We start from the raw sequence: 72,089 nt of genomic DNA, 5'->3' as shown, positions 1-72,089 counted from the left end.
ATACTGGATTGCAAGTGTTTAGGTCTTTGTCCGATTCCTGACTGGCTCTGATGAAATGCTGTTTCAGGCTTTTCAGTTCTTCAGGCTCCATATTGTAAAGAATGCATGGAGCTCCGCTATGTGTGGGCATCAATGACAGCTTCGTCAATTAAAGCCAACCGGCATCTTTGTTAGCATGTTAATACAATTCATTATACAGCTTGAAGACAAAATGTTACTCGCACAATGTACATGTATGTGTAAAATCATTGCTAGCATCCATGGAACTTTATAAGTCTTTAGTCCCAGGTGCACTCCGTGATGTTTGGTAGAAAATCTGTTTGTGAAGCGTTATGTTCCACCTTTCATGTTGCTGTCAACACATGTTTCATTTTTCATTGGCACCTATTTTTAAATTCGATAATTTTCTTTGGCTTCTATGCCTTTCATGGTGCTGTCAGCAGACATTTCAATTTTCATTGGCACCTACTTTTAAAGTTGATAATTTTCTTAGGCTTCTCTGGTTGACTGGTATCTTGTCAGCTTGTCCTCCGAAGAAAATCTTATTTTTGGATCTTATTTTTTAGCCGAACCATCAACAACAGGACCCGGTCCAAATACTGGTACGACGGACCTGCATACCACTGTGCCCAGCCCAATCACTGTTGAGCTTTCGTCTCCAGCTGATACAAACCCCACCCCAGAACCTGGACCAAGCACTAGTCCTACTAATTTGTATACTAACGCAATATCTCCAGAAGGATCATCTTCTAACACAGGTAGTTGTTGTAGCAGTTATGGAACCAGGGAATAGCAATTACTATGTCATCGATTGTTAACAACAAATAATACAGGAGCAGGGAGGGTTTTGTCATTTGAAAGGTGAAGAAAAACACTGGCCCTTAAAAAGTGAAAATAGGTCCATACAAAAATTATAGTACATATATGTAACATATATATGCATTTGAATCATCACAAGGAAATATTACTGATATAACAAATTTGAAAAGATAGCTGTGAACAAAATGTCGTTTATAATTGGGTGTATTATTAGTCCTGCAGTGCATCATTACGTTAGCTGGACCTACCTGTAATTATTGGAACCAGAGGAAGCCTGCATGAGCTCTACAAGACAAACCTTAGCACAGGGAATAAGTAGAGTCTTGGTCAAGGCCTCGTCACTTTATGCCTAGGTCACATTTGCCGCCACCGCCGCCGTGCGATCTAAACTATCTACGGCCAATAGCAATTATAGGGCCGCCGCAGCATTCCCACGGTCACATACAGTAGCAGTCACATTATGTTAGGGTAGCCGCACAACGTATTTTGAATTTGTAGCTGAAAACGTGCTACTGCCGTACAGCATTTGAAGTGATGTCGCACGGTTGCCTCAAGGCTGCCCTAGGGCACCCGTGGAATTCCTGCAGCCGCCGCAAATTTTTTGGTTTTGCAAAAGTCAATTGTAACTCATAAGACCCTAGGGCAGCCGCATTGCAAACGCATGGCCACCGTATCTCAACGTTTGGTCGCCGTGGAACTGCTCTACGGCATGGCTACGGTGTGTCAAATTCCTATGGCGAACCTAGAAATGAAAAAAAGTTATAACTCCACATTATAATCCCACAGCGATCCATACGCCCTGCAAAGATAGGCATATATATACGCCCTAGGGTGACCCTGAGGCCACAAGTATCTCATGATATTGGGTGTGTACGGTCACCGTATCCTTGCCGCAGAGCAAATGTGACCTAGGCATTACTAGCCATTTTGGATACATGTGTTTGTGCAATCCACCTTGCTTGATCCGGCCCAAGACTCAGGGAGTCATGATGCCAACGCTGAACAAGAGTTAACATTATGATGAAAGACCTAGAATCGTTCGGTTTAGACTCAGTTTGGAGATGGTTTAAAGTCGTTTTGGTCGTGTGACGGAGGTATTGGACCTGAATACATATTCTGGAACAAGTGTTGTTGTTTTTTCTTCATATTGTTTCGTTATTGTACCTACTCTGTTCATGTAAATGTGCTGTGAGTAGAGGGGAATTCTTTAAAAGTGACAGTAACACTATCCCTGGACCCTGGTACAAAAGCTCGAGAACAAGTGATCTGGCAATATTTTCTGTATATCATGTTTAAAGGGAGATGAAAATTATCAAATGGTCCCTTTTTGGAATGGTGTATTTTTGTGTAAAAGCAACATTGTGTATTCCCAAGGAGGAAGTAGACATACATGTATATAATTCTTTTGGGCAGTGTGGTAGTTTATTTCCAAATTTATATAAAATCAATACTTAATCCATGATTTGAATCTTTAGAAAGGAAGACCAATTACTTGCACAGCAACATTGTACAAGCAGTGAAAGTGCCGCACTATTTAAAAAATACACACCTGTACAATGTTTCTGTGTTGTTGTTTTTAACCCAAAGGGAGCCTCGGTTATTTTTGTGTACAGTCTTTTTTTTTAATGTTGACATTCTTAATGATCATTAATAATAATCTGGATATGTATAGCGCATAATACAAAAAACCGTCTCTATTAAAGTGCTTTACAGATATTATATTGGAGGTTTAATAGAGGATTATTAAAGTTGTAAAACAATTACAATTGGTAAACACAGAAAGTACAACTGAGATTTCTACAACTTCAACGACCCTTACACCAGATGGAGATGGAACCACACCCTTCGAAACTACTACCACTACTGCCACTGTTACTGATCTAAACACAGCAAGTCTAGGTACGGGCACAACAACACCAGGTAATGGCATTACAACAACAAAAACGACGACAACAACACAAGGTACTGCCACAGCAACTTTACCCTTTGACCCTACCACTAGTTATGTGAGTAGTGGTAGTGGCAGTACGGAGAGTGGTAAGACATTAAGTGCTTCCGTGTTTCCCTTCCCTACTCCAACAATGTCGTCAGTGGTCTTTGTCATTAATTTTGCTTTGTCCTGGGGTATGTTTAACATCACTGCAATTCATCTCGAAGACCTACTATTTCATTTGCTTTGCAACTCCTCTCCATGAAATGTTTCATCACTCCTAGGCTTTGCATTCATACGTGAATATCGGTTGTTAAATGCTGTGTAGGACAAACTCTAATTAAGCTCCATAGAATTACACTTTAAGGAAGTCTTCTGCATCCTGTTTTAGCCAATGTATTTTGTATTTTAGCCTGTGAACCAGTCACTTTCTTTCCATTTCATTTCATTTCATTCATTCAATTCCAAGTCCAGATAAAAACAATATCATATACTATTCAAAATAGTGAGATATCATGAAAAGCACATGGCTTGTCCACAAGGTTGACTCATCATTTGATTGAGATTCATTGAATACTTGTCTATCAACATCTTATTCTTTTTTTTGATAATATAGGGAGAATTATATAATGGAAAAAAGTATATATAATTTGTGATCTACCTTTTAACAAAGAAATGAGCAAGTACAAGTATATCCAACTAATCAAAAGTTTGTACTAGACACTTTACTACATCCGCTTCCTTGAACAAATTCCTAGAATTGATGAGTCTCAGCCCTATTTTGTTATTCATTGCAATCATAAATAAACCGTTCTCTCATGCATCATGCCATGTCCATTTATGTTTGTCTTATCATGTCATGTCACACCCCCCCCCCCCCCAATTTCCAATCATAAATATATTGATAATCAGACAGGCGATTGGCTTGTAAAAGTCATGGGGTTCCTAACTGACCTAAAGGTTTATAATTATCATTGCAGCATGACCTAAATCCAGGATTTTGTTTCAGAATCTGAGACAAATTTACCCAATCCCTTTTTAGCTCTAATATATATACCTGCTTGAAATCCATCATATAATCTTGGTTTTATGCTTTTTTGGAAAAATAATTTTCAAAGATGGGATTATGAAGTGGTGAAATTACAGAATAATCTGTACAAGATTATTGTGAAGATTATAAAAACTGTTCAGAATAAAACTTGCACAGAATATTCTGTAGATTCAAGAGTTCCTATATTTCTTTAGCTTTAGTATAGTAATTTCGTCCCTGTTTTCACGAAGTGATGGTAGTGAGGAAATTCGTCACGCAAAGTGAATGCAATTTTTTGTCACTACCGTCACTTCGTGAAAACAGAGACGATATGTTGTAACCCGGGGGAAATGGCAAATCAGTTAACATGGTGCACTTTGTGGAAAGACTTTATTAATGTTTGAACATCAGGAGTGGGATGGGAAGGTGAAAGTGAATACCCCAGTAACACTAAACTAGACTGACATCAGACTGACAAAACGTCAAGCAAAATATTACAATACCCCCAATGGCCATGAATCAGTTGTGTTGTTGGGGTAGAGTAATGGGCACGAGTACTTATCCGTTTCTTTCTTGTACCAGCCTGGGAAGTGATTTAAAGGTAAAGACCAGTTTTGGAAACGCCCCCCCCCCCCTCAAAAATGGAAGCTCTTATTACCAATCATGTGAAAGAATATATTGTTTTGACTAATACATGATGATACAAATTTTGCCAGGAAAACCGCCTACTAGCTAATTTATATATTTGGTAAATTATTATATCTATCTGGACTAGATAGATATAGGGTATATTCCCATATACATCTTTCTGTGTACAGTGCTTGTAACTTTACCAAGACTGGGCCAAATTTCTTATCATTTTGATGATTCCAGAACCTTGCAGTAGGCCTACACACCAATACTTACATGCTAGATGATCAACCTTTTCTGATCAATTCCACACCGTTTCTTTCACAATGCAATCACATGACCAGAACTGGTCTATACCTTTAATGTACAATATGTAGAATGTATAGTGAATGACTGGAATACGTGTAACAGATTTGAAATGAAACTCATTTGAAATATTCTGGTACCACAGAAATAATCACCGATATTGCATCATCTTCTTTTGGTACCACAACTAACGATGATGGCACTGCCCCGATGGTTACTGCCAAAACGAGCCTTATATCAGATGGGACAACTCTGTCCAATCCAACAACACTTGAACCTACCGCAAATACTATAAGTGATGGTATGACTGGTAAAAACAGGAATACTCTGCATTTGATCATATATTTCTGTTTGCATGGATCAATGAATTTCCTCTCTTCATTTTACGATCCATCCATTTATCATCAAAAGTGATAGTGATAAAATACTTCATTTCCAACAGTTTTGTTCTGATCACCTTCCATTTATTTCTTTGATGGAGAAAGCTTACATGAGCACACTTTTATCACAAATGAGATTCAGCCCTTCAATATTATCATTTTTTGCAAATTCATACACAATTGACTAAAAATTATTCTTTTATCTCACTTAGACTTTCATTGTTTTTTTTTGTATTAAGCAGAGCTACCATTTTGTATAAATTTCATTTACATCATTCTGAGTACTTGCTCCTAGGATTGTTTTTAAAACTATGGAAATTTACACACCATTTTATTGATTGCACTTTTAAATAGATAAAATGGATATGGATAATTATAAACTGGCTAATTCCTTGTCAGTTTTTTTCTGCACTTACGACTCTAATCACCAGATCATCTCAATATCAATTGATGTTTCCATCCCTGTTGGCTTGGACAATGGATTCCGTTCATGGCCCCTATCCTATTCTATTCCATCTGGGGGTGTTTCATAAAGCTGTTCGTAAAGTTGTGCATGACTTTACAAATGATTTATATATGAAAAGCCAAAGAGGATGCTCAATCGTGTTTAACTGCATCAACTACAGTTGAACTGTGCAGATGTAGATTAACATTCTTATCATAACAAACATTTTTAATGCAAAGTATATTTTTTGCCATAATTTAATTGAGGTTATTGGAAATATAGTCACACTTTGTTAAAACATCAGGAAAAACTTAGCGCATCCTATCTGGCACTTCATATTCAAGTCATTCGTATAAAGTCATGCGTACGGTAACTTTGCGAACAGCTTTATGAAACACCCCCAGCTCTGGTTTGTGCCATACATGTTGGCTTTGGTCAGGAGCTAGCAACCATTTCTTTTTCGGGGGGGGGGGGGGGGGATGCAAACGAGCATTTGTTGCAACACTGCGCTATTGAACATGTCTACTGAAAGAAATTGAAAAGTGAGGAGGGATACTGCAGGCAGGCTGTAGCATGCCACCCCTGCATTTTGTCTATGTTCACAGACAGGCGATTGTTCCAAACTTGCAATTATCAAATCAGTTCCAGTTTTACTCATAAATTTCACCTGCTGCTCATGCTATATCATAACCACCCCAAGATCTTTCACCACAGATCCAAAGTTGCCTCATTGATCATATTAGGCCTGTCTTCACTATCTCGAGATTGCCAAATATCCAGCTATTTGAACTGTCCCGATCGCAAACTATCCAGCTAATTTGCGTCTTCATCAGACCGAAGTAGCAATATTAGCGGTATACTTCGGGGTTACTTCCCAAACCAGAAATAGCGGGCTTTTTGGCAATCTCGAGTTGATGAAGACGCGCCTTATGTGTATTTGTCTATGTTCACAGACAGGCGATGTACCAAACTTGCAACTATCAAATCAGTTCCTGAATTTCACTAATCAATTTCACCTACCACTCATGCTATATATCACAAACCACGTACCCCAAGATCTTTCACCATAGATCCAAAGTTGATCTTATTGATGGACGTCTTGCATCCATATAGATACATGCCAACTGTTCAGATTAAAGAGGAACATTCCTCTTTTTGGGAGAAGATAATTATCATTTTAATGCAGGTGTTCCTCTTCCTGTACAAATTTGTCTGTAGTATTGAATAGGAGAGTTAGAATTGTTCCTCTTTTTTTTTTAAATAGCATAATTTGTACAGATTTCTGATTTTCAAATGTTGGCATGTATGCATATACATGTACATCTCTGTCAGCTAGTTATATCTGTGTTCAGGGAAGAATCCAAAATCGATCCTCCGTTCCTTTGGGTATTTCTGATACATAATTAGTAAAGACCAAACTAAACTCTTTCAATTAATCTTGATGCAAACACAGTTGTTTCAGCTTGTCATATTAGATTCAAAGTCATTCTTGTGATCTTCCAGAGGTGGCCGGAGCCCACTGGAAGATTCTCAACTCTTAACGTGTCAATTACAAACATAATTATGTCACAAATAAATTTGAACAAGTCAGGGGATTTGGAAAGAAGCACTCAAAGTTGGTAATGTCAATCATACACTAAAAAAGTAGACAGTCCCTTTTATCTTGTCTCATATTTAGAGTATCCTCCTACTCCCTAATTGTAAAGGTCTCAAACAGGAAATAGGTTAAAATTGTGGCATTTTAAATGATCCATCAGGAATAAATCAGAGAAAAATCAGGGAATTTTATTGGGCATTTATTTGATTTGATTGATTTAAATTTATTTCTACATTTCACCAATAAATTTGAACAAGTAATTATACAAACAAACAAATACATTCAAAAAACGAAATACAATTAAATGAATAAATTGAAGACTAAAGTAAATAGACTAATAAGACTAAAGTAAAATATTACATAATCAACAATTTGTTTGTAATTAACATAACATGAAATATGGGGGAACCAAAAAGAAGCAATGCTTGTCAAAAATGTTTGGTTCCCAGGGGTAATTGTGTCTAATCAATGATTAAATGTCTGTTAGTGATTTTTCTTCTGCATCATGGATGACTGGTATTACTGACGCATTAATCCACTTACCATCCACTGTCATCCATGCTACATTACATCATGTACTGGTCTTAATGACATATTAATACACTTACCATCTACTGTCATCCATGTTCCATTACATCATCAGGCCAAATATTTAAAAAAAAACATGTTTAGCGTCCTGCTTTTTTGAAAAATAGGAAGGAGCAGGCCCTTTTTTTTTTCTTCAAAATGGCGCTCAAAATGGCCACTCAGTACATTTTCCCTGACAGTCGGGCTATTTTTCAAGACGGCCGCTGAAAATTTTTTTTATTTTTTTTAAATCAGTTTATTTTAGCAGTGTTTTTCATGTTTGTTATGTTTTTTTTTTTAATTCATATTTTTTTTAATTAAAAAAAAAAAAAAACAGGGGGCGGCCCCCCCATAAAAGGAAGCAGGCGGGGACGCTAAACATGTATTTTTTTTAATGGCCTCATGTACTGGTAGGGTTCCCATGGCCCGCCTCTGCTGAAGATCGGGGAAATCCTGGAAAATGAGTTCCCTCTTGTCCAGTCAGGCTAGAGTTGTTTTTTTAAAGGTCAGGGGATTTGGAAAGAAGCACTAAAATTTGGTAATGTCAATCATACACTAAAAAAGTAGACAGTCCCTGTTATCTTGTCTCATACTGTATTCCTTCTACTCCCTCATTGAAAAGGTCTCAAACAGGAAATAGGCTGAAATTGTGGCATTTTAAATGATTCATCAGGAATAAATCAGAGAAAAATCAGTGAATTTTTTTTCTTCAAAAGTTGCTGGGAAGCCTGATTGCAGATGTCTTTATCCAATAAGGGTCTCTAGGTCAATTCATTCATTCATCACCCCTAAACCTAATCTAAAATCCCTTTGACAAAATATATAATGGATCATTTGTTGCTAGAGTATTTGTCTGCTTTTAAATAATAAATTACTATGTTAAAACAGTATTGCCTTGATATACATTTTACCTACAATTTCTTTTAGATATAATATTCATATGTTTTTGTTTGAATCCTTGTGTCTCACATGTCATGTATTCTACTTTTCAATGTTAATAATATGATATCATTTACTCACTTTTGATTATTTTAATCTCATTTAATGTATAATACACTTCATCCTTCTTTTTGTATTTGTCATGTCAGCTATATGTACCTGTATGCATTTTGTTATGTTGTATATATCATATTGTATATTTATTTTTAAATTGCTTTACTTTTCATTGGAATTTTATGTTTTTAAAGAGATTTGAAATAAACTGAATTGAACTGAATTAAATTTTGAGTAAACACCTTTCTGGCTATCAGCAGACATTATGCTTTATTGTATATATTACTGAAACCATTTTTAGTTGCATCAGAGAACTACGGTACTTGTTGTACTTTGATTAGATTTAAAACAGTAAAAAAAAATGGTACAATATTCAATGTTTGGTAGGTCTTGATTGAAAGAACACCATAAAGGATAGATGAATACATTGTTGACTTTCTGCAAGAAGGCTCTTACTTCCATTGACAATACAGTGAATACACAGATCATTAGGGCCTTCTTGCAGATAGATGATGATATATACCAATTCATGTACATGTAGGTGTCATATTTAGAACAAAATGTTATCTGTTTGGAACCAGAAGGGTATCTGTATCCAATGATTTAGAGTTAACACCTTCTCATGGATATTGATTCGCAATGCATTTTGTTATGCGATATCTGTTATTAATTTGATTTAGTCTTTATATCAAGGAGTAACTCACTCCATGATTGCACATGTTTTCTATTCTTCTTAGCACCTTCATATTCTTCTAATTTAAAGAGTTATAGAAAGGATGAATGAATATACTCATTGAAGTAAAAGCTACTTCAGATAATAAAATGGTGGGCCTAAAATATGCAAGTGTTGGACAAATAATGGGGCTAAAATTTTATTCAATCGGCCCCCTACCCTTCACAAAAGAAAATGGATTATGAGAGCAATTTTTTGTCAAAATCAGGAGCAATACATATTAAATGTTTTTCCCTGAAATTGAATTTACGAGATTGTCCAGTATAGAACCTTTTTATTTGCATTTCTATAGCACTAGGAAAGTAAAAATCTTGCAAGAAGTAGACTCTGACAAATTATGCCTATCATAAGGTCCTGCAGCGGTTGAACAGAATATGAAATGCACATTTCCGGAATTCTCTTGATTTTGTTTTGTTTTGTTCTGTTCTGTCAAACTATGTACTGTTTGTTCTGCTTTTTAAACAGACGCGACTAAAATCACATTCCCTAGTCTCGATGAAACAACTCCTCTTTTAACAACGCAGGGTGAGAGTACTGTGATTCTTTTGGTGTATTTTATTTGCTACACAGTGAACACGGATTTTTACTATCAATTTTTTTCGATTAATTTTACATTGTCCTCTACAAGTTTTTTTTTAAATGATGATGATTATTATGTTTTCTGCAATTGTTTATCTCCTTTTTCTAAAGATTCTCGAATGACCATACTTATACTTCTCCATTTCATATTTCATTTCTACTTATCCTTATAGAAACCTACAACAACAACAACACCATTAATAATAATATTCATAATAACAGTAATAATAGCAATAATAATGGCTTTAAAAAATAATGGTGACGATGATGATGATGATGATGATGATGATAATAATGATAATGATAAAGATAAAAGCACCTAAAAATTTTAATTGCTTGTAAGAGAATTGTGAAGTGAAAATGCATCCCAAAGATGCAAGTCGGGCTCACTTCCAAAATTCTCATACTTGTTCCTTTTACCTTTTTTTTTTTTTTTTTTTTTTTAATTCAAATGATTTTATTTCTCGTGCAAAACAAAATACAAGAATAATTATATCACATCAAATATGCAATGAAACGATAAATATTATTTTATTTTGTTATTATAAAATAATAAACTTGTTTTAATTTGTGTATTTAGTCATCTCATCATGCTGGGCCCTAGATGCAAATACACTGCAGTTTGGATACCGGTAGTTAATTAAGGCAATTTCAATAGCATTGTCCATCACCTACTAGTATTGAAATGTGCAAACATGACAATCAATAAGGTATTGCGTAATCCAAACATGATTTCTATACAATCATGTAGGCAATACATTAGGGTTTTCAAAATATACCCAGAGTTCAATTTTTGAAAGCAGTTGTAATTCTTTTGAAGGCGCTACATGCAATGATAACTTTTAACCATTTCTGGTTTTGTGTGATGCCTTTGGAACCTGAAGGCCTGATTGAGAACCCGACTACTACATGTGAGCCGGACTGTCCCGATCCATCTGGGCCTAATTCTGCTGGTGAGCGTCAATCTTGTAGCCTTGAATCTGTGATCATTACTTTGTAACGTTAGCCTTCATGTTGTGAAAATTCTTCAAAAAAATGTTGTTTCATTCACTGTCATTCATCGTTTATTTGTACATCTGGTGCTGGTTTCATGTACGTGAAATACAAGTTACTCTCACATAAGGGTTAAAGATAAGGACCAGTTATGGTCATGCGATTGCATTGTGAAAGAAACGTTGTGGAATCGATTAGAAAAGGGTGATCATCTAGCATATAAGTATTGGTGTGTACTGCAAGGTTCTGGAATCATCAAAATGATAAGAAATTTGGCCCAGTCTTCGTAAAGTTACAAGCACTGTACACAGAAAGACGTTTATGGGACTACGCACACATGCGTTTATCTCTCACACACCAATAGATAAACTAATTTACCAAATATATCAATTAGTAGGTGGTTTCCCGGCAAAATTGTTGTTATGTATTAGTCAAAACATACTCTTTCACATGATTGGTAATAAGAGCTTCCATTTCATTTTTTGAAATTAGGGCGTTTCCAATACTGGTCTTTACCTTTAAAGCAATCGCATGCATGCTTCATCCACACAATAGCTAGAAGAGCAACTATGAAAAAACAAATCTCCACAGCACGTGACTTTTGCACATTTTGTGAAGAGTACGTGTAGTGCTCTAAAACCAGAATCTCTGGGACATGAAACTTTTGTGAATTATTAACCCTGATGGATAAACTGTAAACATTTACAGTTTGGTCAGTGTGAGTTGTGATATTCCTCATTTCATGTAATGAATGTTTCACTAATTTGAGCCACTCACAAAAGCCCTGCAAGTTTCTGCATGGTTTTACAGTCGTCAGATTTTAAAAATTTGAAATGAAATAAAACTGACATAAAACTGCCTGAGCTACTGGCACTTTCCTTCTTCTTATTAACAAGAATTTCATTTAAATATATACCTGTGATGGGATCTCTTTAGTTTGCTTTTTACATCACTCCTTTTCTTGCGTTATTTCTCTGCTTTGGATTTAAACTCTCATTGGTTCATTGTCGATGTGCCTACTCTATGCATCTCAAATTGCATTCAATCAATTATTAATTTAACAAGAATAATTTCATCGCCTCTACACTCACAATATACAAAGCAAGATATGTTTTACATGATATTTTATGCAATTACTTTATGATGCCTCGTGATCTGTATTTTAGAGTGTTGAAAAGAACATGGACATAGGAACAGACAGATTGATATATTTTTTAACAGTTTAATTAAGTCATCATTGATAGGATGAAAACACAAATACCCACCTCCCCCAAATAAATCATTTCCCTGAAAATGCAGGGAAATGATTTCTAAGACCCCGTTCTCACTCACTTTGAAAGTGGTCTTAGTTAGACCGCTCCAGACCGCTCCAGAGGAACGGGTCTTGAGGAACGGTTTGCGAGCGTTCACACTCCGAGCAGTTTTTATGGCTCAAACCGCTCCACGAGTCAAAGTGGTCTTGTTGCTATGGCAGCTCAGGTAGGCGGGCCAATTTTTCGCGCGTGGAATCCAAACCGTATGTACCGTACTACATGTTTCGCACCGAAGGTCACTAGCTCACTTCCGTTCAAAGTACGCTTTCCGTTCACATTGCACGTTAGAGCGCTCTGGAGCGCTCTTAATAAGACCCGCTCCTCAAGACCACCTCGGAAGGTGGACTTCTGGAGCGGTCCAGAAGTCCGCTTCCTGGACCACTTTGAGCGTTCTCACTCACCTAAGAACCGCTCCTGAGGAGCGGGTCTTAGTTAGAGCGCTCCAGAGCGCTCCAACGAAGTGAGTGAGAACGGGGTCTTATAGGATAATTCCTTACAGGTTTCACAAGTCAACATATCTCATTTTATTAGCTCACTTGGATGGAAGGTGCAAGTGAGCTATGTTGAGCGCTTTTTGCCCGCGTCCATAAACTTTTTACATTTTTTACTTCTTCTCTGGATTTTAACCAAACTTGGTAGGGATCGTCCTGAGGCAAGAGAGATCTAAGGTTGTTCAAATGGGGTATGTACCTCCAAGGGGGGCCTGGGGCAGCACCCACAAAGTTTTTGAGTGGCAGTAATTGGAAATTTTCTTTTTATACTTGAAAGTCCATGGATATATAGATTCTAACCAAAATTTGTAAGAATCACGTGCAGGAAAAGGATATCTTAAGATGTTTAAATGGGTTATACGCCCCATAGGGGGCTTGGGGCATCATCCCCCAAAGTGCCCCTATGTCAATAATTAGACATTTAAAAAACTTTGTCTTTAAAATTCATATATAGATTTTGACTTAACTTGATAGGATGCATTCATCAGACAGGGGGTATGAAATTGTTTTGAAGGGCTTCTGACCTTTCCAGGGTCAGTAGGATTGTAGCCTTTATAAGAATCATTTTTTGAAGAATTTAGACCCAAATTTGTTTGAATGGGATACATGCCTCTACAGGGAACTTTGGAGCAGCACCCCAACATTGCCCTACTGTTCCAATATTCCTATGTTCCTGGTGTAAAGGGGAAGGGGGCTAGGTCCCGAGGCCCCTACTTTCATCGGCTCAGGTGAGCGTTAGGTCCGTAGACCTCTTGTACATATCGTCCCTATTTTCACGAAGTGACGGTAGTGAATGATAATCCCATACGATTTGCGTGCGGATTTTCCTCACTATCGTCACTTCGTGAAAACAGGAACGATATATGCCATTTGAAGAAAAAAAGCAAATGAATTACAGTATACTGGATTAGGTTAAATGATCAGTTTAAGACAACTTTGTATTTTTGACTGTGCAGAATTATGAAATTTTCCACAAAGTATTGATTGATGCTTGTTTATTTCATGTCAATATGAGCAATTCATTCATAATTCATATCATGTAATATGTTATATATTTATGTTATGTTCTGAAATACATTTTGCAAATGAGAAGTATTCCTAAATTTTCTTCTTACTCAAGTCTCTTTAATGATCTGTATTCTCTTCCCTTATCTTAGATTATGTTCAAATACTTTGCAGTCATATTCTTTTTTCGTTAATTCCTTTTCTGATAGCTTCGGTAGTTGTGCCACAGAAGTAGTTTTCACATTCAACATAGTGTCTTAAAAAAAATTAATAGCTGATATCAAAATATGTGTTTGCAAATATTCTGCATTTGATGTGTGTCACTTTCTAGTAATAACTTTCTTCTCTGCTTCTTAAGTAAAAGGTTGAGTGAGTAAAATAATGTGTCCAATGCCTTTACTAAATGTTCTTGATATTAATCACTGCATCTAACACAGCTATCTCATTGCTTATGGGAACTGCATGATCCCTGTGTTATAAAGCTTATAGGGAATAAAAGAAGTAGGTATTCATTAGGTTATTACAGGCTTAGTATCTTGCACTTGCACCACACATGTTATTTAGGTACATGTAGGGACCCTGTATTTCATTTTATCCATATTTTCAGAATCGAAAGGTTTGTATAATTTTATTTCTGTAATATTTGTGTTTTATTCTGAGATTCTGGACAGATAGTGGTACAATATATTTTGGAGTTTGAATTGCTTTTTTGCAAAGTATTACTTTATATTTCATAAATTTGTTTTATTTCTCAGTCATTTGTTAATTTGTTATTTCGCATTTTTTCTTGATTAGTTACTGTATCTGTTGCTAATTTTGTGTACTTTGTCAATCTCAATCTTCTGTATTGTGTGTCTTTGTTGGCTATTTACCGTGAGTCAATACAAATTACACACTTTTATATTTGCCTATAGGTTTCAAGTTGGAGCTGCAACTATGAAATGATTTGACCTATGAATATAGTAAATTCACTCCTTCAGCGTCTTATGGTACCATTCTTGTCAGGCAACTCTTTATGGCTGATTTAATTGTACTCAAGAAGAACCATGATTCATAAATTTGAATACTTTTATGAACTGGTTGATTGGGTGAATCGACATTTCCTCCTGCTACAATTGCTCAGGGCTTTATTTTGTCAAAAATATAGGATTATAGGGTTGGGGGTGCAATTTAGTTTTAGGTAAGGTGTAAGAATATGTTTGAGATTAGGTGTAGGAATACGATTAAGGTTAGGTGTAGGGATATGATTAAGGTTGAGGTTAGGTGCAGGGATGTGATTAAGGTTTTAGGTTAGGTGTAGGAAAATGATTAAGGTTTAAGGGATATGATTAAGGTCTGAGGGTACGTGCAGGTATATGATTATGGTTTTAGGTTAGGTGTAGGGATATGATTAAGGTTTTAGATTAGGTGTAGGGATATGATTAAGGTTTGAGGTTAGATGTAGGAATACGATTAAGGTTTAAGGTTAGGTGTAGGGATATGGTTAAGGTTTTAGGTTTGGTGTAGGGATATGATTAAGGTTTTAGGGTGGATGTAGGGATATGATTAAGGTTTTAGGTTCGGTGTAGGGATATGATTAAGGTTTGAGGTTGGGTGTAGAGATATGATTAAGGTTTTAGGTTAGGTCTAGGGATATGGTTATGGTTATGGTTTTAGGTTAGGTCTAGGGATATGATTAAGGTTTGAGGTTAGATGTAGGAATGTGATTAAGGTTTGAGGTTAGGTGTAGGGATATGATTAAGGTTTTAGGTTCGGTGTAGGGATATGATTAAGGTTTGAGGTTGGGTGTAGGGATATGATTAAGGTTTTAGGTTAGGTCTAGGGATATGGTTATGGTTTTAGGTTAGGTGTAGGGATATGATTGAGGTTAGGTGTAGGGATATGATTAAGGTTTAAGGTTAGGTATAGGGATATGATTGAGGTTAGGTGTAGGGATATGATTAAGGTTTAACGTTAGGTGTAGAGATGTGCTTGAGGTTTGAGGTTAGATGTAGGGATATGATTAAGGTTTAAGGTTAGGTGCAGGGATATGATTGAGGTTAGGTGTAGGGATATGATTAAGGTTTGAGGTTAGGTGCAGGGATATGATTAAGGTTTTAGGTTTGGTGTAGGGATATGTTTAAGGTTTTAGGTTAGGTGTAGGGATATGATTAAGGTTTGAGGTTAGGTGTAGGGATATGATTAAGGTTTAAGGTTAGGTATAGGGATATGATTAAGGTTTGAGGTTAGGTGTAGGGATATGATTAAGGTTTAAGTTTAGGTATAGGGATATGATTGAGGTTAGGTGTAGGGATATGGTTAAGGTTTGAGGTTAGGTGTAAGGATATGATTAAGGTTTAAGTTTAGGTATAGGGATATGATTGAGGTTAGGTGTAGGGATATGGTTAAGGTTTAAGTTTAGGTATAGGGATATGATCGAGGTTAGGTGTAGGGATATGGTTAAGGTTTAAGTTTAGGTATAGGGATATGATTGAGGTTAGGTGTAGGGATATGATTAAGGTTTAAGTTTAGGTATAGGGATATGATTGAGGTTAGGTGTAGGGATATGGTTAAGGTTTAAGTTTAGGTATAGGGATATGATTGAAGTTAGGTGTAGGGATATGGTTAAGGTTTAAGTTTAGGTATAGGGATATGATTGAGGTTAGGTGTAGGGATATGATTAAGGTTTAAGTTTACCTATAGGGATATGATTGAGGTTAGGTGTAGGGATATGGTTAAGGTTTTAGGTTAGGTGTAGGGATATGATTAAGGTTTTAGGTAAGCTGTAGGGTCAAGGGTTGAATTTAGGAATCAGGTTAGTTAATGAATTTACTGCCGAGCAATTGTCACAGGAGCAAGTGGCATACTATCAGTTGATGTAAAGACACAATTTAAACTGATGTAATATTGTAGCCCAACCTTGACTGTTATTAACTCTCTTTTTATCTCCATGATTGAAACAGGTCTGATTGCTGGTTGTGTATGTGGAGCTATCATCCTCCTTGTCCTCCTTGCTATTTTGATCTGGTGGCTGTGGAAGAAAGGCAAATGTTGTTTCGTGCCAGTAGGTGAAGGAAGGTAACTATCACATTCACCTTTATGTAACTATATGTTTGGCAAATATAGATTAATGTCTACATTATACGTGACATGAAACTCTTAATGTTTCAAGAAATTCTTCCTGTATAGGATCCATTTATTTCACCATTGTTGGGTGTGGCAATTCTTGCTATTGCCAAATGCTATGCTAAATTTTCGGCCCGATTTAAAAATGTTAACCCCCCCCCCCCCCCCCCTTGAATCCTGCGTACGCTACTGACAAGAGCAGACTGGTTAATGTCATCCTGTATAACTAGGTAGCCATTGAGAAGAGATAGATTTATCTTCTAATATCAAACACCTTTCTGGCTCCTAAGAGATGATATCGTCGGCCGGGTGGCAGAAGGGCGTTAGCGCGCGAGCGACTCGAAAAACTACTTTTCGAATTATTCACATTTAAAGATTTGTTTTATACTTAAACTGCTTTCCATCCCGAAAATTGGTTTAAAACATTAAAGACTAATAGAAATGTTGTAGTAGAACACGGTCACAGTTTTTTCTCGGAAAATAAGTCAGTTTTATAAAAGTTTGAGGCGATTTAGTGCTAACGCCCTTTTGCCTAAAGTTTCATTATTGACCTGAAATTTGAGCTAACGCCCTTCTGCCAGCCAGGCGACCATATGTCCATGAACATGTATGGTACAGTACCTTTGAAATGCCAAACAGACTGGTAAATGCACTTCATCCTAGTCTTCTAGTTATTTTTCTAATTACAAAGTTTTGATCAGTTCAGTGTTTATCGATCTTTCTCAATCTGTTGTTACATGTTTTCACCTTTCGAACTTCATTCATAATCTTTACCGTACATTGAGCACGTAGTTTTTGTTTTGAAGTTAATATTTCTGATTATTTCACATCTAGTAAACATATAATGTTATCAGTGAATTTTTTTATGAATCTATGTTATCTTTGTTGTATTTGCAGTCATTTTCATTTAACTTTCATGATATTCTTCTTCCTTTTCATATGTTTCATACAAATCTTTTCTATTCTGACATGCTACTGTTAGTTAATCTTTTACTAACCTTATGTCAATTTTTAAAATTGTTGTTATGCCTTTTATTGGCAGAGGTCAACTTATGAAATTCCAGTTATTGGCCTTGTTATCGGGATATCTCATGAACCACTAGAGATATGAGGCTTAAACTTTGTGATAGTATATCACCGTAGAAAGATGATCTGTTCAGAATTGGGGTTCAAAGTTCAAAGGTCAATTTCTGAAATTACAGGTATTAGCCTTGCTTTTGCGATATCTCGAGAACCACAAGAGATGGGCTTTTTGTTTTCATCGTGATGTCACAAATAGGACGGAGGAGTATTGGAGATGCAGTCGAATTTGTTTTGTTATGTTTTGTTTTTATATATATATATATACACTTCTTAAGATAAATGGGGAGTATTTTGGGAGATGTATCATGGATAACTGACAATCTGTAAATAAACAGAAATTTAATAGAACGTGTCTCCAGAAGATATCACTCATTAAATCTTTAAATATTTCAAAATTAATTCCTTTACAAGCATAATGTTTGAAATAGCAAATATAATTATAATAATTCAGATATAATGCCACATCACTATCACAGGCAAGTTCTGCACCAGGAAGAGAGATTATCAATTTCTGTTTGCTCCCTTTTTTGTATTAATAGTGAAGCTGCTTTGCGTGATAATGAAGAGAAACAGGTGGAACTTCTGAAAATTGAGAAAAAAGGAACGGTCATACTCGCCCCCATAGAGGCACCACCTGCCTGGCCTGAGCAAGATGGCATCCTGTCAACTTCACCTAATCCAAATACTGACAAAACCCCTGGTAAAAGCCCAATCTTTTGGCTTATTTAATTTTCTTTCTTTACACTTCATTTATTAGAAGTAATTATACACATTTTCTATCAGTAATGATTAAACTTTCAGTGTTTTCATTGTTTTGATTTGTTTTTGCTACTGCTGTATTTTATTAACAAGTTTGTGCACAAGGTTATGTCTCTATTTCAATTCTTTAACTTGTTTCTGATGTGTTTTAACTTGACTGAATAGCAAGTATTCTACTAAAATTTGAATATAATGCTGTATATACAAAGGAAATTAGACCAATTAAGTTCCCCTTTGTTCAACATAAATTTAATCCCAGTGTTGAACTTATGTAGAAAATTCCAGCCATTGAATGTATCTCTAACCATTTTTTCCATCAAATTACTCATGGATGTTTTTGTCCTTAAACTCATAGCCTGCCATGAGGGTGCATGCACACTATTGTTATAGTGCTTTGTACATGCGAGCAAGCTATTGCTACGCTGCCATGTGCATGCATGCGTGCACACTTTCGTAGTAGCAGTTAATGTTCATGCTCATTGGACTGTGCTATGTGTTTTGCAGTCGCTATTCATAGAACTACACTGTATCGCGTTAATCAGATTATCTCAATATAAACTTGGCACTCCGTGATTTGGGGCTTGGCACAATGGGGATTAGCCCTGTGGCATGATAAGAGTTAAACACTATTTCAAATGATTACTAAGATAGAAGAAGAAATTTATTATTTTATGTTTTCTTAGAAGATCTTGTGAGAATATCAGGATTATTGTAGAATATGACATCACCAACAGTATGTGTAGTAAATCCCTCCCCATGCTTTTTTTTCTCATCACATTCCCTCTTCTTTTGCTCCATTTTCTTTCCCCCATTTTCTTTCCTCTCTTGTCAATCTCCCCCCCCCCCCCTCCTCCCATCACAGGGGAGCTGTCCAAGGAAGAGGAGGCATTGCCCTCACCGACCACAGGGGGCAAACCGGACGGCGCTACATCCAAGAAAAAGAAGAAGAAGAAGAAAGGGAGCAGATCGAACAGGGTCAGTCCTGAACCCGACCAGATTCCTTCACCGTCGACAGGAGGAAATGATGGATAAGCATTTGCAAATGCTCTCGTGCTTTCGTGACACATTCTGGCTGTGTATTTTGTTTCCTCCAGAACAGTCCATCGTCAGCAGTACTTTGTGATGCTGCTAGCTAGCACGGACTCTATTTTTGACACTCTCACGAAAGTTCTTGTGACTTTGGGCAAGTGAGGATAAGCAGTGTCAGGTACACTGTATCGCCTCAGACTCAATCAAAGCCATATTACATGTAGACCGAAAGCTTCAGTCTCTGATATCGACGGTAATGTTCCGCTGAGATTGCATCTGGCTCCTCTGACCGCCTCTGTGTATGGGGAATGTCAACAAATGTCAGTTTTAATAAAGAAATGACCCATATGAGACGTTATTTCTGTCTATATTACATGTAGTTTGCAGCACAGAAAACTTCTTTTGTGCACTTGAACTGCAGCAGATGTAGAGAAAAGGACAAGATGTGCAACGGTTGCATCGGATATCTCCCTCTTTCCCTCCCCCATTGATGGTCTAGGAGGTGGGAAATAGAGATTTACGTGTACTGCAGAGAAGAGTGTCCAGGGGGGAAAAACAACTTACAAAATTTCGGGGGCTACTTTTCAAGCTTGCTTGCATGAAAATAACACTCTTTAATTTGTTTTGCATTGAACTCTATGCAAATTTTTTTTGGGCTCTTTTATGACTTTCGGGGCTCTTTTGGGCATTTTGGGGGCTAATTTGCCCCGAGCCCCCATGTTTTTTTCTTCCCTGAGAGTGTCTCAGGACAGTATTGTTCTATAGTTTACCGTCCAATGATCAAAGAAATGTCATGCTATCCCCATAAAGCCTGAACAATGTCTGCCATGTACTGCCGCGATGTGGCCCTTGATCATCACAGCCGATTTATGATAATTGTGCAAAGATGCTTCCAGCAAGTTTCAAGAGGAGATACTGTCCTTTGGACCCTACAACGTACCTTCAATGGGCAATGGAATGTTCCTACATAGTAATGACACATGTCTGCCTCAGCATATTGAAAATCTTGTTCAAGGATACTGCCACACATCATGAATGATTATTCTGTTTTATTTACTAATGTAAAGCGCTTTGAGCATGTTTATGTAAAGGCGTTATATAAATATCAATTGCATCGGCAATACTCTCCTTTGAACCTGTAACAACCTCAAGTGGAACATCCGTCAGCAGTGGTCAATGGAATTTCACCACTATCCCTTTATATCTTTAAAGGACAAGTGCACTCCATAAAAAACTTACTTTCAATAGAAGCAGAAAAATCAGACAAACCAATCAAAAAAAAATTGAGCGAAATCGGATATCCAATAAGAAAGTTATGATTTTTAGAAAAAGTATGTAAAACTATGGAACAATGAAAAGCACAAGACAAATTGGGAACTCGCTCATCAGTCTGTGACGTCATGTCCTCACTATCCACTAATTATTTTCTTTATATTGGTAACATAAATTTTGCTATTTCCCCCCTAGGAATCTTATTTCTTCACACCAGCATCCAAGTTAGAATGATAGTAATATGTCATTGTGTAGATGCACTAATATGAAATAATTTTTGTTGAGTTAAATCATGAAAAATGTGAATTTTGATAAACTATTTATGAATAGTATGTTGAATATTAATTTAAATTATTTGTATGCGCCTTGAGCATCTCTAGAGATGGATATGTTGCGCTTTATAAATATTGTTATTATTATTATATAAAAGTCAATAATTATGAATTTACAATATTAAGAAAATGGTATCAATTCTTCAAATTTCATAAAAGATTTTGTGAAATGTCATGCACGCAATATCATACAAATCATATAAATTGAGCAAAGGTATGGGGGAATCAAGTTTTGGGGGATAAAAAGGGAAATTAATGGGATTAAACTATTTAAAGCAATCAATAAATAGTGAGGACATGGCGTCACAAACTGATAATCAAATTGGCAATTTGTGTAGTGATTTTCATTGTTCCATAGTTGTACATACATTTTCAAAATATCATAACTTTCTTATTAGGTATCTGATTTTGCTCAAACTTTTTTTATTGGTTTGTCTGATTTTTCTTCTTCTTTTGAGAGTAATTTATATTTGGAGTGGACTTGTACTTTAATGAAAATAAGGTTTAGTGTAGAATGTCTTCACTTCTATAACAAAATTGTTGTAAAAGACTCAAGAAATTTGTCTTTTTCTTTCTGTCTTTAAGACAAAATATAGTAAAGCAGCTGCAATTGTATTCATGTTGTGCATTATGGTGTATATATATCTTTTGAGAGCTTGAGTGCAACCTCTGTATGATTCAGTCATATCTGTAATCTGTTGATGTTTTATGTATCATTATTAATGTTCTGTGTCTTCAGTCCTGTTTTTGAATTGGCACTAAGTGAAGTGTATTGGGTGTGAAAGGGACAGAGTTTCATGTTTCATGTGGATATAATTTTCCTTCTGTTTTTCTATAAACACTGCATTGTAAATTGATTTATACAGTATATATGTTTACAAACAGAATGTTGATTTGTTACATAACATTGTAAATTGATTTATACAGTATATATGTTTACAAACAGAATGTTGATTTGTTACATAACATTGTAAATTGATTTATACAGTATATATGTTTACAAACAGAATGTTGATTTGTTACATAACATTGTAAATTGATTTATATGATATATATATATATATATATGTTTCCAAACAGAATATTGATTTGTTACATTACATTGTAAATTGATTCATATGTTTTATAAACAGCATATTGATGTACATCAATGAACTTTAATAAATACAATACAATACATGATTGTGTAGAACATGATGAAGTTACACTACAGTAACTTTAATTGGGTTTGTTTGAAAAGTGTTTCAGTTTGATTTGCACATTTTTATTGTACATGTAAATACAGTCCATGAGTGTTTCAATTAAGCTGTAGCCTGTGTTTATATGGGTCAGTATAAGATTGTTTGTGGTTATTGGACATCTTGTATATAGGAACAGATTTCTTTTTCAGTCAATTTTTAACATTTTTGGGTTGGAGGAATTCTCCGACTCCTTCTCGGGAATACACATTTACACTGTGAACATTGTGAACTGTGAAAGCAAAGAGCCAAAGAGACAAAGCACAACTTCTCGTTGACAATCGTAGAATATTCAATATTTTTTTTATTTTTTTTTTTTAATTTAATAATGTGGTAAACTAAACTCTTTTCTTCCCCCGATGAACCTCATGTTCCCTCTAATTACAAAATAGAGGAAGTGTATAACCTTTAGTATCTTATTTAAATATATTTGTGGCTTACGCCTAGTAAATAAGATCGATTGATCGATCTGTATTGAAAAAGCTTGGGTACCGTATTTGTTTCTAGTTCATCGTGACTGTGCTATGGACCAGTGATGGCCTGGTGGTAGAGTCGCTGCCCGGCAAGCAGTAGATGCAAATTCTAGTCCCGCTGGTTCCAAGATTTTTTCTGACTTGTTTTTCAATACAGATCGATCAATCGATCTTATTTACTGGGTGTTAGCCACAAATATGTTTCAAAAATTGAAATTTCTCCCAGGAAGCATTACATTTATAAAAAAAACTTTAGTATCTTGCAACTCAAACCAATGTGATGTGTGTTTATTGATACAGGTAGTCATATTATATGAATATTAAGATTTGTCTAACTAATTTGCTAAATCGATTGTTCCTTTTTTAAATGTGCCACTTTTTTTTCTTTACGAAGGATATCTTGCCATGTATTCAGAAAAGAAATTTTGCCAGTTAATTATCTCTGAAAATCACCTTGAAATTTACCTTGAGAAAATTGAAATGTGCTTGACATTTTTAACTCGCTATTCATTAACTGTTAATATGAATGAGTGATAAAACGATTGGTTTTAAAAATCTTTTTTTGTTTTAAATTCATTTTGAAATGTATTTGATGCTAAGGTATTGTTATCTGAGTTCATGTCAGAGTAATGTATATTATACAACAATTGTTGCAAATTTATTAATTATATTACTGGAATTATGTTCATGGTTTACGCTATATGAAAAAGGTGCCGACTTGCAGTATTCATTTATGTATAATTTTACAGTTTGATAGAAAGCAGTTAGACTGATCCTAAATGTTTATCCATCCAGTAGATAGATAGTTTAATTCCACCATCAAATAGTATACTGTAACAGCTACCTTCATTTATAATAAAACCTTCAGATAGCCTTTATTAAAAATATATGATTGTAGCTTATAGCTGTTATTCCAGTTCGAATGTTCCATCTTCAAATGCACATATTGTACATGACTATTAGTTACTCAGATACATTTTTATTTAGCTAACGCTACCTAAACAAGACAGATACATGTCTATCATACAAATATACACTGACCTGGGTGGTTCTGGTTAAAACTAAGGGCAAGAGGAGTCACCATGGCACATAGTTTTAACCAGTACCTCGAAAAGAGAGCAGGGTATATTTGTTTTATATCCTACATCAAAAGTTTAATCAAATATTGCAGTAGTGCAGTGCAGTTAATTAGACTGCGGCTCAGCATAAATCACACGGCGTGAGCGCGGTGACACTGCGGGAGTTGCCCGCCGGAGGCATTTGAAATCCTGTACGCTCGCTGAATTTTTAACTTCCAAATACATGTAGTACTTTTTCTCAGCAATCTTAAAATGTATCGAAAAATAATATCGCTAGAGATATTCGTTTGTCTCGCAATGTATGGTCAACATGGGATCAAAAGATCACCTTAAAATGTTTGAAATATTTCTTGTCATCTGAAGAGCTCTCAACCAGTCAAATACCAATGAATTTTTGATGCAGGATATATTTATATACGGTAATATTGACTGGCCTTGAGGGAGATACAACATATATTTCCCAAACTAGACTCATATTGCCCTGAGTCAAAGACGAGGGCAATATATGTGGTATCTCCAGTAAGTTAAGCCAGTCAATATTGTTATTGTTATCCAAATCAGACATCTAGAGCAAATACATAAATCAACCATGACAATCTCAAAGAACTGAAGAAACTTTGTCAAACCAGCACTGTACTGTGCATCCAGTGCTGGAAAAAAATTCGCTACACTGCAAACAGTGTGCCTAATTTGGTGTGATTATTACGTCACAATAGAGTGTGTGCAAAGTGCGCAGGTTCTCGTACGCATAATAGATGCGCAATGAAATGACAAAATATGGGGCGGTGAATATGAGACTTTATTTCCTGCTTTTTTTTACACCGTACGCTTAAGTCCATAGGCTTTTTTATACGAGGGTAATATGGTCTCGTATTTACTGATCAGCTCTTTTAAGGATTACAACAAGTGTAATATGATTTTGTAAAACCACTGCTCAGATGTCTGATACGGGTAATAATCTGTATTATTGCATGTGCTCGTAGCCTATGCCACTCATCTCTAATCTCTTTGATGAGCCTCATTAATATCACAACCATAGATTTGAAAATTATACAATCAATATGTGGTATTTTGTGTATGTATAGATTATGGAATATATATAATGTAAACACTAAAATCAGGTTTATAAATGTTGATTAATCAAGTCATGTTTCAAGTTTGACTTTCACTGTTCGAATGATTATGGCTACTAAACTGGGCAGTTCCACTGTACCAATCCTTTACACATCAAAGTCCATTTTGTTAGAGCAATCTTGTTTTTCTTTCTTCTTAGAACTAGTAGGATATAAAGTTTAATGATTTATTCAGAGTATAATTTTTGGAGAAAGTGCCTAATTCTTAAGACTGAGACTATATCACCATGATTAAATAATGATTTGAAAACATTGCTCTCAAAGAATCCTTTTTTTTGTGTACATAAATTAGAATTGATTACTTTTTAAGAGTTTAATATCAAATCACATTTAATAATGAGGTGGTACACTATTGTACATATCATCTCTTTTATTCGTCAGAATTTTCCAATGAGGATAGGCCATATGAAATCTTTTCAAGGTCATTTGCATAATGTGATGTCATCTAGGCGCCATTTTGTGAATTTCGCACATCTCTATAAAGCAAATGGCATAACAATTTTGCATTTCTTATCATTGCACAGCACATCAACATATCAAACACAAGTATGTATTGGGTTTTTACAGATGTGTATCGATCAGATATGATTATTTACGTCTTGGAACTGACCTTTAAAGGTAATACAAAGTTTTGGTATGGGGTCATGAATTTGGTTCAAATGAACATATTGGAAGCATATTATGAGACCCTAAAATATTCAGTGATCATTGTCGCGGTTGAAATCGAGTCTAAAGTTATGAAATTGTAAATAATGAACTCTTTATGTTGTATAGCTCCCTCTCAAGGTCAAGATATTAATTAAGCTAAAAAACAATGTTTCTCGACTAAAATTGACCAATCGGCTATTCCCGTTAGAAAATTATACATCCCAACCACATATTCTGACATTTTCATGGTCGCAGCTACCATTGTATGGCTGTAGGCGCTATTTGAAAATTATCGAAATTTACCGGGAGCACCGGTAAATTTTAATATTCAATTTTTCTCAGAAGCAGAAATGTTTTAGGGCCTAATGATTTGTAAAGAATCTTTACCCAGCCAATTTTCAAAATTTCCCCAAACTTTGTATTACCGGTGTATTTATTCGCAGAAGGAAACTTAACCATCTAAGAGCATCGAGGCCTAGAATCTTTATATATTGTATATAATTATATATATTACACTTTATGGTTGTGATATTCAGACCATGTAGCAGTCAAGGGGCCCGTTTTATAAAACTTTTTATCTATAACAACTGCTAAATTTCTATGACAAATTTCTCAGCCAATCAGATGCCAGGACTTCAGTAGCTTATAACCGTAGCTTGTAACTTGTTATTGATATCAAGTTCTATGAAACAGGGCCCAAAGGTCTTGAGGGTTAACCTGGCATGTATGTGCCCCTTCTTATTTATGCCCGTGTTTCTTTCCTGAAGAATGTTGAATAGGACGAGATAGATAGAAATCGACTGAACAAAAACATTTTCAAAACATTGGTATTTCTTCCGTTCAGAAGAGGTAAAATTTATTTACAACCAAATTCTCAAGGCACATTGTTCCTAACATTTAAATATCTGAAGTTATAAAAATTGTTTCAAAATATTAAAGTATAGCCATGAAATTTGAGGACCGTCTGTAAATACACACATCGTAATACCAGAATGCTTTTACTCCAAATACTTCACTTCGCCTTGCCTCGTGTCAAGCAAAGCAAATATTCTTACTTTTAAAATTCAAAATGGAATATTGATTTTCAAAAGTGCAATTGTTATCTATGAACATAACTTTCTATTTCTTTAATTACTACGAGTGATATAAAGTTGCACACATATTATCATCACTAAAATTCAGCATTGGCTACGTGTGGAGGTGTATTTGAAAACTCCTCATCTCCTCAACCTGTTTTTGGCAATGATAAATTCTGAGATTTTTTTGCGAATCTACCTGTACTTTGCTTGAACTATGGCATTTTATCATTTAAAAAAGTACAATTTCCTTTAAAATTTAATTGACATTTCGATCATATTTTCATTATTAAAAATGACACATAATGGCTTTTCTGCTGTTTTTGTAAGCTAAATTATCAACAACATCATATTCAATTTTCATTTTTTACCAAATTGTTAATTTTTTAAAGTACTTAAAACTTCATTGAAGATAATATTTCAGGGTAAAAATGCACATATATAAGAGTTCATAGCTTTCCCTATCTCCCCCCCCCCCCCCACACACACACACCCAGTTAATAGCACCTTTAAAAATATTTACTTTCACATACGGATTCAAATGCTGCAGCCATGTACTACCTGCAAAAAATTGTAATTTGAATACTATTTTGCAGCGGCATTTTGGAAACACAATAATAGGGCCATGTTTCATAAATCTTGTTATCAATAACAAGTTACAATAACTAGTAAAGGGGGTGTAAACTGACTGGGGCGTGGTCCGACTCGGGGGCCAATCGGGTATAATACTACTACGGACGGCACCGCAGCTGCAATTACGTGCATGCAACATCCGCGAAAACTTAGCGTGATGAGAACTTCGAGCTGTTTTCGTGAATGCTGACCATGTAGAGATTAAAAGTTGCTGACTACCGTTAATCAAGTCCATTTGTTTAGGTGCAGCTGTCCAAAAGGAGATGAAGATGGTGTTCCCCTGTATTTGTCAGTTTACATCACCTTTCAAAACTAATGAAATTATTTGCATTTGTGTCTGGTATTCCTTAATTACAAGTTTCATGAAACTGGACCCTGGTCCTGTTTCTATCAAAGAATAAAATCCAGGAAACCAATGAATGTACTGCTCAAAAGATACTGGCTCTTTACTTTTACTACTACATAGCGCTGATGTGTAGATGGGATTTTAATGTAATGTAATGTAATTGAATGTAATGGAACACAAAGAGTAATCCAACAATCGTGATGAAAGCCCATCTTTAGTGTTGCAACAATTAGGCATGCAAAGCACCGCTATGACTTTATTTCATGTGAAGCTTCATGTATACACATTATGGTCATTTAGTACCAGTATAGAGTACCAAAGCTGTGACGTCATAAAAATCTATTTTTATAATTTCTCAATTTTTTCTTCATTTTCCGAAAGAGCATCAAAATTAATGTCCAAATGTCGAAAAGCAATTGAATATGTTAAGTATTGGCCGAGATATGACAATCTGAATAAATATACTCCCCATAGGAACTCAGTGTTATATGCTCTGGCTCCTAATGGTTAGGAGCCAGAGCATATAACACTGACTTCCCATAGGACATATATTCATTCAGATGGTCATATCTCAGCCAATACTTAACATATTCAATTGGTTTTCGACATTTGGACATTATTTTTGATGTTTTTTCGGAATATGAAGAAAAAATTGAGAAATTATAAAAATAGATTTTTGATGACGTCACACTTCACCACTCTATACAATACATCCATACCATTCTAGTTGAAAATAAAATCTGCAGTCTACAAACAATTTAATTTATTTCCACAGGTGCCTTTGACTTGCATTATCAAAACTGGACAAAGTTAAGTCAAAACTGATTTTAGGATATTCAAATATATTTTGGAAATACATGTAACACACTAAAATTCAGCCCAGCTGAAAATATTTGAAGCCACTATGGGCTTGACATTAGAGAGGTTTTGTTTTAAGAATAGCTAGAGAATACAAAGAATTCAAAGAAAACCAAGTCGTGGTCTGAATCATTTTTGATGTTGATGATAGTTAAAGGGATAGTTGAGTTCTGTTTTCAGACCACAAATCCCTTCAAAGTGAATGGTTATTGCTCTTATTCTTATCTTTGACATTTCTAGTGCCCTTTTAGAACCAAATTTGCTATGAAGGTAATTTTAGACCCCCAAAAAGTGTGACATTTAGCCAATACGATCATCCCAATTCAGCTCCACTTTAAAAAATTGGTGACGGTTAATTAATTATTTAATGGTTGTGCGTAATATAACCAACACAAAAAAATGCAAACATCAGCATTGGCTGAAATACGATGTAAAAGGCACTTTCTTTTTTTCAAATTATCTAATATTTGTGGTGGTACACAAGTATTAGAAATCCTTATATTTATGGATATTTCAGCTGTCTGAACCGATTTTGATCAAACAAAGATGATTTTGTCATGTCATCAAAATTGTATGTTCTTTCAATTTGACACTCAGTTTTTCATTATCTCACAAAAAATTATTTTATGTAGCGCCCTCTGCAACAGAACTCAACTATCCCTTTAATACTAGTACAAGTGGACTTCAGATCCAGACAGTATTATTTCATGTCTAACAATGACTGTCTGAGAAAGTTCTGGAGAATCACAACACGTTTGTACCGTTCCTGAAGTGTAATCACTGGGTGTGGTATGGAAAGTCTTGGATTTATAAATAGCTAGAGAATACACAAAAACCAAGTCACAGATTTTAATCATTGCTGGGGGGTGTTTTACAAAGATCCTAAATCGAACTTAACTCTAAGTTGGACTTAAATATTATGGAGAGCCATCTGAGCCTTAAATAAAAATGTGTTCAAAAGCTAAAATTCAAGTATTCTGGACTTTTTATAAATTCCACATCAAGAACATGAAATCTCCTTGATAATAGAAAATTATGAATGATTTGAATCAACATTTTATGCCTCTTTAAATAACTTTTACAAAATATTTTAATAGATGCTAACAGCTTTCCATAATATTTAAGTCCAACTTAGAGATAAGTTCAACTTAGGATCTTTGTAAAACACCCACCAGATGTTGATGACCATTATCCACAAGGGACTCAATATCCAGACAGTCTAATTCCATGTCCAACAATGCGTTTACACATAATGGAGCGTCATTACTGATAACCGAGGTCAATGGCATATTGTACATCGTCTCGCTTCTAATTCAAATATCTTGAAAATGTCACATTTCTCGACAAGAGCTTCAAATCTGGACAGTTTTGTTTCACGTCCCACAACGGCCAGCTTTGAAAGTACGGATTCTTAACGTCGCATTAGCACAGATCCTGAATCATCATTTGGTCTAATTCAAATATCTTGAAAGTGTCACATTTCTCGACAAGAGCTTCAAATCTGGACAGTTTTGTTTCAAGTCCCACAACGGCTTTGAAAGTACAGAATCTTAACCTCACATTAACACAGGGGGGCATTTCACAAAACTTGACATCAGTGACAAATGACAGTTTGTGTTATAAGCTACTGAAATCCTTGCTTCTGATTGGTTATCAGCAGATTTGTCACTGATTTTTGCCATTTGTCATTGTGAGAAGGCTTTGTGAAACGGGGTCCTGATCCTGAATCCTCACTTGGTACGGGAGTCCAAGGCATAGCGTACGTCGTCCTGACTGACGTTGAGACGCACTCTCTGTCCTAGTTCATTGGTGCTTGCCTCTAGGAGCAGCAGTCGGGTTGATGCCAGTCTCTTGCACACCCCCCAGACATCTGATACCGTAGGGGGCAACTGACCTGAAGTAAAGAATACAAATACAAGGAAAACAGAATGAAGGAAGTATCATATGATCATTTTTCTTAAAAAAACATACAATTCTCTGTATCTTGTACAGAGCTCTGTAAAGACTTGGAGATATAATCTTCTATGATATATGTCTGAGATTGGGGTGTGCAGGTGGACCATTACACCGGGGTTTCCCCTACTCTTATACAAATAGTGCAATAGGTTCTTAACGTGCAAGCCAAGGGTGGTGACTCTCCTGTACAAGGGGCCTCCATTTAACGTCCTATCTGAGGGACGGAGTCTTTTCCACCTGACATAACCTGCGTCTATGAACAAGAGAAGGGGCACGTTAACACACAACGCAGGCTTCAGTCATCCGCCTGGGTGGGAGTCGAACCCGGGATCTTTGGTTCGACAGGCAGACGCTTTACCGACTGAGCCAATCTACTGCAGGAAAAGCAATCCAGAAAGAATTATAAGCCATGTTCTCTCGACAGACGATTCCCATACCAGAGCTCAAGATTAATTTTGATTAATTCTCAAATAATTATATTCACTCACCTTCTATCCTGCACAGTGATATGTGTTGTTGTAGAACCTAAAAATGAAAGATAAAGAAAATAAATTTTTTATAAATGTAATGCTTCCTGGGAGAAATTTAAGGGGAAAATAGGGGTAGAATCGGGAAGAAAAAAAATAGGGGAAAACAAAAATCTGGAAACCGATTTAAATTGGGTAATTATCAGGCCTTGTGTATTCAAGTCATTATTATTCACCATGAACGACCCTGATAAAGCACACAATGAGATATGAGTCAACATGCATGATTTACAGATATTTGGTTTCAAAATATTAAAAAAAACATCATATTTACAATTCATTAATTAACAATAATTCAACGAAAAAACTCAGAAAAAATCAGAAAGGGAAAAAAGAAATAAAGGAAAAAATATGGAGCAAGAAAATAGGGAAGGAAGGGAGAGGGAGTGGAGAAAGAGAAAGGGAGAAGAGAAGGGAGAAAGAGAGATATTGGATGCTCTTACCTCAGCGAATGTAGCTTCCTCTAAACCAGACTGTCTGAACTCTGAGATGACAGCTCTCAAAAAGATTTGCTCCTGCTCTGAAGCTTGCCTAGAAATAAAAAGAAAATACAATGAAAGCTCAATTCATGGTGATAGACCCCAGGGCAGACCAGCCAAGAAATGGTTAGATTGTGTAAAGGCCGATTGTGCTACTAGATGTCTGGGATCCCTCACAGAAGCGACCAGAATGTCACAAGATAGGAAGATCTGGCTTGAGGTCATGAAGCAGAAGCCATCACACATCTCCCGGATGGTGTGGAAGACTTCGGTCAAGGTCAATGTAATCAAAATAACATGGCTGATTGAACTTTGTTTATGAGTTTTATACATTGAATATTTATATAATCAAATATTTGACCCTGTTATATCAATTTTATTTTGCATTTAATCTGCTTAAGCACAATATGCAGGCTCTAAGCTCTTAAAGATGGCTTTCATTTGCTTTCATAACAATAATGCTATGGACATTCGTTATGTAATAAACATTGCACATAAGATCTGTATAGGAGGCGTTAATTGTACTATGAGAGCTACAACAACGAGTAATAACAGATTTATATCAGAAACATAAAATAGACACACATGTTTCACAACAATGACTAGCAAAATCATAGGAAGAGAAGATGTACATAATAATAATAATATGTCTTGTTTACCCAGGGTGGCCTAATCAGTATTCATACTGTTCTCCCTGAGGGCCCTGCAATCATATTATTACCCCGGTCATCAGATTCAGGCTCACATTCTCCACTCCCTGGGGAGCATTCCAGCCAGGCGTCATTTTTACATGCGCACACTTGCTAATCTAAGCACATTAGCTTTCGCATCCTACCGGGTACCCATTTAACACCTGGTGGAGAGTGGCAAATGTAGATCAATGTCTTGCCAAAGGACATTAGTGCCGCGGTGGGACTTGAACCGCGGACCTTTTAATCCACAGTCCAGTGACATATCCACTCGACCACGACACCTCTAACACCCACGGTCAACCTACCTCATAGCCACAATCTTGGGTGAACAGAACATCTCGGTGACGGCTGCATCAACCTGAGCCATGCCGACTACTGCCTTCTTCTTGCTCTTACGGGCATGAACCTCGGCGATCTCGGTAGCACGACGACAGATGTCCAGGGCCCGTCTTGCGTCTCCTGAGATAGCAGCCACCTAAGGGACGATCAGATTTCAGAAATATTATTAGATACCTGATATATTTTGTATTAAAGATAAAGTTGAGTTCTGGTTATCTGATTGCATTGTGAAAGAAAAGGTGTGGAATGGATCAGACATCAATGTTGTATAAACTTTATAACTTTACCTCAAAAGAACAAATTTTGGGACATTACCGACTATTTAATCCTAGACAACGTCAGTCCCTGTTGCATCCTTCATTACAAAAATAGATTTGTTGAAACTTCATCTTTTCTAGACTCTCTTACCTTCCTCGCTGCAAGCTGAACAGCATCTGAATTGAATGCATCAATGCCCTTGAGACGACTTTCAACTATCTCTTGAAGTTGTTTGTAAGTGTAAGGCTGGAAGGTCATTCGAGTCAGTCCCTACAAAAAATAGAAAATCGATTTGTAAATTCACAAATGTTGCACTGATAATCAGAGTTTAAGTCATCTGTTTCTATTGCCAGAAACACAGCAAAAATCTTTGATTTCACCATAATCTTGAATACGTCGACAGAATTCTGATAGATTATAAGTACATCTCTTAATATTATAAAATGAAATGGGCAGTTACAAGATAAAGCATCATTTTGTGCATATGTGAAAATAACAGTCCATTAAAACTAATATGGTAAAATGGTGCAGTGACCTTCTGGTCAATAGATTTTTATACAAAACGATAAGGTTTAAAGAAAACTGAAAAAATCAAACTTCACATACTTTTACGGGATACAAAATTGAAAGCAGTATGAAGTGTATTTTGCACATTTCAAAAGAGGATAAAAGAGAATAAAATTCAAATCTTAAAGACCGTCAATACTACTGGGCCAGAAGGGATTAGACCACCCAGCCAGGTCACTGACAGGTGGCTATCTCATCAACTCAGCTCTCAACTAACATAAGAAAAAGAGGGTCATGGGAGACCAAGAGGCACCAATTGAGGAAGTTTTCTATATAGAGGGAGCAAGTAGCTACAAGTAGGACAGTGGGGCTTTAATACCATTCTGCTGACCACCCTGTTCATCATGATGCGCTCTGGGAGATCCATGGTGTTTGCTATGGCAACAACAATCAGCTGAGCATTAGGTCTGGTTGGCCAATCAAAGATACTGTACAAAACACCCTGCTTGCGAGTCCATAGCAGATCAAGCTGCAACGAGATGGAAGAAAGGTACAGTTGTTAGCATAGTTCTTAAAGGGATCGTTTAACAATGTTAAATCTTAGATGCATGGCCCTATGTGTTATCAGTGTCTGTGATATGGTGTTGTATTAAAGCCCTAAAAATTGCGCTTCAAAATGATCAAGAAGTGCCTCAAAAAAGTAAAAACCTTTGAGTGACCGGTTTTACCATACTCGTTTTCCCATACTCGTTTTCCCCAATAGACTGTAGTGTTATGAAACCCGTTTGGCAAACGCAAAATTTGATTTCGAATTTCAATCATAAATATCTTGATAATCAGACAGGGGAACTGCTTATAAAATTCATGGGCTTCCTGACTGACCTTAAGGTTTATAATCATCATTGCAGCATGAGCTAAATCAAGGATTTTTCAAAGGATCTAAGACAAAGTTACCGGATCCCTTTAATACAGTGGAACCTGGTTATAATGAGGTCCTTGGGAGAATGGAAATTACCTTGTTATATCAGGATAAAGAAAACAAAAGAGAAAGAGGCCAAGTATGCCCATGATTCCTACCCAAAACTTCACTGACTTTGAAAGGTATTTTCAATTGTGCCCATATAGACCTGTTTACTAATTTCATGCATACTCTTTGAATAAAGTTTCTCTTGACTTTTGCCACAGGATTCCTTCTCTCATATTAAATGTACACAATTTCATTGAAAAATACATTTGAGAACAATATTGATCTCAAAGAAAAAGAAATGAAGAATCATGTGTTGTTTACCTCATCTACAATGAGTACTGTTGGCATCTTGGTAGCTTTATTTGCACTGAAAAGTTTATCTAGTAGAGTAGCTGCATGCTCTGGGGTTGCTTTCTTCCCAGTTAGACTCTAGGAAGGTGAATAAACAGTAATAATGAATGTTTAACTGCATTTATATTGAAGAAATCAGATTTACTCCAAGTACTATATAACATGAAATAAGGATATGAGACAAACGCATATAAGTACAACTTCTTCATGTAGTATTAACAAATAATGACAAAACACTGATTTATATGTGAAAAGGAAACATATTTTTCCAAAACAGTTTCAAATAAAATTTCTAAATTATATTTCTTTGATTTAACAATATATATGTGATCTAATGATAATGATTTATATATTGCAAAACAACATTTTTGAGGTCTTACTACGACAACTAACTCATAAATTTATGGTGCTTTTTTTTTTTTTTTTTTTCATTCCCAGGTAATTAAATGTACCAATTACAATTACAATAATGTTGCAAGTTCAATAGTAAAAAAAAAAAAATATATATATATATATATATATTCATATTCCAAGATACCTTAATAATGTGAACATATGCCTGATGAGGATTTGTTAGTCTCATTCCATTGACCTCCACACATTTGAACTTGGGTATATCTTTAGATTCGGCATCTTGCTTCAGCCAATGAAGCACCTCCATGACTGTAGCCGTCTTGCCTGTGCCCGGCACGCCAGAGATATACATGCAGCTGGAGAACAAATATGAAGATTGGTTAACAAACTTTGATTCATTATCTGAGTTTAATCTTAATATTCTTACTTGTCCCTCTATTATACCTTTGTTTCTTACCCCTCAAAGATTCTTTCATCATTTCCTGTTTTCTCTGCTTTCCTACCTATTTTGATTGCTGATCAGTCTCTTTTTTTCAATTCAATTTCAATTTCAATTTATTTTCCATCTTTAAAAAAAGAACAAATATAACATAGTATTGACACATTGTATTTTCTAAACATTTGAGAAAATTATAAAACAGCAAAATTAAATATAAATCAGGAAATTATGATCATCTTAACAGCTACTATAAATAGACAGATACAGTTTTAAAAACAACATTGTTACTATTCTTTTTTACTTTGACTTTTTGACTGTAAAGTCGTAATAAATAAAAAGTCCTTCCCAATTCCCTGCATCATGGCTTTGGTTTCCGAACGGGACCGCATGCTGAAAAGAGCCGATTTAGTTGGTGTCGGCAAAAAAAGCAAACCCAAAAGGAAAAAAAAAAGTTTTTTTTTTTTTTTTTTTTTTTTTGAAACCTCAAAAATAGGGGTGCGCTTTATACACAGGTGCGCCTTATACACAGGTGCGCCTTATACACAGGTGCGCCTTATACACAGGTGCGCCTTATACACAGGTGCGCCTTATACACAGGTGCGCCTTATATACAGGTGCGCCTTATACACAGGTGCGCCTTATACACAGAGATTTACAGTACAGAAATGTGAAGAGTATTACACTTCACATCATCATTTTAAAAACACTACAGTTTGCCACATCATATCTGAGAAGGCCTTTACTATTCAGGGCTGATAGTGAGCACTAAAAAAAAATCGTTTTCCCCTCAACCATGCCCCCCTTGAGTAAAAAAAAAAAGGAGAGGATTCGCATGGAAAAAAGGGCATCTAACGACATTCCCCCCTTTCGAGTAAGAAAATTGGGGAAAAATTGGGAAAATTGTGTAAAAAATATGGCAAAATAGGGAAGAATAGGGAAGAATAGAGAAAATAAGGGGAAATCAGGAAATGAGGATAAAATTGGGAAGAAAAAAAAATCTGGTAAAAAAAAAAAAAAAATTGGGAAAAAATCAGGAATTTTTTTTAAAAAATTAGGAAACCGATTTAAAATCGGGTTTTTATCAGGCCAGACTATAATGGACTTACCCTCCTGTACCATCTAATAGTTTTTGACTTGACGAAGGAGAAGATGTCAGCAAACTCTTGATCTCTACATGGGAGACTGTCTGGTACTGCTGAGACATGCAACCTTCACAGCAAACAGAAGTAACAAGAAATCAAATCAATCTGGATTTATATAGCGCTTGATACAAAATACTGTCTCTATTAAAGCTCTTGACAGATATCATTATCACCCCTCTAATCGTGTTCATTCATACAGTGTCCACTATCCCCATTTCCTGGGGATAATTCTGAACAACCATAGGGTCACCATGAAGGCATTCTATCACAAAAGGCCTGTCCTCATCAGCTAGAGATTGCCAAATATCCCGCTATTTAAACTATCCCGATCGCAAATCATCTAGCTACTTTGCGTCTTCATCAGCCCGAAGTAGCAAGATAGCGGGATATTTGGTCCGGATAATATCCCAAGAAATCTTGGTCTAGTTTGCAAAATATTCCGCTATTTCTCAAATAGCGGGATAGTTTGCGGCCATCTTCATCAGACCGAAGTACGGAGTCAAATAACCCGATCCCATCATACACAATGATTTTCGGTTTTCCGTGTTTGTAAATAAACTACCAGTAGCTTGTAGCACTGCACTGCATGCATGCACAGCCGGTACTTGTTTACATTTTTACAGTGCAGGTAACGTCTTAAATCCGCACGCTGGTCGTACAGTCAGTCTCTGAATTTCGAGCATCGGGATAATATCCAGAGTCTGAAAATAGCGGGATATTTGGCAATCTCGAGCTGATGAGGAGAGGCCTAAAAACTTTCGTCATCCTACCTGCTCCCTATTTCTCTCCAGGGTAAGGAGTGGCAAATGTAGATTAATTCCTTGCCAAAAGACATTAGTGCCATGTCGGGGATCAAACCCATGACCTTTGCATTTACAGTCAAGTGCTCAAACCACTCGACTACGACACCTCCACATATAATGCCTGAGAGATTCTGTATCTAGCATGTTGAGCTAATCTACCGCATAGTTATAACCAGAGATTCTGGTGCATCGTTATTCATAGTATTGCATATTAATTAAACCAGTTTGGTTTTATAAACATCAACATGAAAAAGAAGATAAAAGTGAAAAGAGTGGGCTGCTATGAAATGAAACGTGAGCCGTTCCTTTTAAGATGATATTAGTAATCATTTCAAGAATAACTACGGAAAGTTGTTAATGCTCTTATGAATTTCTATTTGTGCATCTATAAAAAGGATGCCAATAGGTTTTTTAAATTGCATTCATCTTCAATATCCATATTACAAATAACTCTAGCAACCAAAAGAAAATGAAAGTTTCTCCTACCTGACTCGTGCATGCTCCAGAGGCTGTGAGGGGGTCTTACAGGGGGTTGATCTGCTATGGATACCAGGGGTTGCATCTTTCTTTGAAAAGTTTCTCTTCTTGCCGATAATCTGTAAAAAAAATTAAAAGAATTTTGATACAAGTCTAATACGACAGTGATAGGAATATTCAGTAAAGTTGGCAGATTTGACTTCAAGGGCACCATTCACACAGCGCAAATTTGGAAAGGAAATGTTCTCACAGGGAAAACTCTGATTTGGTTGACAACAGGTGCTGATAAACATGTACTCCAAGCAAAGTGTTTGTGATTTTTTTCTTCTATTGTTTCAAAACTAAGATTATCTCTCATACGTCACAAAGGGGGCCCAGGAGAGAGGAGGTGGAGGGAGAGAGGGAGAGGAGAGGGGGAGAGGAGAGGGGGAGAGGATAAGGGGAGAGGAGAGGGGAAGAGGAGAGGGGGAGAGGAGAGGGGGAGAGGAGAGGTGGAGAGGGGAGAGGAGAGGTGGAGAGGGGAGAGGGGAGAGGAGAGGGGGAGAGGAAAGGGGGAGAGGAGAGGGGAGAGGGGGGAGGAGAGGGGGAGAGGAAAGGGGGAGAGGAGAGGGGGAGAGGAGAGGTGGAGAGGAGAGGTGGAGAGGAGAGGGGAGAGGAGAGGGGGAGGAGAGAGGGAGAGGGAGGGGAGAGGAGAGGGGAGAGGAGAGGGGGAGAGGAGAGGTGGAGAGGGGAGAGGAGAGGAGGGGAGGAGAGGAGGGGAGGAGAGGAGGGGAGGAGAGGAGGAGGGGAGAGGAGAGGAGGGGGGAGAGGGAGAGGGGGAGAGGAGAGGAGAGAGGGAGAGGAGAGGGGGAGAGGAGAGGGGGAGAGGAGAGGGGGAGAGGAGAGGGGGAGAGGAGAGGGGGAGAGGAGAGGGGGAGAGGAGAGGAGAGAGGGGAGGGGAGAGGAGAGGGGGAGAGGGAGAGGGGGAGAGGAGAGGAGAGGGGGAGAGGAGAGGGGGAGAGGAGAGGGGAGAGGAGAGGGAGAGGAGAGGGGGAGAGGAGAGGGGGAGAGGAGAGGGGGAGAGGAGAGGGGGAGAGGAGAGGGGGATTGGAGAGGGGGAGAGGAGAGAGGAGAGGTGGAGAGGGGAGAGGAGAGGGGAGAGGAAAGGGGGAGAGGAGAGGAGGAGGGGAGAGGAGAGGAGGGGAGAAGAGGAGGGGAGAGGAGAGGTGGAGAGGGGGAGAGGAGAGGAGAGGAGGAGAGGGGAGGGGGAGAGGGAACGGGTAAGCAATAAAACCATTATTTACTCACCTGTGGTGTAGATTTTAATGAAGCTGACATTTTCCTCTTCTTTAGTATTTTGAAGTTCTCCTCCTCCTCCTCCTCCTCATCTTCCTCCTCATCTTCCTCCTCATAATATGTCAATTTCCTCCTCCTGAGTGTGGATGCGTTATTTTTCTGCTTCACGCTCTCCTTCATACAGCTCTGGGTCTTCCTCAATGATTCAACCTTGGATGTCGACCAACTCGACCTCCAACGGTCTTTGGTGTCTTTACCACCTTGGACTTCTGAATGGGAGTGGTAGGCAGTTGCTTCTTTGATGTTGACTTGCTTTGTGCTTTTGTTTCCTTGGCAACGCTCATCTTGGGAGTTGGTTTTATTAGTCGTCCTCCACGAGTCATCTTCTCTTCCATCTCCAAGCCCTCAAGAACTTTAGGTTTGATTCCAATGAGATTTATTCTACCACCCGAACGACTGACACTGCCAACTTTCCAGGATTCCTTCTTTGTTGATACTGCAGGCTTCTTGGAATGGCTCTTCTTTGTTTGTTTCCATGGCGACATGTCGTCATCAGATGAAAACATATCCCATACTTCGTCCGCAGTGAAGGTTTGATTCCTCCTAGGTGTAAGACCTGATTCAAGGAAAGAAAAAGAAATTAAGAGGTATTTTCATTGGAAGTGAGTATGGCACTTTAAAAATGACAGCTTATAAAGACAGGTATTTGAAGAAACACAAATCAAGAAAGTGTTTAGTTATCTTCAAGCTCATCAAACCTTCACATTCTTAACCGACAGAATCATTTTGGAATCAAAATTTTAAGATTCCATTAAATGTTTCAACTGGAAGAATGTACTCTGTAAACTTCTTTTATTACGAACATACTTGTCAGTATTTTGTTACTTTTATAATTCATTTTTTCTATTATATATTGTAATACTGTACGGTTTATACATGTCATTTAACTTTTGAATATTTGAGTGGAAAATAAATAAAAATCAAATCAAATCAAATCAAATCAAATAGTCTTACCTTTATTGACTGGCTTCAAATTCACTTTTTGAGAGCTCTTCTTGACCACTTTCTTCACTTCCTCCTCTTCTTCTTCTGAGTCCTCTTCCTCTTCTTCTTCGTCCTCCTCTTCTTCTTCTTCGTCCTCCTCTTCTTCCTCTTCCTCTTCTTCTTCTTCTTCACTCTCAGGTTCAATAAGAGGTGTCACAGTGGTTACATTGATGCCATAGCGAGCATAAAGGACTGGTATCCCTTGGTTTTCCTTCTCATCTGGTAGATCGCTGTCAATTTCTACTGTTTCAACCTGTAAGTATACCAACAATGCGATAAATTCACTTACTGTTATATTCATGTACATCAGGGGTGATTGTGAGCACTAAAACAAAATAGGTTTTGTTTTTTTTCCCCAGACCACGCCCCCCCCCCCCCCCCCCCCCCCCCTTGAGTAAAAAGAAAAGAAGAGGATTCAGGAAAATGGCATCTAACAACATTCTCCCCTTTTGAGTGAGACAATTTGGGAAATAATAGGGAAAAATAGGGAAGAATAGAGAAAATAAGGGAAAAATCAGAAAAATCAGGATAAAATCAGGAAGAAAAAAATAATATAGGGGAAAAAATTGGGACTTTTTTTTTTTCTTCTCAAAATTGGGGGAAAATAAAAAAGTTGGGAAACCGATTTAAATTTGGTTTTTATCAGGCCTGATACATGCAAGAAAGAGTATTTACACAAATTAATTCTTGCCTTGTACTTGCAAGTTGTTTTCATATTAGGGTGGTGTAGTACAATATTCATGTTGACCAAGCACTATTCAAAATAGTAAAGTTTCTAATGAGATGATTTAGCGTTTAAGATTGACATTTATTTAAAAATAAATTCTACTACATGTATGCTGTGGCAATGGGGTGTTTAATATCAATAAGAAACTAATACAATTTCTACATCATCATTATCATTTACTAAAGTCAGCATTTTGCCTTTTACGAGGGGTTACTGACTTCGGGCCATGATGAAACTCCCTCCATTTTTTTCTTGTCTTAAGCATTCTCTCACTTGGACCAACCTAACTGCTTTCTTTCTTTACCGTATCTTTTTATGTAATCTTAGGTCTTCCATTCCCTCTTATACCATCCACATCCAGATCCCATGCTCTTTTCATAGGTTCATCATCTTCCCTTCTCAACACATGACCCATCCACCTCAATTTACTTCTCTTTTACCACTTCCACCAAAGTTTCTTCCAGGGGGGGCGTTTCACAAAGCCTTTTTTCAACGACAAATGACAAAAATCAGGGACAAATCTGCTGATAACCAATCAGAAGCAAGGGTTTCAGTAGCTTATAACAAAAATTGGCATTTGTCACTGATGACAAGTTTTTTGAAACGCCCCTCAGACTTAACCCTTTCCATGAGCTCACTTGTGTTCTATCTATTCGAAAGTTTTTAAAAAAAGAGAACACAAATCAGCTCATTGGAAGGTCTGGGAGAACATGTGATGGAAGTAATAAAGAAAAGTGGATTGAGATGGATGGGTCATGTGTTGAGAACGGAAGATGATGAACCTTTGAAAAGAGGATGGGGGTAATTGACTCAGATTTCTCCAGCACAACTGCTTATTCCACATCAGTCTTTGTTATTTTGGTTACAGTTTTCATAAGGGTTGCCTATAACAATGATTTCTCACTATGACTTATTGGTATAAGATCAGGGAGGTGTTTCACAAAGATCCTTAGTTGAACTTATCTCTAAGTTAGACTTAACAATTATGGAAAGCCATTAGCATCATTGAAAATATTTTGTTAAAGTTATTTTAAAAGGCATAAAATGTTGATTCAAATCATTCAAATTTTCTATTGTCAAGGAGATTTCATGTTCTTGATGTGGAATTTATGAAAAGTCTAAAATACTTGAATTTTTGCTTTGAAAGTATTTTATTTTAAGGCTACAAATGGCTCTCCATAATATTTAAGTCCAACTTAGAGATAAGTTCGACTCTGGTTCTTTGTGCAACACCCCCCAGTAGCCTTGCTAAGGACTACCAAGCTCTAGGAGGTAGAAGACAATGTCAACCTACCACACATTTTCCAATAATGGTCTCTGCATCGATCTCCACATCTGTAGACGCTCCTTTAGACTGGTTGTATTTGTAGATCTCCCTGGAGAGGGGCGCTGAGGGCAGCTTCCGGGCAATTGTCTTGGGCAATTCTGAGGGGCGCATATACCACTGGACCTTGGCCCTACGAGGGTCATCGGTATCCTCTTGTCCTATGGCAAGGGAGAGAGAGGGGGAAATGGATTACTGAATAAACCTTGTTATCTCATTCCCCAGATGTCATTGACTTTGACAATGATCATAGAATTAAGTTTACCTTGATAAAATAATAGTCTCATATAAAATGAAAACAAACTATAATATAATCCATGTTGATAACTTGGTAATTTGTAAGAACAAAGAGCTGGTTTACAAAAATCTGTGGTCTATCCATCGTTACAAGATTTTATTCTAATCTGAACATCTAATCCATTAAGATTCATACATACAGTAGTCGTACTATCAAGCTTGCTTACTTTGTCAACCCTCCTGTTTGATGTTTTCGATTAATTACAGCCAGCCTTACTTTATTCTACATATATTCTTTTGTCATGTGTAAATTTGCAATATTTGTTTGTTATATATTTGTAAAAATGCAAAAGAAAAAGAAAATCAAACAGAAATAAATAAATCAAATCAAATCAGTTGTATAACCCTTAATTTACCAAGGGCAGATAGCCTTAGATCTTTTTTGAATATTTATAGGGCTTGATGGCAAGACTCTAAACAGAGTTCTCATACCAGTCATCAATTGTATGACTTCCTATAGTCCATTACCATGACTTGGATTTACTTTTAATTCATCCTAAACTTTCAACTTCAATGCTGCACATACATGTATTCTACTCTATCCAAAATGCATCTTAATTTGCAGTGAACCCCTTGATTGGCCTTCCAGAGCTCTCAGTGAGAGTCTGATGTTTCAGCACATTTCAGAAAATGATTGGTGATGCTAATGTTCACATTTGGCAACTTATATAAAATTAAAATAAATAATAAAGGTAGATTTAGCTCTACATGCACATGTAGCTAGGAAGCAGGAGAAAAAATACACAGGGGCTCAGGCAAAATTAGCCCCCAAAATGCCAAAAAGAGCCCCTGAAAGTCATAAAAGAGCCCCCAAATTTGCATAGAGTTCAATGCAAAACAAATTAAAGAGTGCTGTTTTCATGCGAGCAAGCTTGAAAAATAGCCCCGAAATTGTTTAAATAATTTTTTCCCTGCTAGGAAGTAGGAGTTGAAAGAGCTGATACCTACCATTATCAAAGAGGTCTTCAATAAGAGCCACAAAACTCTCATCTGACTCCCCTTCTATAAGGACATGGTCCCCCACCTTGATTACACCAATTCCTGGAAGATGGAATCCTCTGCAAAATAGTGAAAGGAAATTAATTGAGATCTTTAGTGAAAGTGCATTTGTCACTGTAGCTAGTATCAGTATCATAATAAGTCAGTTACATAAAACACACAGTCTGTGAAGTTAAAAACACAGATCATCCAAAGTTTTAATGAAGGAAAAATCAAGTCATGATATTCATTTGTTGTACTACAAGTATTCTAGGCCTAGAATCTAGATCTACATGTAGCAAAAACTGCAGAAAATCACTCAGTAAAAATAAAATTAATTCAGCAAGAGAATAATCAATCGAGTATGGTCTGGTCTGGAATGGTACGTCTTCCCACAATTTTGTGAGATGACATCATTGTTCAATGGATTACTTAAAACAAAGATAAAGGGACTTGGTAAATATTTTCAGATGAGAGAAAATGGTGCGTAGGTAGTGACTTCAATGTCTAACTTACATAGTCTACATGTACAATTTATGATACAATTTTTTTATTCATTTTGAGTGGCTGTCGCAAATTATGGAAGTCTTCCCATGCACTGTTCTAAGCTACGCAAGTATAAAAAAAAGCTAAAGTGAACCTGTCAAGTAAAAATCCAACGCCAACCCACCCAGTCGTAATCCGGCCATCTAAAAAAATTAAAAAGACATGAACTGAAGATTGAGACTGATCGAGAGTGAGACTCTGACTCTAAGATTATTGAGAGTTTGGAACTTAATTATGGTCTATATGTAGGTCTACAACTTAGTTACAGCATAGATGTAGACTCTACATGTACATGTAGACTAAGCCTATCCATAATGAAAGTGCATGAATGCCACAAAGTCAACAAAGAGGAAGGAAAAGAAAAAGACTCACACTCACACGTCACACTCATTCTCTCTCAAACTCCTTTTTTTTCAGTCAAATTAATATTGTAAACACTGACTCAGTACTCACTCATAATGTTTATTACAGCGTCGTTTTGCTTTCCCGTTACTTTTGGCTGATCCGATCCATGCAAATCCTTTCTCTCTTCTCATTCTTTGTATTCTGTCTGCAGACATCTTGAAACCTCGAAATAATGGCATGAAATGTGACACACAAAGTTCAGCTGATCTCTGAGCTGATAATAAACAAAGTCGGGTTTACGTTTCGCGCGACACGTATCACGTGTGTACATAATAAAGCGTAGTCTTTCATTAGACGGTCTTATTAAAAAAATGTAATATTGTTAATTTTAAGCTACAAACAATTCGCTTTTAGTACAATTCTATTTTCTTTATTTCATTAATTTATATCTTTAAATCAATAAAAGATATTAATCAAAAGATTTTTGGAGAACTACATACTGAGTAATCTTTAACGACTGTTCTTCACTCTACACTCATTAAATGCCTTTCCAAGATGGCGAATCGCACGGTCCGAGACGCTCGCAGCATCAAGGGAAGAATCCGCAGTATTTGGTGGAAAAAATCACAAGATCAAGAATTTATGAATCAAGATACTGGAAGGAAGAATGTTTCGCTCTAAGTGGTATGAATTTTAAGCATATGTGATATCTGATTATTTAATTAGGTGATCTGCATGCTGCAGCAGATCACTTGTTTTCGTCCACTCCTCCTACACACTGCACAGTACAGGCACCAGGCCAGGCCCAGCCAATACAGGCCATAGCCAGGGTTCTCCGCCGCCGAAGGCGTCGGGGCTCCAGAGCGGTAGCCTCTAATCGGGCACAGCTACAAGGAGGTCAATGAATATGCATATCAGTGACGTCGTGTCAATTCATGAATATTGATGTTCTTGACTGCGCGCGTACGGTACGATCGTACGTACGTGCGTGCAGAATTGGGGTCATGACTGTACAATGAAGGTAAAACGTGCAACACGGTGGTTCAGCCAAATCAGGGCAAAATCTTACCATTATACAGTTGTATTGTCCGTGATTATGAGGTAGAAGTGTTTGAGTGTTAAGTAAATTTATTTAGTGTGGATTTTGATACATTTTTGATACAGTTTATACAAAAATGGCGATTCTTTTGGTCGTTTTTTAACTCCATAAAACACGTGACCAACTCGGTCGTCGCGGCTTAACCACCTCCCTGTAGATGTGCCCGCCTACCTCTACATGTGCCCGATCCAGATAGGGATCGAGTTGTGTAATAAAATAGTATTCTATATTCAATATCCGAGAGTTAACGGATGTAACATTAAAGCTCCCTTAGGCCATGTAAAATTGATTTCATGTTGATCGTCCCCGCCCGCTTCCTTTTTGGGGGCCGCCTCCTATTTTTTGTTATTTGTTTTATTTTTTTTGATTTTTTTTTTTTTTTTTTTTTTTGATTTTTTTTTTTTTTTTTTTTTTTTTTGAAAGAAAAAAAAACATGAAAAACACTGCTAAAATGGCTCTATTTCTGATTTAAAAAAAAAAAAATTGTCGGCGGCCATCTTGAAAAAAAATAGCCTCGACTGTCGGGGAAAATGTACCGAGCGGCCATTTTGAGCGGCCATTTTGAAATATCAAATATCAAATAACATGGTACACCCTCCTCCTCTTTTTCAAAAAATCCGGACGATCAACATGTAATCAATTTTACATGGCCTTATATATGAGTTTACAACTATCAATTCAACATCTTTGCATTGATTTTCTTTGAGGTATACGTGTTTAACGTTGTCAATACATCACCTCCCTGTAGATGTGCCCGCCTCCCGCTACATGTGCCCGAGATAGGGGATATGTAGTAAGGCATACAACTTAGTGTTGTAGCCTATATTGAATTTCCGACATGTCATGAATATAATAAAGCTTCCTAAGATACAAATGAGTTTCATAAATATCAAATTTATCTTTTTTTCATGGATTTTCTTTGGATTCTACGTGTTTTACGTTGTCAAATAACCACCTCCCTGTAGATGTGCCCGCCTCCCGCTACATGTGCCCGCCTCCCGCTACATGTGCCCGAGATAGGGTATATGTAGTAAGGCATACGTATATTGAATTTCCGTCGTGTCATGGATATAATAAAGCTTCCTAAGATACAATTGAGTTTCACAAATTATCAATTTATCTTCTTTTCATGGATTTTCTTTGGATTCTACTTTTTTTACGTTGTCAAATAACCACCTCCCTGTAGATGTGCCCGCCTCCCGCTACATGTGCCCGATATAGGGGGAGTGTAGAAAATAGGCATACAACTACTGTTGTAAATTGAATTTCCGACATGAATGTAAAGGATGTCATTTCACCATTATCTGTAAACAACCGTTATTGAATTAGAAATAAACCACGTTTGAATTTTATTTCCCCAAAGCCCCCCCCCCCCCCCCCCCCCCCCCCCCGATCTACACCTTGTTGGAATTGCAACTGATATCAGTTACCTTTCTTCATTCTCTTTTTTTCTTCTTTTTCTTTCTCTCCTCTTTCCCTTTCCCTTCCCTTCCTTCCCTCTCTCTCTTTTAGATTTGCTGGGGGTGGGGGCAAGGTCATTTTGACCCCCACCCGCTCCACACATTGTTGGCGGGATTAACCGCAACTGATCTCCCCTTCTTTTCTCCCTTTTCTTTTCTTCTTCCTCTTTTTTGTTCCCTTTTAGCTCTCCTCTTTTCCTTTTCATTCCTTTTCTCTTTTTTTTAGCAGGGACGGGGGGGGGGGGGTGGGGGGCAAGGGCCTGACCCCCCCCTATCCACAACTTGTTGGCGGGAAAATTGCAACTGATATCCCCCTTCTTTTCTTTTCTTCTTCCTCTTTTTTCCTTCCCTTTATCTCCTCTTTTCCTTTTTTCTTTCCCTTTCCTTCCTTCTCTTTTATTTTTTGATTGGGGGGGGGGAACAGCCTGGAAGGCAAGTCCCCACCCCCCGATCTCCTTCTTCCCTCTTTTCTTTTCTTCTTCCTCTTGTTTTTTCCCTTTCTCTCTTTCCCTTTCCCTTCTTTTCCTTCTTGCTCTCTCCTTTTTTCTCTTTTTTTTTGGCTGGGGGGCTCGGCCCTCCCTTGATCCGCGCTTGGTAACACCTACCTTTTAACTTTGATTAACAGTGTAGAGGCCTGTATTTAAAATCAGTATCCTTTAATATGATTGTTGATTATTACTCAGTATACTTTTGAGTAATTTATTTGTTTGATAATGATTCATTTGACGGACTACTTTCTTTGGGTATGTTAATGTTTTCTGTAAGGTAATTTGTTTGTGTAAATATAATATAACAGTGTTTCAAGAACGAAACAGTGCATACGAGCAGGGGCGTCTCCAAAGAGGGGAGTGTGGGGGTGCGACAACCCCCCCCCCCCCCCCCCCCCACCTGTCAGGATATTGTCGGTAAAATTGCGCTGCCGTCGGGAAAAAAGAGATAAGGGGGAGGGGAAGAAAGAGAGGGAAAGAAAAGAAAAGAAAATAGGAAAAGGAAAAGAAAGGAAAGAAAGGAAAGAAAGGAAAAGAAAGGAAAAAAAGGGAAAAGAAAGGAGAGAGAAAAAGAGGGAGGAGAGGAAAGAAAGGAAAAGAAAGAAAAGAAAAAAAGGAAAAAGGAAGAAGAAAACAAAAAGAGAAAAAGGAAACAAGTGGAGGTAAGAGCCTGATAAAGGAGGGGTGGGAGTAAACGAGAGAAGGGGTTGTTGGGTGGAGTTGTCTCGTCGAGGGAGCAAGAAAGACACGCGGGGTTGGGCCGGAACACGAGCCTACTTACTGTCCGGAGAGGGGTGAGAGGTAGGGGGGGGGCACTTCGGAATTGTGATTTGTTTGAGACTTTGGGGGATAGGGGGCTTGAACACTTTCGGACCTTGACGGTTTTCGCGTCATGTATCGTACAAAGAGATAATGCAATCCAAATATGAATCAAACATTTATTGTCTTTTTTGTTGGGGTGAGGGTGATGGTGATGGGTAAGGAGGTCTGATAAGGTCTTTTTAGTGCAACACAATTAAAGTAAAAAATGCCGTGAGAAATTTGTCTTCGTTTTTATTTTGGGGTGGGATATCTAGCCCTCGTAGCAACAAGGGGGCCTGATATAATGATAAACACAGAACAAACACATGAAAAATACGGAATGTAAACATAAATTTGAATGCAGGTTCAATAAAAAATAATCATTGATTAATTCATTCGAGACATGGTAAATTCAAAGCAAACACAGAAAATAAATGTAATAGTTATTCGAGTCGATATATACATGCTTAAAGGTTCACACACGAAATATAGATAATCAATTAATTTCAATAACCAAACCATAATTAAAAGAAAGAAAATACAACAAAGGGAACACATAGAACGAAAATTAAGGCTGATGTAAGTTGTCATGAAACAAGATAGATAATATTATAGAACAAACACATCATAATATACATATCACCTGTCAATTCATCATACACATTGAGAACAGGAATATATTGTTGTGTTTTTTGTTTTGTTTTTGTGAAAAAGCATTATATATTGTCATCCTATGCTCACTGTCTCCCACGAGTTTGAAATAGTGTCTTATTGTCGGGGTCATCTCGTAGGAGAGGTTGGTAATCATAAAGCATATTGTCTTACTGTCACGTTCTAAATCTGTCTTTTTTTTCGGTCGAGGTGGTTTCCTTGTAAAATATATCGTCTTGTCACCAAAGATTAGCCAATCAGTTGAGGGGGGGGGGGGATATTTCACACAAGGGGGACAAATTACGATAGGATTACGTGTGTGTTATGTTTCCCTTTTTTGTCACCACTGGAGCGGGGGAAATATATTAGCTAGATTATGGTGATGTTTTTATATAATTATCAAAGCTTAAAGAAAATAAAGGCCTACTTTTAAAAAGACATAAAATAGGGGACACTACCGTTTGCTTAATGCCTTACGATCGCAAAATCATATCTTATTTGACTTAAAATCTTGAAAGGCCTTACATTATTATGAGGAGGAAAAAAAATCGTGCAATATTGTATATTTACGAAAAGTTTGAATATCATCTAACTCCGTACAACCAGGGGCGTCCCCAAATGGGGTGTGGGGGTGCGACACCCCCGCCTGTCAGGATATTGTCCGGAAAAGGAGGAAGAAAGAGAAAAAGAGGAAGGATAGGAAAGAAAGGAAAAGAAAGAAAAAGAAGAAGAGAAAAAGAGGAAGGATAGAAAGAAAGGAAAAGAAAGAAAAGGAAGAAAAGCATGATGATAGCAGATTTAGACAAACTAGTGAAGAATATTAAAATTATCAGGTAAACTTCAAAACTTTTGACTAAAAACTGAAGGGACTGGTTGTTGGGAGAAGGAGCGAGGCTGAGGGACGTCCTACCAGTTGCGGGGTTAAGCGAGGAAGGATAGGAAAGAAAGGAAAAGAAAGAAAAGGAAGAAAAGGAGCAAAAGAAGAAGAAAAAAGAGAAAAAGAAAACAAAAGAAACAGGGGATGAAAGAGAGAGAGAGAGAGAGAGGGGGGGGTGAGTAAGAAAGAGGGGGTATGTTTGGTGGAGTCGCCACGTCGAGGGAGCAAGAAAGATACGCATAGATATAATATATATAATATAATATAATGTCTGGCTACACCATTATCTCGGGCACATGTAGCGGGAGGCGGGCACATCTACAGGGAGGTGATTGTTAGACAACGTAAAACACGTAGAATCCAAAGAAAATCCATGAAAAGAAGATAAATTGATATTTGTGAAACTCATATATAAGGGAGCTTTAATGTTACATCCGTGAACTCTCGGATATTGAATATAGAATACTATTTTATTAAACTAACTCGATCCCTATCTTGATCGGGCACATGTAGAGGTAGGCGGGCACATCTACAGGGAGGTGGTTTAGCCGACGACCGAGTTGGTCACTTGTTTTTTGGAGTTAAAAAACGACCAAAAGAATCGCCAATTTTGTATAAACTGTATCAAAAATGTATCAAAATCCACACTAAATAAATTTACTTAACACTCAAACACTTCTACCTCATAATCACGGACAATACAACTGTATAATGGTAAGATTTTGCCCTGATTTGGCTGAACCACTGTGTTGCACGTATTACCTTCATTGTACAGTCATGACCCCAATTCTGCACGTAGTACGTACGATCGTACGCGCGCAGTCAAGAACATCAATATTCATGAATTGACACGACGTCACTGATATGCATATTCATTGACCTCCTTGTAGATGTGCCCGATTAGAGGCTACCCTCCAGAGCCTGACTGTACGCTACATGTACAGTAGGGGCGCTGGTCCGAGAATAAGGATCGTCTTTATAAACGAAGATCGTCTTTGTAAACGCGGATCAATGCGTCCTCAAAAACAAGTATCGTCTGCAAAAAACCAGATGTTCAATATTTTTGATTGGCACATTGGCGATGCAAAAAACGGATTCCGGATCCGGGATGATTTTCTTGATGCTTGATAATTAAACCGACAAACAATCCTCGGTAGATCTCTACTCTAGACCCTAATAACTATACAAAAGCTTGTTTATTTCTCCATTTGACATTTTGTTTTCTCGATCCTTCGAGCCATTTGTTCATGCGCGAGACATTAGAGTAAAGGAGCCCGTAATCGGCCAGCTCCCGTTTTCGGCCGATTGGTTGGATACAAGGTAAAATCACTCTAAAATACATCGCATAATAGCGTAACACATATCCCACACATAACATACCATGCCAGTGTCACTGAAGAACCACATTTGCAATGAAAAATATATCCTAAAATATCACATTTTAGCGAAGTAATCGCCGGTCCTGCTACCCGAATCTGAAAAATCAAGTATCTTACGCATGTCTGTAAGAAATATGGGTACCATAAAATGAGCTTTATTTCAAGTATTTTTCAGATTTAGAGCCCGATTTTGTGTTAGTCGCAAGCTCAAAAGTATCTCATCGCATGTATTAAATCAATGCAGCCGCACACCGCGACGCACACATGATATCTCTGTCTAATTCAGATTCCAACTTCCGATCACCGCTGTGCCTGTCTTCGGCCAGGCGAGCACCAGGGAGCTCAGGCGTGGGATACCTGCTCCGCCCGCTTGTGCTGTACATCAGCGCGGAAACGCACGGCGCGCGCGAGCGCTTCCTATTGACTTTGTACATGCGGCCGTAAACTGAAACGCTCGGCCGATAACCGGCTCCAAAACAGTGAAAATTGAAATGAATATTGTCATGGCAATTCGTGATTTTTTTCTGGGATTCTTTTTTTGTTTAAATAATAATAATATTTGCTTCATGATTTGAACAAGAAATGATAATAAATAGGAAGTAAAGAGTCCTAAAAATAGGATTTTGTCTTAAGTGGCCGAAAACGGGCTCCTTTACTCTACCTAACTTTCAACACGCAAGGATCGGAGGAACATTTGCGGACGTCGTATCAAATTTGTTGCAAATGCGCAGGATTATACTTAAAAGAAACATTAAAAATCACACATGAATTTTCAGAAAATCGTATTTGTATTAGATCTACTGTCATTTATTTATATCCCAGACTCTTGGCAAGTTGGCAGATTTGTCAGGAAAAAATGTCAGATTTTACGCGTTGTCACCATGGTTTGGACTGCCTTCCTAATTAGCTGATCCCAAAAATGGGGGGAAGGGTATTTTCAAACTGTTATTGCTTGTGATCCCTTGGGGCTAGCAAAAAAATAAGTGCATAGATATTTTCCTTACGTCTAGCCCTACATAAGCCTGGGGCTCACTTCAGGAAAGTGGCAAAGATCAGAGCTACGATGGAAACTATTTTAAATCGCTGTTTTGATCAAGATATTTTTAGAATTCCGGGGGTGAGTCCCTTTGGGTAATATGGAAAAAAAACCTGCTCTTTCATATGACACCTCATTTATTGAGTTTCACCTTCAGGATCACGAGCGATAAAGGTTTGAATTTCAATTGACCAATTTTGCATGATCGCGTAATGTACGTAGACTGCATAGGGATGCATGCAATCCAATCACACACTCGTTAAGAATTGCAGCTTCTGAGGTATCGGTTGCATGCATATTAAGACCTATTTTAAATGCCCGAAACCCAGGAGCCTGGCTATCAAAAATAAATATTCTGGTATGAATTTAATTGATACAAATGACATCTCCTTACCTTGAAAGTTATAGATATACATTTCTTTATAATAGGTTGCCTTGGGAGTTTGTTTATAAGTTTAGAATGTGTTTTTGTGTACACAGTAGAAATTTTATTACCGTACCTGTTTAATGAACTTCTGGGACGTTTACTCAAAACAGGCCTAGGTAGGTCCCACGCCCGACACATTTTTGCAGAGGTAACTGACAAACAATATTCTCTTTCATTTCCAGCTGAACTACTAGTGGACAAAGCAATGGAGTTGCGTTTTATAGGAGGTACCTATGGAGGTAATATCAAGCCGTCTCCATTCCTGTGTCTGCTTCTGAAAATGCTACAGATTCAGCCAGAGAAGGACATTGTTATCGAGTTCATCAAAAATGAGGACTTCAAGTAAGTACAGAGGGAAGAGTCGCAGACCTATTCCACTTCTAATGAGAATAATTGTCTCGGGCTTTCAAGCATTCCTACTGTTCAGTGCCCATGTGCCACGTTTACAGCAAATTATAAAGGAGATAACAGTGAAAAAATAGTTCATCAATAAAACCCTGTAACTGATCATCGAATTGGGGGACGATCGTTGATGATTTAGACCCCAACATTTTTTTGAAATTTTGCCTATACGACCATTCCAATTCAGCTTCACTTTAAAAAAATATAGTGACCATTTAATTAATTAATTTATAATAACAATAAACGAGCCGACCGGTCGTGCGTATTATAATCAACTTGAAAAAGCAAACAAACAGCAAACATCGGCTTTGGCTGGAATAAAACATATAAGGTGCTTTTTTTTTTTTTTTCAACGGCTGGTTCAAATATTTGAAATTGTTATATTTATGGATATTTCAGCCGTCTCTGAACCAATTTTGATCAAATAATTATGTCATTTAAATTATATGTCCTTTCAAATTTGACACTCACTTTTTCATTATTTCACCCAAAAATATATTCTGTGTAGCGTTCTCTGCAACAAAACTCAACTATCCCTTTAATAGATTATGATTTAGAACATCTGATCGTGCCATTGCGTCCTGAAAAAGAGTACCAAATGGGCCAATCAAATTAGTAATGTTACGGTCACAAAGGTTCGTACGAACGATAATTTCGTACAAATATCCCTGTTTTTCCATTGTCTTCCCGAATTTTCCATCGTCTAAAAATCGTTCGTACGGCGTTCGTAGCAGTTCGTAATGGCATTTGTGACCAAGGCTTAAGCTGCTGCTGAGATGAAGTAGAACATCCCTTTTCTATCTAAATAATAGACACAATACAATTTATACAAGTTTGCCTACCCATGCAATTCTCATACACTAGTACACTGGGTTGTTACATTTCACCCCCTGAATATCTCTCTATTATTTTGTATATGTATCCTACCTAGGTATGTGCGTTGCCTTGGGGCACTGTATATCAGACTGGTGGGAGAAGGTCTTGATGTTTATAAGTACCTAGAACCTCTGTACAATGACTACAGAAAGATCAGGAGACAGGATAAGATTGGTGGTAAGTGGAAAAATTAAAACTGATCTTGATTTTCGTTGATTTCACTATATTTTAATAGTTACTACCAGTAGCTCAAATGCGCCTGTGTAGGTTAACAAACTAGAGAATACTTGATGAAAATATCATTTACTAAAAAGTATACGACACATAAACGCCCGCGAGAAACCACTCGTTATAGTGCTCATCATGATCATGGACATTAAGTTGACCTGTTCCTTACCCGGGCTACCTGGTCGGGTGCGCAAGTGTCAAATGTATTCATTATGTCCTATTTAGATTGTATATTTTTTCCTGATTTTGTTTCTTTTGAAAGTGCCAAATAAATAATATTAATAATAATAATAACTCGCTCCTTTTCTTGTTTTTCTTTCCACATTTCTCACCTGTGTTATGTTTTCTACCTAATTTTTGTCATCTGATACAATCAACCTCACGTAAGTCGACCTTGACGGACCGAGTGACGTGCCTTGGCTTAGGCAATCTTTGACTTGTGCGTAATTACCGTAAATCTCGGTGTATAAGACGCACCCTATTTTAGGACCAAGATTTTTAATTTTTAATTTTTAAAAACTTGATTTGAATTTTTTTTTTTTTTTTTTCTTGTTTGAAATCTACTCTTATATAATATACACTTGTATAAAGAAAAAAATTAAAAAGAATATAAACTATTTTTTATGTAAAATGTGGAATAAATAAGCTTCAAACTTCAAACTTCAAACATTATTCTACTCCATAGGATATTTCTTATCCCATGTTGATGAGTTTATCGACGAGCTTCTGAATGAAGAGAGAGTCTGTGACATCATTCTCCCTCGTGTGCAGAAGAGACATATTCTGGAGGAGACTGAGCAGCTTGAACTACGCGTAAGTATTGACTAGGGTTTCAGTGTTCTGACATCATGATGCTTATAAACAGGCCTGCTGGAGGCTGTTATATGTACGAGGTATAACACCATGAGAACTTCATTTACAATGGGTGGTATTCCGATTGCTCGTACTAAGTTAGCCTGGCTTAACTTAGTCCACACTTTTATGGAGTGCCTGTTACCAACTCATTTACCCTGTACAGATTATTTTAATCTTGCAATGAAAAGTGTCCACAAAAATTAATTTTGCAATGAAATGGGAAGAAAAAGATAATATGAGTATGTACTGAATTTCAACAAAGTCTTTGGTAGATTATCTTTGTCATGAATATTGAAGGAGATGATGAAACCTACATGTAGCATTCCATAGAAGTGTGAACTAAAATTCCTGTTTAGTCTGGACTTAGTCCCTGCTTAACTTATGCGAATACCACCCATAATATCTTTAATATATTCTGTGTAGGAAGCGTAACCATGTTTTTTGATTGACATTCATTGACCCTTGACCCTCTTTGTGATACTAGGTTAGCCCTCTGGAGGAGGATCTGGACGACATGGAAGACTCCAGTGACGATGACATCGATATACCAGTAAGTTATCTTACATTCCTCATCTTACTTCTATTTGATTTCACCTAAAGCCTCGGTCACGAATGCCATAACGAACTGCTACGAATGCCGTACGAACGATTTTCAGACAATGGAAATTCCGAAAGACAATGGAAAAACAGGGAGATTCGTATGAAATTATCGTTTGTATGAGCCTTTGTGACCGTAGCATAAGATCCATTAGCAATTATTAATGCGAAAGCAAGTCATACTTTTTCATGATGTAAATTATGAACGGCAAAGCCCTGTTTTGCTGCAAAAAATGAGAGATCATTGAGGTTTGAACAGGTGATATCAAAAGTAGGCAGCTGCTGGCTTTTGATTAAGGGGTATGCCGAAGGGTGAGAAGGTCCACATGTATTGCCAAACCATTGGCTGTCCTCTTTCAGATTTATTTGCCACGTTACTCTAAGAGTAGCAGAAAGATACAAAATTTTGCAGCTCTATTTATGGTAAAAATTATTATGTCAATTTTAGTGCTTGAATTCATAAATTTATCCTACTGATTTAGTTCCCATAAATTATATGTACCGGTACATCTTTTTCAAAAGAAAAAGAATGATTTTAATCAAATTTGTACATTCTATGAATCCAGAAACTTAAAGTAGATATTCATTGTTTTTAAAAACTAACTTTATTTCATTATTGCAAAGTTGAAACTTTGATTCGACAAGGTTATCAAAATTCAATGCTTGGAAACATTCGAAGTAATGAATATTATAAATTGTAAAACGCTTAAATACAGCCCCGGCATAGCACCTGAAGAGCTCTCCGAACGCTGCTGAGATGTGTGACATCACAGTATGGACACGATTTGCACAAGCAGACGATGTCCCATGACATCTCACACATTTTCAGTGCCTGTGTTTTCATCCTCTCTTGAGTTCTTTCTCTTACTTCACTACCGTCAGGCTAAATGTATAATCTATTGCCTCACTCTAAACCCCGCGCATGGTTTTATTTTGATAACAAATGCAGCGATACAAAAATAAAGGAATCTGTCGCTTGTAAACAAAATAAGACGCCATTGAATATTCAGCTGCACACACCGCGGTATGTTCGGCGTTTCAAGAGGGAACAAATGCCGTCCTTAATATAATTCCGGGGGTTTTTTCAATTTAAAAGTCTGGTTTCTTTGATTGTTAATTAACCCCTATTCTGTGTATTTACAAGCAAAATATTTTAGTTATCGGAATCGGGTCATATCTCCTTTTGAATGGTTTGACATGCCATTACATTTATATACACTGAACTCATTATAATTTGACAAATAATAGCTTCGCAATTATGTTCATTCTTTATGGGATGTCGTCTGCTTGGGCAGTAGTGGTCCATATAGTGACGTCATTAAAAAATCCTTATTTTTCCGGCGAATCTCTCGTATATCCCAGCTGCTATGGAGGTGGTTGTATTTGTATTTTTATAATTCACCCGATATGTAGTTGACCTAAAACTTGTACGATTGCCATCTGTAAGCTTACCAGTTTATAGTGATACATTAGTTGACATATTTGTGATTTTCTTTGAATTTCACCTTTAACAACATTAGACTTTCATGAATTATAAACAAAAGTGATTTTCATGGTGAAGCAAAGATTTGTCTTGTCAGTTGTGATACAGTCGTTTTGTAGCATTAACCTTGTTTTATTAATCTGAACCACTCACAAATTTGAGAAAACATTCCAATAAAAAATTGCAATTTCTTTTTAGTTTTACAATGGAAATTCACTTTGCTCAAATTTAACATAAAACTTAACATAACATAATATACTTATATTCCATATACATATCATGCACAAGGAAATTTCAGGATTTACATTCATATCATGATAGATGTTAATCACGTAAATAATAATTTTTACTAATCCAAACATCTTACTTGTTTTAAATTTGACTTGAAACTTGTTGCAATGTCTGTATTGTTTGCACTGTGATTCTTATAAACAGGAGATCAAAAAGTCACCTGAACGTCACCGGGGTAGCTATCACGATCACGACAGACCAAGGAGAAGTCCTTCACCAAGGCATCGTCGAAGTCGTAGTCGATCACCTAAAAGGTAAGATAGAAAATATTCTTTGATTTAAAGCCACACTGTCCTACTTGAAGCTACTTGCTCCCTCTATATAGAAAACAATGCCTAATCGGTGACCATTGGTCCCCAATGATCCTCTTTTTCTTATGTTAATTGAGAGCTGAGTTGATGAGATAACCACCCGTCCAGTAACCTTGCAGTGTGGTCTAATCCCTCCTATAAACTAGTAAAGATAAGCTTTAAAGCTTGCTTTTGTAAGCTTTCCGTGTGTGTGTGGTTGTTTAATTCAATTAAATGAAATATGACAAGGAATGGGTGAGAATGAAGATTGCAAGAAAAATATAGATAAAACATTCCCAAAATTCATGAATGTGAAACACGACTCAAGAAAAGATCACACTGCTTTGCCTTTGCATCGGTATGTCGCACATACATCAGAGCCAAGTGCTTGGAAGTTTGGAAATTTCCTACAGCCATTGCTTCTTTGACAACGACCATACCATGAATGAGGAGACAACTCCGTCTGGCTTGTTGGTTCTTGTCCTGAGATGGGCTGCCGTCTGTAACAATACCAGACTCATCACATAACATGTGAACTACTTGACTTTAGTTGGATGTAGTGATCCATCAGGTCACATCAGTCACTTTCTTGTGGTTGTAAATTCCTGGTTACCTCCCTACTTCCTGAAGGTCTATGTCTTCTCTCCCTGATCTAGCAATCAAAAGAAGCTCATGCAAGAGCTGTCCCTTCCCCAGTCCTGATGGAACATAGACCCCATTCTCCTTCACATTTTCCATAGCAATATTCATGATTTTTTAATTTTTTTAAAAATCTTGTTTTTGGCTCAAAGTTGTTATACAAATTATTCTCAAACCTATTTAATGTGATACAGAACTGCCAACCAGTACGATGTAATCATATTTAGTACGATTTTTAGAAGTATATACGAAAGTACGATTTTCCTGTGTGTGTTTGTGTGTGCCATTTTCAATGACAAAATGCCCATTCTGTCCTGTAAAGTATCGTACGAGCATCTCACATTGGCAATTTGGGGATGTTCATAGGTTCATTGAACACACCAGTCATGACGAAATCATGCATTTTCAATAGATGATCCATAACAAAAATTCTTTTTGTTTGTAGGGACTGTAAGAGGCATTGATCCGTGTTTTACAAACAAAATACAACTTTTGTCAGTAAATACAACTTTTGGGACTAAAGAATACAGTTTTTGAACTTCTGAGGTTGGCAGGTCTAGTGATATCATCTTGTAGGAAATTTAATTACCTTTTGTATGACACCTCACACACACATGGCAAAATAAGGTTCTGTTAAAAAGTAATCTCTGAAATCATTCAATAGTTATAAATGGTGGCCATTTTGAAAATTATGCAGGGAGTTGCCCTGAACATGTTGATACCACACTACCTTTTTTGACACCTCATTTCTCAAAATCTCAAAATAGAGGTTTGCACGCTGTGGGATTTGGAAATGCATCCATATTATCATTTTATGGACAGGCCAAATTTCCACAATTACGTATCCTTCAAGAAGTAACGTCACAGATTTTTTGGACAATGTATCGCACTGCACTCCTGACTTTCCCAATGTCTTCTTATTTCTTTGTTTATAATATGGGTATAATGCATTATTATCAAATTCTTTCAACAGGCATGGATGTACATTTTTCAATGTTCAGTGTTGATTTTGTTGGGTTCTTTGTTTGTCATCACCAGAACTAAAATACTTCTGATGGGAAAGGGTTGGCTATTGCATTCCCCAATCAAATATAATTTGTAGTATGACTTTATGCAAATTTGATGTTTGTGTAACTTTGATTGTTTCTTTTTATAAACATGTATGTATTTATCAATGTTTTGCATTTGAAAATGATTTTTGTATTACTGAATCAATTATTGTTTTGTTTTTTTCTCATAAAATAATACTTCATAATAATTACTTTTAAAGGGGGGCCTACACCTTACAAGCTCTGCTTTTTAGTCGGCCCTACTTCCCTTTCAATGTCATGTTTATTTTTTTTAATGTATTGTATTGTGCAAATTGATGTATATGTTTACGAATATGTGAATATGTTAAAATGTACCATCATTGTAAATATGAACAATTGAAAGAGGAAAAATAAATGAATTGAATTGAATTGAATTGACAATTGAAAGAAACCAAACATGATGTCATTGATTTTCATTATGATATCATCGATTTTCATTATGATGTCATTGATTTTCATTATGATGTCATTGATTTTCATTCAGGAGAAGTCGTTCTCCCAAGAGGAGAAGCCCATCCCCCAGGAGAGACAGAGAGAGAAGGAGAAGCAGGAGCCCAAGGAGAGAGAGGGAGAGGAGGAGCAGATCAAGGGAAAGAAGACACAGATCACCAGGTAATGAGCTCTCTCTAGAATGTAATAAATAGTTTTCCTCTTGGTCTTGGAGGCCTTCAGGGGGTGTTTCATAAAGCTGTTTGTAAAGTAATGCATGACTTTACAAATGACTTGAATATGAAGTGCCAGATAGGATGCCCAAAGTTTTTCCTGATGTTTTAACAAAGTGTGACTATATTTCCAATAACCTCAATTAAATTATGGCAAAAAATATACTTTGCATTAAAAAATTGTTTGTTATGATGAGAATGTTAATCTAAATCTGCACAGTTCAACTTTAGTTGATGCAGTTAATAATGATTGAGCATCCCATTTGGCTTCTCATATTTAAGTCATTCGTAAAGTCATCCGTAACTTTACGAACAGCTTTATGAAACACCCCCCAGAGCAGCATCATAAAAAAAAAATAGATGCATGTTGGTTTAATTTAGTGTACATCCTGTCGAGCGGTCCTAGAAACTTATTTACATGTTTCACTGTGAGACAGAATGTCAGATAAATATCCATCGATGCATTACAATAAAATTCAGTAGAAAGATGATCATGCATTATTTCATTTATGGTTTTTTTCTCATTGTTTCTGTACATAAGATGTAATGTAACTTTCAATAGGTATCTTCTAACATTTGTATATTTGTTAAACTATCCTTACGTTATTTGTTTTGACCATGTTAGCTATCTCTTTATTATGTTATTTACTATGTTAAGTTAGTCATTTTAGTAGTTATAAGATTTGTATATTTCTCTGTGTTGATTCCTTTTATGTGAATAAATTTCTCGTCATTATGCTTGTACAGGGCATAGAGAAACTAATGTTTATTATTCGCTTTATAAATATTGTATGATTATTATTATTATTATATTTCCTTATTTTGCGTTAGTTCGTAACTATCATCGTGATGAGAGACGTGATGAGAGACGTGACGATAGGCGTGATGAGAGGAGCGATGATAGGTACCATCATAGACATCGGTCAACATCACCAGATGATAGGTAGGTCTTCTCCCTACTCACCCACACGCTGGCCGGTCACTGCTGGTGTGCTGTTCTCTCTCTAGGCGCGTATTCATCATCTCGAGATTGCCAAATAGCCTGCTATTTCTGATTTGGGAAATAATCCTGAAGTTACAAATCTCGTCTTCATCAGCTCAAGATTTGACCTCGAAAATTGAAGCTCGACCTTGAGAAATTAGCTCGAGATATTTTGCTCAGCCTTCGCGCATAGTGCAAGGCTTCGGTCTGGTGAAGACGCACCGGACAAATAGCGGGATATTTTGCAAACTATCCCAAGATATCTTGGGATGACAATCCCGGACAAATATCTCGCTAATTGCAACTTCGGGCTGATGAAGACGAATATTAGCTGGATAGTTTGCGATCGGGATAGTTTAATTAGCGGGATATTTGGCAATCTTGAGCTAGTGAAGACAGGCCTTCTGTAGCCCAACTTGTTACATCTGGGGGGGTGTTTCACAAAGATTTTAAAGAGAAGGTTGAGTTCTGGGAAGAGGTGAAAAATAATTTGTGAGCGTTATCATTCTTATTATGCAAGTGTGGAAGAACATCAGATAAGACATGTTCCCTGAAAAGCATGGCTCTTCAAATGCCTTTATATTCTAAATATGTCATGTAACTCGTAAAACTTTGGGGGTAGGTTTTTTACGCCACGTGTTCGTGTAGTCCCATATACATCTTTCTGTGTACAGTGTTTGTAACTTTACCAAGACTTGGCCAAATTTCTTATCATTTTGATGATTCCAGAACCTTGCAATACATACAAATTCTTATATGCTAGATGATCAACCTTTTCTGGTCGATTTCACACCGTTTCTTTCACAATGCAATCGCATGACCAGAACTCAACTTCATCTTTAAGTTGAACTTATTTTAAAGTTGGATTTAAGAATTATGGAAAGCCGCAAGCATCTATGAAAATATTTTGTAAAAGTTCTTTTAAAAGGCATAAACTGTTGATTCAAATCTTTCATATTTTCTATTATATCCCTCATGTATAGTTGTTTACATTGCGATTGTACAGAGCACGAAAAAGGTATAGATAAATACTATCTACCTGAGATAGGTCTTTTTCTCGGCTCGGGAAGATAGTAGCCCTGAGATCACCTCGGCGATGATAGTTTGCACCATTACCCTCGTAGTTGATTAATATTTGCTTATTATCAAGGAAATTTCATGTTCTTGATGTGGAATTAATAAAAAGTCTAAAATACTTCAATTTTTGCTTTTCGATTATATTTTATTTTAAGGCTACAAATGGCAGTCCATAATGTTAAAGTCCAACTAAGAGTTAAGTTTGACTTAGGATCTTTGTCCCCAGGTGTCACATCTTCTGTGTTCACCTATACTGACTGGGCTTTCTAAGAGCAAGGTTTGACTAAAGGGGGGGGGGGGTAAATTTGAGTGATATTACTCAGCCATGAAATGCACAACTGATTCAAAATTTTGCAGAGATATTGACTCGCATATAGATAGTACCCCTGGAAATGTTTTTTTCAAGAAAAATCACTTTTATATTTAGGAAAAGCATTATTTTATACACAAATTTTGGCCTGACATTTGACTACTAAATGACTTGTAGAGGATTATCTGATTGCTGCAAACTTAGTTTAGTGGTTGCGCAGCAGTCGTGGATTTTGAATGGGAAGGGGGGGGGGGGTCAAAAAGTCAGAATAGGGTTAAATCTGGTGGTATATTTTTCCCTTCTGACCCAATGTGAAACCTGTTGTCCTGTCTTCTGTGTAGGATAACGGCAAGGCTAATGTCATACTTCCTTTAGTTCTACATGTTGCATGTGCTCATGTTTCCATTTTAGGCCCAGATGTTACTTCTGTTGTCATGTCTTCCTTGTAAATTGACATGTTATGCCTGGTGTTATGTTTTGCTTCTTAATTTATTACTTCTGAGCCTAGTCTTATAAAGTTAGCAGTCCCCTATCTATCATGTACATAGATTGATACCTAAGAAAGGTGGCAGAAGAAATAATTATTTTTTCCCCTTACAATCTCCTCTCTATATCTGTAAGGTAATTTTCATGTGGTTTGTAGGGTGTCTTCTCCCCACCCCCCCCCCCCCCCTCCCCGATAATTTGTGGTCTATGCTTTGTCCTGCTTCTCAGATGATTCATTACCTCCTTCTTTCTCATTTTGTTTTCTTTTCCAGGCATAGGAGATCCTACAGGAAATGATTATATCCCACCCAAAACAGATCTTCACTACACCAGCAATGTGTTTGTATATATGACCTGCTACACCATTGAAAGGACTCAACTCACCAGCTGTGTGCTTTGTAAAGTGTGGTTCCAGTGAATATCTTGAATTGAATCGTGAAGCGCTCATGTTACAGGAAGAACATCAGACTGAAAATGATCTGGTCTTCTGATCATTCATACTACATGTACATGTATATGATCATCCACTTCTATAATGTCTGTTGATCTGCATTTCACTTTGTATAATTAATTTTATTGTTAAAGACAAAGTTGAGTTCTGGTCATGCGATTGCGATGTGAAAGAAAGGTGTGCAGTGGATCAGAAAAAGTTGATCATGTGGCATGTAAGTATTGGTGTGTATTTCAAAGTTCTGGAGTCATCAAAATCATAATATATTTGGCCCAGTCTTGGTAAAGTAACAAGCACTGTACACAGAAAGATGTATATGGGACTACACAAACAGTGTCGGGGGCTACTAACTTTGATTTCCTCATCTTTCTAAGCTCATTACTCAGCCAGTATACATTTTCTACCAAAAGTGTTTGGCAAATGACATTTATTTGTAATCTTGAACATTGAGTGTAAGTTTCATTTGATTCTGTGAGAATTCATTATCTTTTTTTACCAGGACTCAAGTTTATCTTTAATGGGTTAAACAGCAGCTGTAAGATTGTATCTTCTGTTTGGAGCCAAAAGATCGCTAAGTTCATCCAAGTTAGTGTCCTTCCAGCTCCAAACAGACACACATGACAATCGAAACACAGTAGACTTTCACTTTTTGTATCTCAAGAAAAATTGTCTTAATTTAGAAGCTTGTGTCCCAAGTACATTGCATGCTATGTTAAGTCGTTGTGAGATTATACCCAAAACTTAAAGTGCTACCTTTAAAAGCTATCTAATCGATTTCAACATATGTTTGACAAAATTGTCTGAATAGAATAAATGAGAATAGCATCTGTTTAAAGCCCAAGTTAAAAAACCCTTTTAGCTGTCATAAGATGACAAGTAAGTTTTTTAAGTATTTGTTACATACTCCCTTTTTACCATGGATCGTGATTCAATGTGTGTTTACATAACAAGCCTTGCTGAAGCGAGAGGAAGGAGACATTTTGGTGGAATAATAAATGTCAGATATCCAAACATCGTTTGGGCTGATTTTATGATGCGAGAACGATTTGATCTTCATTCATGTAAACAATGTCCTTTCAAAATGAGGTATGTGGTGTGAAAACCTTTACAGTGGATTATGGAAGCGCATGCAAACATTGGTTTAAAGATAAAGTTGAGTTCTGGTCATGCGATTGTATTGTGAAAGAAACGTTGTAGAATCGATCAGAAAAGGTTGATCATCTAGCATATAAGTATCGGTGTGTATTGCAAGGTTCTGGAATCATCAAAATGATTAAAAAATTGGCCAAGTCTAGGCAAAGTTACAAACACTGTACACAGAAAAATGTATATGGGACTACGCGCCATGCGTGACACATGCGTTTTATCTCTCGGGTCTAAATAGAATAATTTACCAAATATATCAATTAGTAGGCGGTTTCCCGGCAAAATTGTTTCCATCATGTATTAGTCAAAACATATTCTTTCACATGATTGGTAATAAGAGCTTCCATTTCATTTTTTTGAAATTGGGGCGTTTCCAAAACTGGTCTTTACCTTTAAAGATAATGTTTATTTTGATTGAATTGAGTCATTTGAAACACTTATTTTTTCAAGCTGTTATGACTTGACTTCAATCCCCAATGAGTTTTTTTCCTTTTTAATGAAAATATATGAACCAAGTCATGGAGTGTGAAGACTGGATCTTTTCTTCATTTTTCATGTGAGAAGATGGCTTGTTTTAGAGGGAGGGGGTATGTGTGGTCTACATTATCTAGATTCTAGTGTACCTTGTTTGAGTGAGAAGATAATTCAAGTATAATTCAGCCTGGAAAAAAAAGAAAAAATTGAACCTGAGATTGAGGATGAAACCATCTTATAGAAAGTAAATCTGTTGCATGTCCAAGTATTAAAAATATAATCATATTATTGCTGAAACGTGGCAAGATCAAATAAACAATAACAAAAAAGTAAAGCATGGTAGTTGGTGCTCAGTGTAGGCTTGATGCCAGCCAGATTTATTGAGTCCTGGCCAAGAATAACTATTGTGATCATACGCACCTGCTCCTAAATTATTGATTTAGGGATTTATACTGCATTTGAAAATATTACGTTACAATGTGTCCTTCATCAGTATGTGTTTAGACTGTCTGAAAAGTTATGGATGTGGTATAATTGAAAATAGAACAAACGTCATACATTACTGAAGGTGTGGCTCAGTTTGTTAGCACAGTGATAGAATGCTCATGTTCAGTTAAATCCTTTTTCAACCTTCATTGATATCATTTTTTTTGTCTCATGAATGACAATTGAAGGGGGCTATTGTGAACAAAAAACATGTAGTATGTCTCATGAACATTCATCAGATTTATGTCAACAATAGTCATGCGTCTATATTTTATCAATGTGGTAAGTTTCTTTTGAAGCTATAAGTTGAGCTTAGGGTAGCAATTCTATCCCTTCCCTACCTCGCCCACACGGTTTGTTCTTTAAAATAAAGAGTACCGTAAATGATAACACTTTAACTTAATGAATGATATGTTGTAGCTGTCTCAAAAGTTAAAACGATTATCAGTTTCTATTATTCCACATCCTGTTTGCATCCTCGTACATGAAAGCATGCCAAACTTTCATTTAATTCATTACAGCACATGCTTCACTTTCATGACAGACATCATCTACTTTTTCAATGAAATAAAGTAGCACTTAAAGGTAAAGACCAGTTCTGGTCATGTGATTGCATTGTGAAAGAAACGTTGTGGAATGGATCAGAGAAGGTTGATCATCTAGCATATATAAGTATTGGTGTGTATAGCAAGGTTCTGGAATCATCAAAATGATAAGAAATTTGGCCCAGTCTTGGTAAAGTTACAAGCACTGTACACCGTAAGAAGTATATGGGACTACGCGACACGTGCGCTATATCTATCCGGTCCAGATAGATATATCAATTTACCAAATATATCAATTAGTAGGTGGTTTCCCGGCAAAATTTGTATCATCACGTATTGGTCAAAACATATTCTTTCACATGATTGGTAATAAGAGCTTCCAATTTTTTGAAAGGGGGGTGTTTCCAAAACTGGTCTATACCTTTAACAGAATACCTTTTTCTGGCTCTTGGCAAACAGAATCTCATGTCAGCAAATCTCGAATTCCCTTATCCAGCATATGACAGGCCAACAAACAATTATTTTCATTTGGTTAAACATTGAATTTTTATTATATGTTTCTGAGAAATGTTTTGACAAGTGAAATTGGCAAGTTTTTGTTTTAAATACCAAATAATAATATTAATAACATGTCTTGTTTACCCAGGGTGACCTCATCAGTATAAAAGGGATTGGGTAACTTTGTCTCAGATCCTTTAAAAAAATCCTTGATTTCGCTCATGCTGCAATCATAATTATAAACCTTTAGGGCATACATGAATCCCATGACATTTACAAGCCGATCGCCTGTCTGATTATCAAGATATTTTTGATTGGAAATCGAAATCAAATTTTGCGTTTTCCCAACGGTTTTCATAACACTACAGTCTATTGGGGAAATTGAGTATGGTAAAACCGGTCACTCAAAGATTTTTACTTTTTTGAGGAACTTCATGATCATTTTGAAGCGCAATTTTTTTAGGCTTCAATATTACACCGTTTCACAAACACTGATAACACGTCGGGCCGTGCATCTCAGATTTAACATTGTTAAACAATGCCTTTAATACTGTTCTCCCTGAGGGCCCTGCAATCATATTAAAAATAAAAGGTGCTCAAGCATTCAAGGAATTTCTTCCTACCTGGTACTGGGTACAGGAAGGATAACCAATACAACATTTATGAAGCAACTTATAATTATACGGGAAGCGACCGACTAAAGATAGCTGCTGGTCTCCAGACACTAATGTTTGAGAGAAGTACTTTATAAATGTTATGTGAATAAATTGTACAGTTTTCATGACATCTTTAGCTTGTGTTTGGTGTTATTCATGTTACTTGTCTGCTTATGTTTGTAATACTTATGTTTGCCACCAGTTCCCTGAGTCAGTGCCGTTAATAACTTGCAAGAGCTACCGGTACTTACCTACCTTTGCAAGCAGCATTCATAAAAGTGGAGGCGGTCATTGTCGCTTCCCGACAGACAGCTTCTACTGCTACTTCTACTGAGAGAGATGATGTACAGTATTTGGAAAGTGGTATTAGTTGCATTGGTAGTGAGGTTTTTCTGCTAATGCCAATTATGATGATGATACTGAGGATGATGATTACGATGATGCTAATGATAATGACGATGATGCTATTGATGAGGATGACGATGTTGCTAATGATGATGCTGGTAATGATGGTGATGATGATGATGATGATGATGATGGTGATGATGATGGTGATGATGAAGATGATGGTGATAATGATGATGATGAAGATGATGGTGATGATGATGATGATGATGATGCTTGTGATAATTGTGATCGTGATGTTGAGGAAGAGGATTGTGATAATGGCGATAGAAAAGCTGATGCTGAAATGATAGTGCTTAGATGTTTATGTTGATGTCTATGATGATGTTAATGCTGATGGTAGTGTTGATGATAAGGGTCTTTTTCCCTATCTCTCTCTTTCCCCCTTTCCATCTTTCTGACTCTCCCTCACTCCCCTATTCCTCCCCCCTCCCCCCCCCCCCTCTCTCTCTCTCTCTCTCTCTCTCTCTCTCCCTCCCTCTCTCTCTCTCTCTCTCTCTCCCTCTCCCTCTCCCTCACTCCCTTCCGAAATGCCAATTACGTGTTTTTCTTCAAAACGTAGCTTCCATTTTAATTTAAATACAAATATGAATACTTGTATATATAAATTTATTTATCTTTGAACATTGCTAACTTTTCTTTCTGCCAATGCAATCGAATTCAGTAATTTCTGTTTATCATTTACATGTACATGTATCTAATTTATTTAGAAAAGTATGATCTGTATCTGATTGATTGGCTAATTCATTTTTTTGAGAATCAAGGATTACAACAATAAATAAGTTACTGCTAGAATCAATTTTCTAAGTATTATTTTAAATTAGTTTAGAGGACACAACCAGCCCACACCCCGTTTAATAAAAGCCCATTCAAGCATACCTAAAGTTTACAAATATTGCACCCCTTCATTGTTTTCTTGTGTTCCAGTTAAAATTCTAGACCCAAAGATGCGTGGAATGTGTAAAAACATGTTGTTTTTGGCGGTGGTGGACTGGTGGTGGTGGTAGTGTTGTTGTTGTTGCGGCTGTCGTCGTTGTTGCTGTTGGCATTGTTAACATCGTTGTTGTCGATATTGTGCTCCATACCCTATTTCAGAATCGGTATGTTCGCTCTTGAATTTATCTGGTTACTGGTCCATTTAAAAGTCACTCGATGTGGGAAGCGATTTCCTTGTCCTCTGTATAAACGTTGAGTTTATTCCCGATCGAAAGGATTGTATAAAAAAAATCCAGAAGCAAATAAATCTGCATCTTCCGGATTTCATGGTGTAATGGATATATCCACTGGTTTGACTTCGTTTCCGTCATCTGTGATCCCTGTTGTCTGTTATGGTGTTGTCTTCCAACATGAGGAAGCTAGGTATTCGTGGGGGCGTTCGGGTGTGGGGTTGGGGAAGTTACTTAAGTTTATATCCGGAGTCTTGATCCGGGGAGGAAAGCGAAGGGGTGGGTGGGCCAGTGCCCCTTTTAATAGATTGAGGAAAACAAAACTTGTGTCGCATTTATTTCGTCATGTATAGAATTTGTAATTATTTTCTTGTTAATAATGATAATAGCTGATATAGCGCTTTTCAGGACCGAAGACACTCTCAAAAGGCTTTACAGATATATATATATTATTACCCCGGTCATCGGATTCAGGCTTACCCGCACACAATGTATTCTCCACTCCCTGTGGAGCATTCCAGCCAGGCATCATTTTAAAAGCGCACACTTGCTAATCTAAGCACATTATCTTTCGCATTCTACCGGGTACCCATTTAACACATGGGTGAAGAGTGGCAACTGTATACCAATGTCTTGCCAAAGGACATTAGTGCCGCGGTGCATGGACTTGAACCGCGGACCCTGTGATCCACAGTTCCGGTGACATATCCACTCGTCCACATGAAAAATATAAATGAGTTAAGGCAAATAAAAAAATTATATACATAATAATTATGAACGATTATCTTTTCAGTCTCCTACGGATCAATTGAATACACACAAAACTGTGACTGTAATGGGATTTCTCATGAGCATAACTAGCTTACAATATTCATGAATACAAAGGCGAACAAATGAGGAACAAATCAAATTCGTGTCCTCTTCTCGAATTAAAACATAGAATTCGACCGATAATCTATTCCGCATTATTTTTCTTTCACATCATTATGAAACTTCATCCCAATGTGCAGGTGTAAGGGTGATTTCATCTCCGTAGGGACTAGTTGTTCAAAGGGCGTATTATAAACACGCGCCTTAGGTCGTCAGTGTTTAATTAATAATAATAATAATAATAATAATAATAATAATAATAATAATAATAATAATAGACTAATAGTCCACTCCAAATTTTATTAAACCGAAACGGAAATTCTTTATGCCCAATTGATCGTGAGCCCGGCAGCCACTGAGCAGCGCCAGATCGACGTTGCTCTATCCCTTATTGTTGAACGCCAAACAAGGTGTGTATATTAATTAGGCATGATACGTGGCAATTAATGCGTGTAATTAATTTAATCAACCGTTCAGGTGATGGCGTTTTATAATGTGATACCCGTTTATATTTCGTTTAATCCAAGTAGAATAGTGAAACGTAAAGGGTTTGTGTTGCTCTTAATTAAAAATATTGACTAAATTGTCGCCTTTTCTGCTTCTGTCATAATTGGGGGGGTTACGTTGGTTAACACTTTTGCAAAAAAATACTGGGGAAAAAACAGGGATGGATGCTACGCGCAACAAATATATTAACTTCTTTAACATTCCGTTTCCATGGCAACGACCATTTTTTTTTTACATGACAGTGACTTCAAATGACTCCAATGTTTATTAAAATGAAACGGTCAGCTAATTAAGGTTAAAAGATGATTACCATTTGTTTAATGTTGTTGAAACAAGTATAGTATTTTCTAGATGTCCAATAAATATATCGGTTGTATAACACCATAGAGATATGCATAACAACAAACAAATTACATTTAAAAAAGAAACAATGTACATTGTACTTCAACTTCGGATACTGATCACAGAACAGTAACATTCTTATCATCTTTATGACGTTATTGATTGATAAATGATTTTTGTTCTTTTTTCGATTAATATTTGTTGTTCTTTTAATCTTACACGGTCGGTAGGGAGCAAACTTTAGATAATGTTTACAACGTCTTTTAACATAATGGAATTACAGAGACCACAATATGGGGAGCTAAGGGAGTTCAAGTAGTGAGTACTCCCCCCCCCCCCACACACACACACACACACGCAAACATAAACATACTATTTAATCAAACGGGCTCATGCCCATCAGCTATAAGACCAGAATAGTTGGGGACTCCGCGGGCACTCCGTTTACCTCGGGTACTTATTTATTTATTTATTTTTTATTTATTTCTAATATTTTGACAGGGTAGCCCATTCACCAACAAGTAGTGGTCTTCCATGGGGCCCTGAATGAACATATTTACATCGTTTATAACATTTATACAGAACAGTTACAAAAATAATACTCGTTTGCAAAATAAATATAATCATTAACCTAGTAAACAGTAATGTCAATAGGAAAATATTAATTAAGTCGCAATTATGTGAATAAGTTATGTAAATATTACAGAACATGCACGTAGTGTATGTACGGCTGAGCCATTCACAAATTACAACTTTGTTTAAACAATCTCTTAAATGAATTGACAGAGGAAGCCGTTCTCAATGAATTATCTAGCTTATTCCATTCAAATATGGAAGAAACAATTGGGCTACACTTATAACAATCAGTGTGAAATCTAGGCACACGTAAACATCCACTGTCTATTTGCCTTGTATGATGCTCATGTACATCATTAGGATTGATTAAGCCTACCTGAAGGTAAGAAGGTGCTAAGTTATGAACGCATTTATATATCATCATAACGCGACTTAACTCAAACCGCTTGTCTAGTGTCATCCATTTAAGACTTGTGAACAAATCAGCCGACGGTGTGTCATATGTCTTGTTCAATATTATTCTTGCGGCCCTCTTTTGAATTTTGGGGGTACCCCAATTATCAAGTATTTCCTCAGTTCTATAAAGTGTAGAAACCAAGTTGAATAAAAGAGAAAGAGAAACAGCAACAACAACAACAGCAACAACAACGAAAACAAGAAGAAAAAGAACAACAACAACAACAACAATAACAACGACAAGATCAAGAACGAGAACAAGATGGGGGGATGATACAATAAACAAAGGAATGGCAAACAAAAGACCAATAAATATAATATT

General features: G+C 36.8%; 4 protein-coding genes and 1 long non-coding RNA gene across 9 annotated transcripts in view; 3 read left to right on the top strand and 2 right to left on the bottom strand.

The window, feature by feature from the left end:
* Positions 1-20,062, top strand: part of LOC105441512 (cell wall protein DAN4-like) — a 36,788-nt gene extending 16,726 nt beyond the window's left edge. For 2 of the 5 annotated variants that reach the window (XM_030983208.1, XM_030983217.1), the window contains exons 5-8: positions 10,894-10,962; positions 16,754-16,868; positions 18,539-18,699; positions 19,621-20,062. In XM_030983208.1, the coding sequence (XP_030839068.1) occupies positions 10,894-10,962; positions 16,754-16,868; positions 18,539-18,699; positions 19,621-19,790 (515 nt within the window). In that variant the 3' untranslated portion in view covers positions 19,791-20,062. Of the gene's footprint in view, positions 1-2,598; positions 3,573-10,893; positions 10,963-16,753; positions 16,869-18,538; positions 18,700-19,620 lie in introns of those variants that run through there. The other 3 variants (XM_030983235.1, XM_030983223.1, XM_030983228.1) reach the window with 2 other exon arrangements.
* LOC115923065 lies at positions 15,467-16,743 on the top strand. Its single transcript, XR_004063754.1, has 3 exons — positions 15,467-15,560; positions 15,678-15,997; positions 16,531-16,743. It is a non-coding gene; the product is annotated as an uncharacterized LOC115923065 (long non-coding RNA).
* A 10,057-nt stretch (positions 20,063-30,119) lies between the features above and the next one.
* Positions 30,120-39,545, bottom strand: LOC115923055 (origin recognition complex subunit 1-like). Its single transcript, XM_030983190.1, has 12 exons — positions 39,454-39,545; positions 38,176-38,285; positions 36,851-36,953; positions 35,490-35,661; positions 34,922-35,029; positions 34,013-34,162; positions 33,277-33,396; positions 32,835-33,004; positions 31,802-31,889; positions 31,320-31,356; positions 30,610-30,769; positions 30,120-30,321 (listed from the first exon to the last, which is right to left on the bottom strand). The coding sequence occupies exons 2-12, from the start codon at positions 38,249-38,251 to the stop codon at positions 30,318-30,320; spliced, it is 1,188 nt and encodes a 395-aa protein (XP_030839050.1). The 5' UTR covers positions 38,252-38,285; positions 39,454-39,545; the 3' UTR covers positions 30,120-30,317.
* On the bottom strand, positions 39,542-44,975 carry LOC115918567 (myb-like protein V). The gene is made up of 5 exons (XM_030983199.1): positions 44,811-44,975; positions 43,782-43,891; positions 42,507-42,697; positions 40,456-40,738; positions 39,542-40,057 (listed from the first exon to the last, which is right to left on the bottom strand). The coding sequence occupies exons 1-5, from the start codon at positions 44,939-44,941 to the stop codon at positions 39,639-39,641; spliced, it is 1,134 nt and encodes a 377-aa protein (XP_030839059.1). The 5' UTR covers positions 44,942-44,975; the 3' UTR covers positions 39,542-39,638.
* Positions 44,976-45,242: 267 nt separating this feature from the next.
* Positions 45,243-63,492, top strand: LOC575824 (pre-mRNA-splicing factor 38A). The gene is given in 10 exon segments (XM_030983182.1): positions 45,243-45,297; positions 45,300-45,386; positions 53,103-53,262; positions 54,254-54,375; positions 55,112-55,239; positions 55,766-55,831; positions 57,797-57,906; positions 60,157-60,284; positions 61,166-61,277; positions 63,462-63,492. Coding segments are annotated over 10 exon segments (978 nt in total). The 5' UTR covers positions 45,243-45,257; the 3' UTR covers positions 63,487-63,492.
* Positions 63,493-72,089: the final 8,597 nt, after the last annotated feature.

This window comes from Strongylocentrotus purpuratus, unplaced genomic scaffold (genome assembly GCF_000002235.5).
Source record: "Strongylocentrotus purpuratus isolate Spur 01 unplaced genomic scaffold, Spur_5.0 spur5_contig_828, whole genome shotgun sequence".
NCBI lineage: Eukaryota > Metazoa > Echinodermata > Echinoidea > Camarodonta > Strongylocentrotidae > Strongylocentrotus > Strongylocentrotus purpuratus.
This window is presented reverse-complemented; position numbering and strand designations above follow the sequence as displayed.

Excerpts from the sequence above, each read along its gene's own strand:
- LOC115923055 (XM_030983190.1), bottom strand. The coding sequence starts at position 38,251 with ATGCAACCCCTGGTATCCATAGCAGATCAACCCCCTGTAAGACCCCCT. Across the intron at positions 36,954-38,175 it reads CTGGAGCATGCACGAGTCAG|GTTGCATGTCTCAGCAGTAC; the intron begins GTAGGAGAAACT and ends TTTGCTGTGAAG. Across the intron at positions 35,030-35,489 it reads CATATGTTCACATTATTAAG|AGTCTAACTGGGAAGAAAGC; the intron begins GTATCTTGGAAT and ends TCACCTTCCTAG.
- LOC115918567 (XM_030983199.1), bottom strand. The coding sequence starts at position 44,941 with ATGCCATTATTTCGAGGTTTCAAGATGTCTGCAGACAGAATACAAAGA. Across the intron at positions 43,892-44,810 it reads CGCTGTAATAAACATTATGA|AGGATTCCATCTTCCAGGAA; the intron begins GTGAGTACTGAG and ends ACTATTTTGCAG. Across the intron at positions 40,058-40,455 it reads TTTGAAGCCAGTCAATAAAG|GTCTTACACCTAGGAGGAAT; the intron begins GTAAGACTATTT and ends TCCTTGAATCAG.